Here is a 72,089-nt window from a genome sequence, read left to right on the forward strand (position 1 = left end):
AGTATTACATTTCTCCCCACTATTGATGGATGTTCCTTTCATCAGCCTCTCAACTTCAAATTCACACTATTTCACAGTACTCTCTGTGTGGATTATGAGGCCAATTACAAGAGGGTCTCAAATAGCAGTCACATTAATCAAGTGAAATGTTACATGCATTGTAGCCAAATATAATCTGTCCACTAAGAAAAAAAAAATCCTAAAAGTTTTTAAATCTGAAAATATCAGAAAATAGGAAGTTTTCTATCTGATCCTGGAAACATAAATGAGCCTGGTATTCATGTGTCATCTACTTCACAAACACCAAAAAAGCCAGGACTACATCTCACAAAATATCCCCATTTTGTAACTTGGTCCTTACAAGTAGTACCCAGCACCCGCTGCAAACAGATCCCAATTCTCTTGTCCTTGAGTTATTAAGAAAAAAAGCAAATTTTATGTTATGCTGTTGGATGAAGGAGTGCCTGAAGCTACATACCCAAATCGAGCTGCACTGCAGTTCAGCATAAAGGCTTGTTGAAATTTTTAGGAAAACCTTACTTCTCCCAGAGCTCACTTTGAACTTTTACAAAACACAAAAGAATCTATCAGATACTCTGGCTTTGTGTACTTTGAAAAAGAATAATTTGAAGTCTCACAATATATCCTTACCATTTAAAATATGTAACTGTGGTAGCTTTTGAATCTTAACTATAAAATATTGGAGCACATATCTATAAAGAAATTAAACTAAAAATGGCATGAACACTTCAAATTGTTTCTTGTAATAGAAGTTTAATTATTTAGTTTAAAATATCATGTAAAAACTCACAAAAAATAGCATATTAAAATTCTTATCCAAATGCAATTGCTATGCACAAGGCAAGACTTTTCTTTAAAAAAACCAAACCCTGACATTTGTATTTTGTGCTTCAGTGTTCCTTAAAAATAAGAACTAAGTAATCTACAATTAGCAAAATATAAGCATATTTAAGCTATGAATTATAAGTTAATGAAATAAGCTGCTTTAACAGGAAAACATTTTATTAGGAAATGGAAAATACTCATAGCTGGAGAGTCAGCAGTTGCTTTTAAAGGATGCAATTAAGCTGCCATTATTTTGGCAAAGCTCTGGTCTCAAAGAGGCAGATTTTCCTAATGCATTGTAGAAGTCCTTGGCAAATTATACAATATTCATTAAATTTAAATGGAGACCCTTGATGTCTCCTGTGAAGATGTCCCAGGGAGTCAATTTTCAAGGAATTCATAATGTGAGCAGCAAGTTACCGGAGGAGACATTCAGCACCTCGGAAGGCCCCAGATGAATGATTTAGAGGAGCTGATACGACACATTTTGGCCACTCCACAATACCCTGAGCCAGACACCCACTTCAAGGGACAGCAGAGGAAACCTGGCCAGCCACATGCTGCATACCCCAAATCTCCTCAGACACTTCCTAACTTTCCTAGGAATGTGGTTTGTTCAATCCTTGAATTTAATATCAAGTGTCAGCTGGGCTGAAAAAGCCAAAATGGCAGCGCTGCTTCTGTCCAACACCTGTCCCACTTAAAACCTTGAGAATTCATCCCTCTGTTAGACTCCCACTTTTTGGGGGGTTTTCACCCTGCTAACAATCTTGTTAGTAAGGCATGCTGTGTTACCTCTTCCTGTTACAAACAGAACCTGACACGTGCTGGGGAAATGGATCCCTCAAAATCAGACTCCTAGCCCTACTAACTTTTTCTTTTGTTGGGCTTTTTGGATCCCAGCAATGGAATCTCCCCAGTTTGAGTTGCTTCTACTCATTCCCTGCATGTCACACAGCAGACACTCTTTGGGCTGAAACAAACAAAACACATCCCCACGAAGTTTCTCCTCTTTTTAGTATTCAGCTTCATTTAAATGTTGCATGGCCCTAAAACCTTTTTAAGCTGCTTACTTTTAAAGTATAAACATGTCAGTGTTTAGCCACGGAGGGTACTTTTCTGTCCTAAATCATCATCCACTTATCAAAGACCAATCTACATTACTAAATGCTGTAAAAACACATTATAAATACATTGCAATAATCCCCATGTAATAGCCACTGGCTTCCAGAACTGAATATACTGGTGTTTATATAAACATTACGCAACCAGTGCCACACAGTTTCCAGGTTGGGCTGCACTCGGTGTGGTAGCCTTCTCTCATAATTACTCGATAAGTAGTACAGAAAAGAGAAAACAGCTTCCTTTAGTAGATAGTCTTATTTCTACCTCATATAAAATGGCACTATTACAAAACAATCCAACAAAATAATCCAAGTCTTAAAATATTTTAATCCAGAAAGAGATGCGTTTTTTATCATCATTATTTATAACCTTACAAACATGCCCAGTGTTACACAAAAGGGCAATTTATCCCAAGTGAGCTGCAGCCAGAACTTGCACAACACTCCCATAAAAACAAATTAAAATAGGGAAATGAAATCCTGATTTTTACTCTCTGTGGTTCCACAAAAAAATAACTTCAATAAGCGGAACTGGAGAGAGAATTGTCCTTAATGATACTTCTAGTTTACATCTAATTTCAATAGTTCTTTTACTGCTAAACTATGTTTAAAATATCCTTGAAAACCTTTATTAGGGGGTTGAGATGGTTAAAAATGAAAACTCCACAGACAACTTCATGCTGGGGAAACTGGAAGCTGTTCAGTCGAGTTGGGCTCTTATATTATCAATAGGAATGCAGCTGGTATCAGCTAACAAACATTATGCCTCTGAGGGAGGGAAATGGTGTGGCTCCCTTTTCAAATGGGCACAGGAGCTGAGATTAGTTACCAGATGTGAATTACAGATGGAAGCTGGTATTTAACAGGCAGTGTGGTGCTTCCTGAAACACGCCTTCCCCTCCTGTCCTCATCGCTCAGCTCTCACACACCAGGACAGTTGTAAAATCTATGAGCCATGGGGAGACACAGCTGATGGCATCTGCATAACAGCACGTGTGGAAGTCCAGGGGCAGCTCACAAACTGCCTGTGATTTCCCATAACCACATTTCATGGACACCTCTAACGGAAGAATCCTTTCGAAGCTTTTCAAGTTCATAGATGTACTGACAGAGGACCTCCTCACAGCACAAATTAACTGTGAGAGAAGGAATCACATCCCTGTGGAATTCAAAGCTCAGGGGACTGGGTGGAAGATTGACAATATTCTTCTCCCAAACCAAAACTGTTCTCCATACCTCAACACCATCCAGAAAACCTGCTGTCGTCAGCGGACAGACTTTGCTGTTTTGCTGCTTCATGGGAGAGGAGAAAAACTTGTGGGAGCATTGAAAAAAATACTTCTGGGCAATGGGGGAGGATGCTCCAGTTTTCTGTCATTCAGGCTGGGTTTTTATTCTGTCAGGTATTAGGAGAAATATGTGTCATGTTTTCTGCATCAGAATGTGCACGGTGTTTTTTCTCATGTTAAATGCTGTTCTGGCCTGCAGTGCCAAAGATCTCCTGGCAAAATTTACACAGCCATGGCATCAGAGGAATAGTGCATTTAAAGGGATTGCAGATACCATACTTAAAAAAACCCATACAGATTAGGACATTTAAGAATACACCATTTTTTTTCAATAATTCTAAGTTTTGGACACTACTGAAGAGTCTTCCCTTAATGGCTACCCTGCAAACATCTGGGATATTCATTTAGAGCTGTCCCTGAGGAAATTCTGCTCTCTGTGGTCTGAGAGCCTTAACACCATGGAGTTTAGAGTCACATGCTTTGCATAACACAGATTAATGTCACAATTCAATAAATACTGTGGTACTGCATTGTGGTGCTTTATTAGTGTTAGACATGCAATATTTATTTAATGAACAGAAATTAAAATATGAAGGTAACATTTTAATAAAAATTAAAGGATCTGGAGTTGCAATAATGGAACAAAAATAAAGGTTTTCATGCACTCTAAGTTTATACTTCTCACAGGTGCATATAATTATGATTCTGTACCATTATTAAATGTAGACAAACTAACATTGATTGCACAAGACAAAATAAAACCCTTAAGTTATAAGTAATGTTCCTATCTTTTACAAACTTCCTATATAACCTGGATCTTCAGCTTTTTATAATACATTTTAATACAAGACATCTGGAAGCTTCTAAGATGAATAGGAATGGCTCGACCACTTGTAACATACAATGGCTTCTTCAATGTAGAAATTATAAAAAAATAAAGCAAATGCCCACCATGCTTTAGGAGACTGTGACCTTTTCAACAGAAACAAATCTCAAACCCCTTCATAAACAGAATAAAGTGCTACCTATTGCATATTAAATACTTCCAGTGACTGTATTGAAATTTTTAAGTTATAAATCCCTGAAAATAGGGTTTCCTACCGAAAGTGCTGACAGACCCTTAAATCTAGCATCATGAATACAGCAGTGCTATAATCCTTCAGCAAGCACTTCAAAGAAGGGGAAGTCAGTCAACATGCTCTAAAGTCACCGTTGTAAAAGCCCAGCTAATGCCCCTATCGCATCTACAACAGCAATGGTACATCAAGAGCAGAAAAGCGTGAGCTCACTTTGCATACTTGATCTAGGACAACACTCTTTCTTTAAAGCTGGAAGTGTAAATAAACCCCCAGTGCAGCAGTAAACACATTAAGACAGCAGTCCTGTTTGTTTTAAGATGCGTCTAAGAAAGGGCATCCTGTACAGAAAGAAATGCAGGCTAGTATCCAATGAGCATGATTTTCATCAGGTCCCCAAGTCATGAAACCTTTCTAAATACAAGGCAACATTTCCACAGCTGGAAAATTACAAATAGTTCTTGACACAGAGCCAACAGCAATAAATGCAGTTATAATCTAGGGAGAATGCTACATTCATTAGGAGGTGGAAAACCAAGCTAAATGTAAAATACAGCAGCAAGAGGTAACATACATAAATATTAAACATCCTTCTTGAATGGCAGAAAGTTTACATTTCTGACTTACAACATTAAAGTGTGGCCTTCATATATGTCCTTTCAAGTAAGCAAAATACATGGCTACGAGCACAGCTGTTTCAAAGGATAATTTCAAAGTATGCATGGATGAACTCTTATGCTAACCTATGAGAGAAAATATCAAAATAATGTGGAGATGTTCAAAAATTTCATCCCTGTATTTTAAAGGGCAAGAAAGACTGACAAAAAATGGCAAGTTTTTATGGGTTTAAAATTATCTGCAAGAAGGTCTATGATTTTATCCCATGGGAAAAACAAAACTTCCTTTGTTTTCAACATTAACTACTCTGCATGAAACGTATTTATTTGAAAACTGCATGGTTCAACAAATATATGTGGGGTGAAGATGCTTTTTAAAAAGAAGCTTACAATATAGGAAAATGCTAAAATTTTCTTTCTAAGCAGAAAATAATGTGCAAGTAATCTTTCAAGAATTGCTCCAAAAAGCAGCATGTATCTTCACCTATGAACTATAAAAATATCTTCATAGTTGGTAATGTCCCATTCTGCCTCTCTCAGTAACTTTACCTTTTCCTAAATTGCATTTGTTGTTCTCCCCTCTTTCTTGACAAATTGTTAGAAACAAAAGGTGCTTTTATTCACTTAGAGATCAGATAAAGACTAGATAGCACATTCAAAGCTTCACTAAATTTCTTCACTAATGCACAAAAATTGATCTTTTCGCTACCTTTAATCTGCTTATCTTCTCGGTATGCAAATATGTCAAATGATCTGCTTTTAGTCAATTATGCAGTTTGATATTCTACATTTACATTCTAAAAGAAGTGATTTCAGAGGTGCTAAATATAGTTGAGTTTCATTTTAATAATTATAAGTTGGCTTGCATGTGAGAAGTCATCGGAGCACATTCTCTGGTTAGTGCAGTTGTTAATCCTCACTGGTGTGGATGATTTAAGCACTGTGGATACTAGAGATGGGCTCATACCACTTAGCTGAAAATGAGTGTGGAATTCAAAACAATTGCAGAACATTTCCCCATCAACGACGAGAAAACCGCTGGCTTTGGCCAAGCATTTGAAAATGTTTAAGAACTTTTATGGAAATACTGAGTAACTGAAGTACATCTTGGTGTAATTAAAAAAATGAAAATCTAATTGAGTGTAAACCCCAACTTCCAACAGCAAGCGTACCATAAACTAGTACACAACCTTTGGCACTTTGAATATATTACAACAAATTTACAGTCATCGAGATCTTAAGTGGGTCAAAAGAACATTCACGTGGTTTCTGAGGTACCAAACTTGATACATCCTTAGGCTGACAAAAGAGAGACTGCCTGGTGTGGGATGGATTTCTGCACTGCAAAATACAAATGCAGAGCTCTACAGCTGGGCAGGGCTGGGATCCCCCAGGATCCATGCAGGCACAGGAATCCACACTAAGGGATCCCAATGGTGGGTTGGGAACTCTGGCTGCACACATTTTAGAGACACTGCTAAATGGGGATGGGAGGTAGTTGCTAAATAAAAGAAGAAAACAAAGGAGAAAAAGCCACAAATAAGTAAATGAAATCTGAGAAAATTTGTACAAAGAAGTTTTTTTGTAACTAGAATAATTCTATGCTGTCCTACAGTACTAAAGATGTCAAAAGCAGCCAGACAGAACTTTCTCAACCCTTCCACATGTAAGTATTCAAGATATTACCAAATTCTGCAGTTTTAAAAATGAAAATATATTAAAATCTTTTACAACAACAACAACAACAAAAAGGAATGTAATTTCAAGCTTTTTTGGTCACCTCAGCAGCAGTCATGTCATGGTGCTGTAAAAAAACCCCAACAGCCAAGTGCAGAAAGAGAGAAAAAGAAAGATATCTTAAATCCAAATCTAAAATATTCTCTGTACATGTTTTAATTAACATTTTACTGTCTCACAGCAACAGAAAGTCCAAGTAAGACTCTTACTGAGGAAATTAAAATTAAAATCAATTCATGTTAATATTTTGAGGGTTCTCCTACAGTATGTTCCCATTATACCTTTATCACTATATTTTTCTAATTCATTGAATAACAGATACCTTTTTCATACATCCTTTTACAAACAATTATTAAACGATCAAGAAGATATTTACTACGTCCTTCTTTCATTTGCCTCAATGAAAACTGACTTTTAGGACTATTTACATGGAATATAGTTATTTTTAATGAAAAGCCTAAGTACTCTACGCGTTTAAGCAACATGGCCTATTTCTAAAGGCATATACTTTGTTGTCATAAGATTTAAAAAGTTAAGACACATATATCATGTAAAACTCAACCTTAAATTGATTTATGGTGTCTATTTAAGTCAGCCTCTCCATTTCTGGTACATTTTCGTCGCAGTAGACTTTGACTGAACAAAAGCATTCATTTCTTTATTCCATACTTGAGCTCTCCAGTTGTAACTCTGACTCTGTGAACACTGTTCAAAGTACTTTTAACACATAAAAAGGCATGCAGTAACTTATACAAAAAGATCCTCAAAACAACCTTATGTCATGAGCTCACAACCAAAGTTCACTCATTATACACAAAATTCAGCATATAAGTGTAAAATAACTGGTTCCAGCATGTGCCATGACAGAAATGGCACGATTTTTTTTTTTTTTTTTTACATTGTTATATAAAAAGCACATTGTATAGAATACAGCATTTACTCTGTAAGGATTGTGCATCACTGTTTTCCTCTAACATGTGCAGAACTACATTCCATTGCAACAAACCACACTTAGGTTTAGCAGAGTACTACACTGGATTGAAAACAGTGGTCTTGATGGCATGCTGTAAAAAAAGAATCAATATATTTGCCTAATAGCAATAATCATTCAAGAAAACATTCATAACAGCACAGGCTTCCCAGTTTAAACTGCCACATGGTGAACACTAAGCTATTATATAAACTGCATGGACATATTTATTTTGTATTATTAACTCTATTTTAAGTATTCTGTACCTAAAGGTGTTTTCAGAAAGAAAAAGAAAAAGTTACCTAGGTAATCTAACAGAAAACAACTTTTGGCAGCCCCTGCTAGTGTTTGTATTAAAAAAAAAAAAGAAAAAAAACCATGCCATTGTCTTTCCTCCCCATTTTCCTGGAACTTCTTAGGAGAAAAGGAATGAAGAGAAGTCAAAATATTAAAGTGTGATCTGCTTCCACTAATGTATTCAGCAGAAAGTACCCTGGAGTGCCGCTATCTCAGCTTTTGGAAAATTTGCCAGCTTTCCGAGAAGGTTCGTATGGCACTCTGAGAATACTGGGGGTTTCCTCCATCACTCGTACCAGAAGATTGTCAATGTAATCCTCCAGCTCACGAATGTGGCTGTCCTTCTTCTTGAGCTGCTCCTTGTGTTTCACCAGTTCCTGCAGAACCTCCTCATAAGTGAGGTTTCGGTATCCTGCAGTGGCATCGAAAGGATTTCCTTCCTGCAGGTAAGTGTAGGAAAAAACCCAGATTTTATTAAGCACTTCAGTGCTCCCAGAAAATTGATTGGTTATTGCTTTTTATGTTTCTCACGTGCATCTCTTGACATGCAAAGCAATTTCTTTCATCAACACCTCTGTTTTCTGCAGTGCTTCTCCCTCCCACACTCCCACTGGAGCAGACAACTGGAGATGAGCTGCCCGTGGATGAACATTTCCCACTCTGTCATCTCAGAAAAAAATCTCAGTGAGATGGACACACAGTCAGTGTGTCAGAGTTAGTGACCATAAGAGCAGTGACCACAACAACAGCTGGCATTTTGGGAAACCAACCACCTTAATTATAGAATAACAGAGAGGAGCCCTGAGAATTCAACTCCTACTGTAACTTCTCTGAGTCTTTGCCTCTGGAGAACATCACAGCAAAGCATTTACTCAGCTCTAAATGACATCAGCCCTCATCTGTCTTTCATATTCATATTTTTAGTCACCAGTGGTTCTCCAGGCCTTGGCTTCTGAATCACATAATAAAACTTTCAATTTTAAATTGCAGGTGAAGGTAAAAGGTTGCATCTTACTTGCACCAGAGCACGTAAAGCAGAAATAAATGTGTACTTATAAAAGACCTTGCTTTCTTTAAGGCAGAAGAGGCCCAGAATTAAGCAGTAGGGAAAACAGAATTGTTTCTGTTATGATTTCTGATGACTCAGTAAGTGCAGGTATTAGCAGAGATGGACAAATTAGTCATCTTAAAAAAGGACAACATGTGATCCAAAAGACTGTAAACTTGAATGTCTTCTTTTGTGTTGGTTTATACAAGTATCATCATTGATAGACATGTTAAGCATTATGCTTCATCTCATTCAGAAACGAAAACATTTAGAAGATAAGGAACCTAAAAAATCCTGCACTTCTACCACTGCACACAAAATAGCTTTTGTTTGCAGCCAAAGCATGTCATTAAAAATGATAGAGCTTGCACAGCTAAGCACACCACATAACAGTAATACTCATTCCTTTTCCATGCTCCATTCCTTTCTTTCCATACAGCTCCATATTTGCACACTGGCACATGCTGACCCATTAAAATATGCAGCTGGGCAAAGTTTTCAAAGGAACCTAACTAAAAGCGATGGTGCCCTGCAAATAGGCTGAAGTGTGACAGATCAGCCTCTCTGCATCAATTATATCCTAACAGTAGCTCTCAAAAATATGTGCTTTTGAGGGTTTCTCTCTGCACTTGAGACATTTAATGTCACATTTATGGATGTATATTCAGTATTTTAAACATACCAAGTTAAGGAATTGTAAGAAATCAGTAACTGCCACTATATTAAAATGGCTAACCTGATGAAATTTATAAATTGGTGAGTAATCGATTTTCAACAAGTATAGAAAAGAAAATAACTTCACTTTGTGGTCATATTTTTAGCACATTCTCTTCTACAAGAAGGAAGTAAAATTTTATTAAATTTTATTCTTTTCACTAAATTTTTGTACACACTGGAGAAAGTATCATTAACACTTACATGCCTGAAATATAGGGTTTGCCTAATTTTCTGATTTGGCAAAGGAACAGGAATTAAGGTTCAATGATGACTTTAATTATGCACTCAAGTTTACTGGAAAATTGTGTGTAATATATCTGCTTTAAAGATGTTCTATCATACACATGCTCCACACATCTTGGGGGGGGGGGGGGGGGGGGGGCGGGGATAAGCTATCACATTAATTATGCAAGAAAATTCTAGCTGAAGAATTTAGAAATTAATATTGTTAAAATTAGGAAGATTGGCTATGTTCAGCTTGAGCCAATAGGTGATGTTTAATTGTATAAGGAACACTTATTTCCTTACAAAAATAGATACCAGAGTTTAATGCATAACAATAATCTTTTAATGAATTATTAAAGGAAAAAAGAGATTCTAAACAAGCCATGCAAAGAATGATTGTGTCAGCTACAAAACCCTGTTGGGGTACACACTGCCAGGCAGAGGAAACAACATTAGATAAAATGAAGGTTTGGCAATCCCTGATCATCTCTTCATTGTTCTAATGAGGAATTCGGCTCTGGGAATATCATCTAAGCTACTTTCACATCTTTTGTCCTACTTCATCTTCCTTTCAGTTCTTAATTAGGCCTTAAAGAGCTCACACTGCCCTTTCAACTGGCTACTGCTCCCATTTAAACACTGCTTTCAGAGACAGGTGTTGGCATCAGAGGAGAAGACATACAAACATAATTACTAAATAATATGCACGAGGAACAAAATATAATAACTTGGTGAGGGCTATTATTATAGAATCTAATAATAAATTACTTCAAACACCTTAGAAAGCAATCCTGAATATTTAAAAAGAAATTCAAATGGTTTCATTCAAAACTGTGGTTGAGATAGAGTTTCTTCCCCACCTAATTTGTATTTTGCATTAAGTGAGCACCACCTCATAATCCTACAACTGACATTTAGGATGGCTGGTATTCCAAAAGAAAAACCATCAAGGATTTCTTTTATCACCTTTAAATCCTTTAAATAAAACAATTCACATCTTATTTCTTAAAAGAATTAAACCGATGCTTTTACCAGCAATAAATTACATTATTTGCAGTAGTACATTTGCAAGGACATAGAAACTGTAATTATGGTTACTTTACAGACAATGGCTGCTAAGTTAAATCATTTTTTTGATGTCTCTTTTTGTCAGAGATTAAGTAACTGCCTGGTAGAATTCAGTTTACTATCTGATCAAAGGCAGCCTTCAAATACTCTGACATCTCCCACCAGCTACTTACATTACTTGGGCATTTACAATAACATCAAATGGTATTACAAATCATTTACATAAACCAGCAGAAAACAAACAGTACAAAGTAATATTTGCTTGTGAAACTTGTTTTCTATATATTTTAGAGATTGAAAACAAACCCACTTTTAAAGATGCCATCTTTCACAAAACAAATTCTAGTAAGACCACATTTTCCTTCAAACAAAGACACTGCCCAAGCAATCTGTGGATTATTCTTTGTCTTTTCTTAATACACAATTCATTCTCAGTACTTCTAGAAACAAGAGCATTTTGAATAACACCTTCTAGTATCCCTATTTTTTTTTAGCGTTTTCATCTGTTCATTTATTATGTGTATTATTAATCCTACTATATATCAGGTGATAATTCCACTTTTTATCTGCCTTCTGAAGACTGTCCTCAATTCTCTGATTACAGTGATGGTGAACTCCTGTCTGGAGTTTACTAATACATCACTGCCTAATGCAGATTTCCTCACCTGACCACTACTTCTCTAGAGTCATCTAAACCACTGCTAAAAATTCAGGTATTGGGTTTTTTTTACTTTTTGTGCAAAGAATAAATATTTCCTCCTTCATCATATCACAGCTAAACTCCATAGGGAGTGCAAAACTCTATCTCCAAATTTACATTAAGCCTTGTGCTTTTCTATTTAGGTTTTCAGGATAAGTAAAAAAGCAAACAAACAAACCCACAAAAAACAAACAAACAAAAAAACCCAGAACAGAACAACAACAAACAAAACAAAACAAAACAACCCCACCCCAAAACCCAAAAAACTCCAACATTTCCCATTTCCATATAAGAGGTTAAAAAAGAATAGACACTTATAAGTTTATACAAGTGCCAATTAGTTGGCATTTATTGATGGCCTACCATAACATTTTATAACTCACCGTTTTTTTCCTGAGATCCTCAATGCCAGAAGGATTCACATTGAAACTGTGGGGAAAAAAACAAACAAACCAAATATTAGCAGAGAACACTTAATTGACCAAAACATCTGCTAGAATACAGTACTGAATTAGACACACAGCTACAAAGTATTTATTTTGGTTTATTTCCCTGATTTGTTAAACTTAGAAAAAGATAATGTTAGAAATGAAAGAAATTTTAATAAATTCTTTGTTTACAATTCTTGTATTTTTCATATTCTTTTTGTCATAAAATTTGAATAACTAATTAAGAAATGCAAGAAAGGCTGTTATGGATTTGGCTTCCTTATCTCTCCTCTTATCTCTAGACTTAGCTTGAGCTTCTAAGCATGGAGTGCTGCTTTAAATGAAATATCCTAGAAACAGGTCCCTGGGATGAGATTGATAAAAACCAACTACCAAACCCTACAGACTAACACACATATTCCCAGCTTTCAAGGCAGCTGCTAGAGGACAAAGTTCCTGCAGAAATTCCAGTGAGATCACCAGCTTAGGGCTAAAAGGCCATCTTCTGTCAGCTACATTTATTTTGTACTTCCAATTGAGTAAATAATCTATTATTTTATAAACCTAGTGATTATTGTGCATATCTAGAAAGCAAAGTTCTTTCATAATGTTGTTGATACTGACAAAAACAGCCACTGTCTAAATGTCAGGCTTAAGAAACTGTCCACTCAGGCTGGTGTAATTCGTAGCAGGTATCTTAAAAAATCAGTAATGCTGTGTTCTGAGGTACTTGCTACAGCAAGCTTGGAGAGAAAACATTCTCCAAAAATGTGTTCAGAATCTGGATATAGCTCACAAATATTATTTAATTGGTAGCACCACAGCAGACAATTTCTTTCAGATCACAGAATCTACTTTGTTAGACTGCATGTATTGGCTTTGAGGGTGGTGTGTGACTGAGAGCTACAAAAACATATCTTTTTTTTTTAAAGATTTTTTTGTATCAGGAAATAATGTAATTTGTGACTGCCTGTCACTCTGTTATCTGAATTTATAAGCCACATATCTCATGGTGTAAAAAGGAGAAGGGCAAAAATGTATTAACTAAAAATACGTGAAATATAAATTATTATATTTTTCTGCAAAGATTTTTTATTTTATTTTAAAATTTTGGGGTTTTTTAACTTTTTTTTTTTTCCCCCCACAGTCTGTACATGATTTTTAATTCCCAAAGCAGGCAAACTTTTGCTCACACCAAAGTCCTGTAAACCATCTGTGGGCTGAGAGTATTTGACAGAGACTGGATGGGAGGAACAGTCCCAACCAGAAACCCAGAGGTGTGTGAGGAATCAACGGGCAAATTCCCATTCTACCTGTCTGCAACAGCGATCCCCAGCAGTCTGCCCCGTTTCCCTGAGAGCACTTTTGAATGAGAGGCCTTTTTCATCGGTTATTGTCCACCCAGCCAAAGGCAGGCTCCCTCCCTCCCTGCCAGCCTCCTTTCAGCCTCACACGGATGTGTCAAACACATGATGAACTCGCTCCATTCATGGCTGCCTTCCGTGATCCCAGGACAAAAAAAATGAGTTAACTGAACTGGATCGAATTAGCTCGGTGAAAACCAAGAATGTCTCTATTTAACCAAGTGTGGCGTTAATTTGGGATATCTTTCTTTTGGGACTGTTTCCTCATGTTAGACAAGATATAGAATAATACGGCCTGACTGCTCAACTGGGCGACTTTCTGAAAGGTTTAAAAAGCAGGATCTTTCACTGCCTTGAATGACTTTAGAGTTTCTGTGAAATAAGTTCTGGGACTCTTTCTCGTAGTGGCAGCTTAAAACGAAAGTGGCAGTTCTGACTCTGAGAAGCTGCGGTTCAAAATGAGAAGTATAAATCACTGGCAATATGGACTAGTTGTTTGGAGTAAAAAAACCTGCAATCATTTCTGTAAAATTGTGGACTTCATAACTGCAATTACAAAAGAGAACATCTGTGTATTTTTGCAGGAAGAAACTTGAATACACTTGCAAAAAAAAAAAAAAAAAAAAAAGAAGACAAGCTATTAAAATATTCCCCAATAAAAATCCAAATGCCACGAAGACTCATACTTTAAGATTTGTAGAACATATACTGCTTCTCGAGGAAGAAGAGGAAGAAACAGGTGCTGAGATTGCATATAATAACATTTTTCTAAATCCAAGTGTCTGCTAAGTGAGGTGAGAGCTCGTCAGCCTTACTGAGCCCTGCAAGGTTTCCTGCCAGTGCTCCCAGCCCGAGGTGAGCGTGAGCAGACACAGACCCCCACCACTGCCCCCCAATTTCACTGTCTCAGGAGCAGGGAACACCTCAAAAGAAAATCGTGTAAAATTATGAATTCAAACAGTTGGTGGAGTTGTCTGTTTGGTGCATTGTAATTCACGAGAGCATTTATTTTTTTAGTTTAAATTTCATCACAATAATAGACCCGTAAAGTTGCCACCTCACTTGATAATTATATAAATTAATAATTATATAAAACAGGCCTCTAAGACTGCAGCCCACACTGTACAAGCAATACAGGCTTCCTCTGAGCAACCATTCTCTTGACTTCCTAAAAGCATTCTGAAATGACTGACCTAACGATTAGAAAAAATAACATTGTTTTCTCCTGTGTTACAGCAAGTCCATAGTGATAGTATTAGTTATAATCCAGTCTCTGGGGTTTTTTCCCAGGGTTTGATACTCTTGCTACAAAAGAAGTTCACATGTTCACAGCTTGGGAAAAAAGTAAATTTTTGGATTTTTGTAGGGCTCTTTTGAGTGAGGCTTACTGTGAACAGTGATAGTGAAAAACTGGCACTGTGGGATTCTATAATTATTATTTGCCCATTATACCCAAACTAAATTTGCCCAGTTTACAAGTAAAAAAATATACTTATTTTCTAACAAAATGAACTTTTGATGTGCCTTATGTGCCTCTAGATGATGTCTCATACTAATTTTTAACAGTTTGTCTCTTACAAGTAATAAACTTTCATTCTCTCAGATCACCTTCAAGACAGGAGCTGCTGAAAGGGAGGAAAATCCTAGCAGCACAGACTGAAAATCAGCTGCAGTAGATCATGGAAGTGACACTGAGCCACCCAAGTTGCACATCATCCCTACCCCTCTCTAGGTAGAAGAGACTTCTCCAATCCAGAACAATAATGAGTCCTGCCCCCCATTTCATTCATCTGGGAATTCAATTTGTGTCACTGACAGTTACTTCATAAAAAAGATGGTTTTACCAGATTAAATCATACCCATTATTTTATTGTTCCGTATTATTTTGCAGTTTCGGATATAACTTTCCTTTTACATTTTTCCTGAATAGTAAAGTTTGTTTGAATTTCTGAGGTTTTATTAGCTTAGATTTCAATTTTAGCTCATCTGAGACAAGAATCCTTTTCTATCACCCTGCTCCTGAGGGTAGAAAGTGATGAGAAATAAAAATAGTATAAACTAATAATGGAGACTTGGATTACTATTTCATAATCATAGCAAGCATAGATATTTTGTACTTTATTGTTATTTTCTCTGCTTAAAAATATTTCATTAGAACAACATGAAACTTTTTTTAATAACAGTTTTTTATGGTAATTAAATACTTCCATTGCATGTTGATAATTTACAGTTTGTACAGGAAGAATACAGTGGAGTTGAATTCAGGATGTGTTACAAGCTCAAGTTTATGGTTGCATCTTATAATTTTGTCTACCGAAGTTTAACGGTAGTTAAAAATTCAAACATCAGGTCTAGTGGCTACTTAAATATTTAGCTTCTGAATGCCTAGAGATTAAAACAATCTTTATCAAATCTTTCCTATAACTGATTTAAACATTTTAGTGCCATTTAGTCTGACAACATAATGAATGGGAATCAGACTCCTAAATTATGCTCCATAGAATGAGTATTTTCTTAAGGAGCAAAAGCTTTTTACTTATCTTTTGCTATTCATATTAGTTACATGACAGTAGTGTAAACTGTTAGAAACTAAAATTAGGATATTTACATTAATGATTACTATTCAAAGTATTAAAATCTTTGTTAACTTAACACTCTGTATAATATCCATTATAGCACAATGAGCTAAGTGTGAGCTTTCAGTTTTTTTCCTTTAATATGGAATATCTGCATATAGGTAATTAGCAAAGCTCTGCCATATTAACTTTTCATTAGATTTGAAATTTCTATTGCTATCCTACTTCTTGGTCTCTGGACCGATTCTTAGTACAGTGCTTATGCATTTTTCTTTGGACTCTCACAATATATATCAAAATCTTGAAATACTAGGATGCCATTTAGGTTATTACTATTGCGCTAGGGGAAAAAAAACCCCAACAACAAAACAAAGGAAATTAATAAAATCAGATACAGTTAATGAAATTCAGAAACTTAGCCTTCCATAGAATATTGTCAGCCTGCTGTGCCTGGCAATGCAGAGCTCACTTTATGTTCTCAGAAGGAATGAATGTCTTGTCTGGCAGCTAAAACATGCACAGATTGTGCATATTTCCATTTATTTTGCAATTAGATTCTGGGGAACATCACTTAAGACACTTCACAGTATAAATTGTTCTGATGTCAAGCCATGTTCTGTGGCCTTTTGGAGCTTGGGTAACCCCAGGAGGACACAAAAAGAGGATCAGGTTTTGCGGCTACCACTGCCTTTCCTTGGTGAGTTAGAATTTTAGTATATAAATATTTCTCCTTTTACTAGGAGTTGTGCTACAGCAAAAAAGTTGGTTTTTTTTTTTTTCTCAGAAGACCACTAAAGAACTGTTAGACTAAAAGTTGTGCCAGTATCTCCACTGGAAGATCCTATTATTAGAGATCTCTAAGTCAACAACAAACAAACAAACAACATCTCAAACAATCCTAAAATTACATTTTACATTGAAACTTACAGATCTATTTTTGAATTATTAAAAGACTAGAGCTAATCCTTAGCTCTTATAATGAAACAGAAAACAAAGTGCATTGCTTTTACATAGTTTCTGAATTTATTAATAAAGAAACAATGGAACAAATTCTTTTTTTAAAATAAAATAGAACAGGCAGTGCATTTTCCCTTGGGAAAGATAATATGCCTTATGTATCCTCTCAAAAAAGATTTCACATGCCCTAATGTGCACGAAGAGACAGTGAAAGCTTGAAAAAATCTTGTCACACAGCCAGCAGGATGAACTTTCCTAACAGTTTTCCTAAAACAGTCAACTAATTAGGAGTGACTGATTGATGGTAAGGAGTCTGCAAAAGTCAAGATTAATACCAAGTATTTCTACAATATCCCACAAAGAACTGATTGCTCCAGCCCATCTTAGTCATGTCCCAAATGATGTGACCACTGCTTTGTAGGAGCTTTGCAAAAGATTACATTATTCTCTTATCACATGCAGTGATCTTTTAAATCAGATGATAACAGTCCTGGCAGGACAGACTAAGAATCTCTGCATGACTTCTGCTTGTTTTGAAATTTCTCTTTACATCTCATGTACCAGCAATGTATTTCTCTTGTTGAAATAATGTCCCACTGACAGTTTTACCACACTAAATTAACAAACATTAACAGACTAAAGTACAATTTAAGCGCTGCCATAGTCCATCAATATTCTAACTAGACTGTAGATCACAGCTAACTGAAGTTTAGTCAAATTTCAGTAGAGAACAGAAAAAAAAAATATTCAAATCAAGAAAAGCAAGGTGGACGTACATTGTTCTTAAAATAAGACATGCTAACACTGACAGAGGAAATAAAATTCTGACAATACCATAGCCCACCTGATGTCAGTTTTTTACTAACTGAGAAATAAAAGTGCTAAAATGTCCTAACAGACCTTACTGCTTTAGCAAGCACAGCAATATCTAGAGAGCAACATTTCTGAAAAAGGCACGTGCAAAGTAGAAAGAGTGGATTGCATTGTACACTGGATTTCCTATTTGGCAGAGAAATACACAGCCACTACAATCCTTTGCTCTCATCAGGCAACTTTTGGGGTTCATTCCAATGGAGCTGTTGCCAGTAACTCTTCAAGATTGGAATCATTTAACACTGACTTTGATTATGTTGAAGTTAATGCACTAATAACTCACCCTCAGTGTGGCTTGGGAAACAGGTTTTACTTTAGAACTTCAGCTGACTCGAGGCACCTGCTCTACTGTCACAGCTCAAGAGACAAGCTGGAATCCAGTGGAACACTAGGGTGTTGCAAAAGCTTCTTTAACCACCTGACCATCACACATTCCAAACGTTAATGTTTGCTGAAAAGCAGCAGACATCAGCTGTTCTTCAGACTTAACAATTTAAAATGATCCAAACACACTGCTGCTATCAAAAGCCTCCTGTTTTCATGGCACCTCACTGGTTTTTTAACAAATCTAATAATGACCATATCAAAATGCAAAGACATTGCTTATTTCAAACACTGCCTCCATTGGGAAAAGCAAAACTGAAGTCCCTGATTTGTTTGGAATATGTGACATTGAGGCAGCTCCAACAGCCACGTGTGATGAAGGTGGGAGAGAGGCTGAAGGAAATCACCACATTCAGAAATTACAAGCAGAAAGATGCAAAAGAGTTGAAGGATTGGGTTGGTGGTTTTTTTTTTTTTTCTTTTTGAGCTGCAAATTTGAAAAACTGCTGAAACAGTAAGAGCATACAGAAAAAGAAATTAAGTAATATTTTCATAATTTATGCTCAAGTTCACCAGTGATTAATATTATAAACATGAGCATTATTTGTAATTGTTACAGTGAATCCTAGTAAGACACAAGTTTCTTTCTCCTCCACTATTCCATCTTCCATGTTGCTTAGAATGTAACATACTTAATGCCACAACTTGAGATAAAGTGTAATCCGTATGTAGACAAAAGCTTTGTCTTCTTTTCTCTTAAGTGTAACAATAGCTAGGTCAAGGAAATGATATTTTAGAAGTGTTTTTTTTAATGCCTTTCTCCATTCATGTATACATATATGCGTATATATGTGTATATACAGACACAGACATTGGTGTATGTGGATATATCATATATATATATATATATACACACACAAAATGTTTAGTAGAAAGCTCCCAAACACTTACCAATCCAGTTTCCCAGATCTGAAATTTGATCTGACTAGTAACAACCTGTCAGCTTTAAATATTGGACTATTTGTCTCCCTGCGTCCAGTGCCTAAGATCTTGTTAATTACCTAAACTCCCTTTCTGTAGGTCTTGTTAATTACCCGTCTCCTGTCTCAGAGGACCTTGTTAATAACTTGTACAATCTCTCTAAAAAGGTCCTAATAACACATTAAAATTAAAGATGCTTTTCTTTTAGCACTTGTCAAGTGGTGTAAATTGAGAAATTTTCACATCCGTTTATTAGCCTGTAGTGTAGTGTCATGTATTTTCCTAAACAAAAACAATTTCAGAAAAACGATGCACAAGCTTTGGTTATGGCACAAAACAATCTTTGTTTTCCAGGAGCACCCTCAGTTTCTTTAACTGTGTTCAACACAAAAGCCACGTGGCTTCTGATTGCACATTAACCTCCTGAGAGCCATGACAAGAGCAGTAATTGTAAGAATGAGTGCAATTTAAGGCAATACTAGGCAAAAGCTTCAAAACAATGCATTAGGAAGTACAAAACCAAATTTATTACTGGTAAATGCTGGCTAAGAGCACTAGACATTGTTTGCTTAAAAATTCTTCATTGGCTGTATGAACCTCTGGAACTAACAGATCTTGTAGTATTTGCAAAACCAGTATTTTTTGTTCCACTATGAGACTCCTGCATTTTTAAATTGCCACGGAATCAGCTCATAAATCTCTCTACTAAGCCTACAGCAGACAATGGAACCTCCAGTCTTAACACTGCAATATCATATCTATAGAAACATCTTAAAAATACTCATTTATCCACTCAGGGTTTGCAGGAGGTAAAGTATCATCCCTATTTTACAGGTTTAGCCAAAGCCAGAGAACAAGCCTTATCCAGATCAGAGATTAACAGAAGTTAGGGGTCAATATTTTGTGATTTCCTGTCAATAAGTATTATATACAAACCAAATAGGTTTTGCTTTGCTTTTCCAAAATGCCTCTAAAACCTTGAAACAATGATAATAATAGCAATAAAAGTAAGTAATAATTTTCAAATAATCCTGGCATACTTGCTTTTGGAAAAAAATTAAAAAAAGTCCTACCAGTGTTGCTGAACCACTTCTATAATTTTTGAATCAGCAGTTGAGCAACATGTGGAAGATGTACTTATCTTCATTTGTTTAATGAGTAAGTACAAGTAAATAGTGACAGAGCATGCAGACAGCCAGCTAAGCACTCAAGGATGGGCTGGTGAAGGGTTATTCAGCAGCTCACCCAGCTGGTGCTATGAGCTTCTGTTCTTCACATTGTTACTGCTCAGTCAACATCGCCAACCACAATTAATTAGGATGGACTTAAGCCTGACCTAAAGTGCACCAAAGCCACTGAAAAGCCTCCCACTAAGGTTACAGATATGGCTTCATCAGCGCTGAGAACTTGACATTCACACTACAAACATGAAGGAGCTGGGTTTGGTTGATTTTTTTTTTTTTTTTGAGGGTTGGATAAGAGGGTTGCTGTGGGTTGGGCTTTTTCCTCCCACTTTGCTCTGTGTCCAGCCTGGTCCCACAGACTGGATGTTTTATGGCTACAGTGTGCTCTTGGAATACATCCTTCAGTGGGATTTCATCAGCTCAGGATGTTCCATCACCCAAACCATGGCTTAGTGAAGTGAGGTTAAGTGGGAGATCCACCTGCAGAGCCAACACCTGATCCACAACAGAACACTAATTTGGACACATCTTAATAAAAATATACTGCCTGGTTTACTTGCAAAAATGGGATTCATCCAAAAGAGCTTAATAGCATGTTGAGTAAATAAGAAACAACTCAGACACTAAATTCCCTGTCTACGCTTTCTGCATACGGAATTTGTTACCCAGCCTCATTTATTTTGTGCCCACATATTCATACAAATTCTTTCTTCAGTATTACTAGTTCAAAAAAATTAAAAATGGATTCCATTCGAGAAATCCTCCACAGATAAAAGGTAAACTTAAACTGTAAACTTATTAAATATGCACATTTTGTATTAGTTTCTACTTCAAAAGAAAATAATTGTAGAAGATACATTTGAAAGAAAGTAAACTAAGTCTAAAAGGTTCAGGCAGAACATCATAATGGAACATACGAAAATCAAGAGCTTCTAACTTAACTTATTGCAGGCTAGATATTATGCCATAATAGCTGTCTCACAAAAAAAGGTCAGAATGTTTACTATTTGTGGCTTTTTGAAAATAAAATAGTATCTATATGTCTTATCAAAAGTTTATGTTTACATAAAAGTCAAGAACTAGTAAAAGGGATTCTCATACAAAGACAGAAACAAATGACTAGAGTCCTTCTGAATGGGCATTGTGATGAGCTTTTTAATTACAAAACAAAGACAAAAAGTCCATCATGATTACCATTAAGTTTTATATTTATCAAGATCTGCTGCATTCAAGAACTTCAAAAGATTTCACTACTTCTATCTAACATCTGCCTGAATACAGTGTTTCATTCAAAAAAAATCAAATGCTATGAAATTTTAATTGTTATTTGAATTATTCTTCTTTAAAGGAGCTTATTTAAATGGAAGTTAAACTTCTGACAAATCAAGCCACAACCTAAACTTATGCTAATCCAGAGAAATATTTCATTAAATAAAAAATATTGAAGAATGTCTATATATTTAAGACACTAGTAACTGACTGGACTCATAGAAGGCACTAAGAAGATAATTTGTTGAGGTCACATGAGCTTCTAGCAACAGATTCTTTTCTATAGCAGTTCCATTTCAATTCATTTCCCTAATTGACATGAACAGTTTTGTTAAGGAAATGACTCTTAAGTTTAAATCAGGAGTGCATGCGTTCTGACCCATGGAAAAAAATGAGTTGGGACACAATAAGATCCTTCTGTTCTAAGAGAACAAGATAACAAACCCTCTATTTTTTTTTTTAAAAAAGAAACTACTCTAGTGTCATTAATTAAGGAATTAATACATGGGAAAAGGTGAATTTTTTAGAAACATGTTTTTCATTTAAAACAGTGATTGATTTTACAGCATTTAGATTCCAATTTGAAGCTTTTTAATTTCAAATGCATTTTCTACTAAATTTAAGTCATTACATAGAAATGAATAATTACCTTGAAAAAGCAAAGACTGTTAATTTCTGGCATTTATATTAAAAACTATGCAAAGGAATGAAAGTTAATTAACTTCTTAAACATTTATCTACTGTGAACAGTATATATGGGTGGCAGTGTATATAAATATATATATATATATATATATTTTTTTTTTTTTACATGTATGAAGAGAGACAGCCTATCTTTTTCACTAGCAAACAAAACCCAGGAAGGAAACTAACTGTGGGTTACACTTTTTCTTAAGGAAAACAAGTAAAGCATTGAAAGACAAACAAAGATTAAAATGGATTATTTAAATCAAAGTTGCTTATCAGCCCTGTAACTTAATTCATTCTGCTCAAGACATAAACTGCTGCCTCGTGCAACAATTTCAATACATAGAACCCAGCAAAGCTGCAGCGAGCCAAACAAATTCAAGTGAGATAAAGAATTCATGTGAATGCTCCCATTTAGAAGCAGAATGTTCTTTAATTCTTGTATTCTAATGTATAAAACCTAAATACTCTTTTTTTTTTTTTCCCCAAATAGTGACATCCACAAGATTTCTCTTCACTACTTCCATTTGCACGGCTCTTTCAGTTGTTTAGTTTCCTCTTCTTACACTTGAAACCTTTCCCTCTCAAAACCTGACTGAGGGAGATGTAATATATTAGCAATGAATATTCACTGAAAGCAGAAGATTTCAGGGAGAGCCCATCCTGAAGCACAAACAGGGTCTTCCACAAACACAAGCACCCAAGAACCTTCACAGCACATATTAGTAATAAAAAAGTCACTTCAAAACCAAGTAGGAAACTATCAAATTACATAAAAAGTTTGTAACATACTTAGAAACAGACAAGCACTGATATAAATGTGCATAAAGCACAAAGACTGTGTTCATCAACACTTCACATTTTCATTTATATAACATGTTCAAGATATCAGATTGAAATCCAGCAAAAACCTACCTTGAAGACGGCAACATGCTCGTAGGCTTGAAGTTTGCCATAAAAGGATTAGTCGAATCGTAATCAAAACTCTCCTGATGAGCTTCCCCAAATGCACTCGGTGATTTCAAGTCAGTAGAACTCTCTGATCCCCCATTGCTAAGTTTATCTGACCTCTTGCTATCTTTTTTTCCAGTCACTCTTTCAAAAAGACTAACTTTCTCTTTTTTCTCTTTTTTAATGTCTTTTCTGATCTCAACAGGTTTGGAAAACAGACTTATGTTTTGATCCCACGTTGCTGGGCTTTCTTCAAATGGATTCTTCTGTCTTGGCAGTGTAGCAAATTTTTGGGGTAACGAAGCACTCACATTAAATGGGTCATTTTGTGCTTCAAGTGCAGTCTCATCAACTGTGCTGTCAAGTTGGCTCATTTTAGAAGTATCAACACTTAATGTCCTTCTGTGTGGAGATTTTAGACTCCCTGCAAACAATCTGTCATTAGTATATTATCAATGAGACACTATATCACAGTTTATGACATGCAGAAAACCCATTTTAGCTTAGATCAAGAAGCTTTGTGATTGAGCTTCAGTTCAGAACACTGGTGAGTAACTAAGCCATTAAAAAAAAATAAAAAAATAACAGCTGTGGCCTCGATTTCATGTTTCAGAAATGTTTATGGATAGGCACCACGGGAAATTTTTGTTTCCTGCATGAAAATGAAGCTCTACAGAGGAGACAGCTATGAGTGGTGTGCCATTTCAGAAAGAGACAGCAGTATGCTGTTGCAAAATAACTTTGAGCAATGCAAAATATTTTCAGTTCTTTGCATAAATCAGGTTTAAAAATAGGTGATAAAAAAGTTTTTTACTTTTTAATTAGACTTATTTATCACAAGAAGCTATTTTGCCTTTCTTATGCTCAGAAACAGCAATTATGAGTTACCAGCAATTAAAGAAAGCATAAAAAATAAGCCAGCAATATCTCTTAACATTTTGGCCTTGTAAGTGCTTCGTAAACTAAAGTCACAGATTCTGAACGCCCTAATAATGAGCTGTAATTGTAATTGTCGTGAGTTTTACTTACCCCCTTCATCAACCGAACCAAAAGACTCCAGCTGACGCCTGAAAAGATGGGTGTAGCCAACAGTGCTGGATTTCATTTTCTCTGAGGAGACGTGTGGTCCTGTCAGATCTGACATGGAGTGAGCTGAGGACAGCCGCTGAGGTCCCAAGAGGAAAGGTTTTTTTGGTTTTGATTTCATTTGCACTTCACCACTACACACCTCTAGATTTGTATCAGGTATGTGAGTGCTTGGGATGATTGCAGAAGATGTATCTGAAAACGTCCCATCGTTTTTCCGACCCTTCATTTTGTCTTTTAGTTTAGCAAATGGGGATTTGGTTTTGTCTTTCATTGACAAATCAAACATACTTGCTGTCATGTTATTCCTCATAAACTGAATATTGACGTTTATTTCTCCTCTGTCTTTAGTTCTTTTCCCTTGTCTGGATTCTAGGGGAAACCACCTTAAAGAAGAAAGAGAGCAAATTAAATTGTGTTTTCTAAAGGCTATCATTACACTCTAACGCATCTGGTTAGAACAATTTAAAGTATGAAAATCCAAATCCTATATCAAAGATTCAACCATTCCTGTACTGAAAAAATTCTTTGTTTATATTTGTTTTCAAAGAGAAAATGTAACACCGAAGCAAGAGGAAGCTCTTTAGTGTTCACCTGTTTCAAAATCAACTCTGGAAGCTGACCAAACACCATCAAAGTTAAGGGCTTCCATCTGCTTATGAAGGAGAATTTGTACTTAATCATAAACACAGATACATTTTATTTTCTTTTTACATAGTTTTCAAATGTCCTTTATTTAGCAGTGATGTATACTAATGCATTCTATGTGACAACTACTTGATCTAGAAACCCTTTCTCCTTGGATTTTGCTCAGGTTTACGCACTTAGCAAACATTTTCCCCTTTTTCCTTCCTTCTAAGCACGGGTTAAGATTTATGAAACTGCAGCAACACTGGCTAAGAAATATTTGAGAGTCAGCTACCATTTCAATTCTGCACCTGCCTCCCCTCTAGATGCTGACAGTAACTCCACAAGCACAACTGTGAGCTTGAAGGTGTATCGAACAGCATCCTCTCTCTTGCAGGTCACCAGCAGGATTAACTTCAGAAATATTTCCTTTGGAACCATGACATAAATCCCCACTCCTTGAAAAGAGATCAAAGTTGTGATCATCTCTTTCAAAAAGCCAAGTGTGCTTCTTTGCCAGCTCCAGCAAAAGCTTTATCATTATCCAAGTGTCTTATTCATTCCCCTTTGTGCTCCATTGTCCCACAGAAGCATCTGCAGAATTATGGCTCAATCTTCCCTCCACAGCTTCACCTAAATGAATGACCAACACACAATCCCTTCTCTACAACCATCACCAAGAGACTTTCTCTATTTCAAAAGGCCACACGGGCATATTTCAGATCCATCAGCTCCAAAGAAGTGCTCTAAACCCACTGTAAGGAGAAATCCATGTGCACAGACTGCCACAACAGTGCCTTACCACCTGTAACTTTTGAATTGGAGAGACTAAGAAATGAAATTGCCTATTAACACAGATACAAAATGGCTTATAGAGTTATACATACTTTATTCAATCCTGAAAAATATAGAAAAAAAGGTCAGGTCAGGAAAGGAGAAAAATAGCCCTCCATTTGTTTTCAGTTTTCATAAATATATTTTAAAGATGACAGCTGTAATCAAATTTTCAGGTTTACATTGTTTGTAAAATACTTCTAAAAGTGAAACACCAAAGACATAACAAAAGGGTAAAGACTACTATGCCTTTTGTTGTTGTTGTTGTTGCTTTGTGATGTTCACAAGATTTTGTATTTCATAGTAAAGCAAAATAATAAAGAAATATCAGACCTCCTCAGTTCTCGCAATGAAGAGCATAAATCCAGACCAGTAGATCCAGAAGTTCAAACCAGTAAAAGAATAATTAAATCTTTAGGAAAAAAAAACCCTTCTGTTGTGTGGTAACTTCATTTATATACTTTAAATGAAATACAAAACCTGGAATATGTGTCTGAAGAAGATGGATTGTTTTTCCTCTTAGTTAATAATGCTTCACTTCTTTGGTAACTGATTCCAGAAACACTTTAAGTCATCTAAAGAGTTGTTACAGAAAACAAAAACAGAACCAAAAGTCAATTGCCTTTGTGCTACATAATATTGCAAAAACTGGAAGACAAGATAGCCTACTTTCATTAAAACTCTTTTTTAAAAGAAAATATGTTCACATATTCCCTTAAAAAAATACAAACAGTACACAGCCCTAATGAGCAAGCCTTGCTCAAACAGCTCCCGTGCAGATAAAAAACTCTGAACAAAAAGCACCCTGGACCTGAGAAAGTTCTTCTTTGGCACCTCAGTCACACACTAAACACACACATCAGCACAAATAAGGCTCACGAATGTTATAACAAACATAAGAGGGAGAAAAGACTTCATTTTTTGACATGCAGATTTAATGGCTCACCCTACACTGTAACAAACATTCTCTTTTTCCCTCTCCTCAAAGGGTTCATTCAAACATTAATGCTGTGTCATCACCAGCACTCACCTGCTAAGGGTATATGCCATGTACTATTTTGACATTCATCCCTTCTTAAAGAGAAGCCCACAACTAATACCTTGCCTTCATAGCTTCTACATTTCTTTTCAAAGTATATCTTGAAGAATTTGACATTAAAAATAAGTTCAGCTGGGAAAACAAAGAAACTCTCCTTTCCCTAGGAAGACAACAGAATGTCCTGCTGGAACCAGGTTCAACACTGCTACTGATTCCAACAGAATTTAATCATAAACTCTTTTACTCCAGCAAAATTCCTCTGCTCTTCAGTGGAATTTCTATTTGAATAACGATTGCTGGATCAAATCTTTGTATGAAAGACAGATATTTAATTTTCATAGGCATTTCAAGGAGGTTTCTTTGTTACCTTGGAGAGTTTATCTTGTTTTACTTATAATGAAGGCTCCATATGCCTCAGCTTATAACAAGACAATATGAGCAGACTCAAATCATGATTTTCTTCAAAATTCAAAGGCAACTAATTACTTTTTTAAACAAATGAGAACAAATGCAGGCAAACGCATTTATGTGGAGCTGCACGTGAACAAGCAACTAAGTCTGTAAATGTTTCTTATTAGAATCTGTTTCGACAACACATGGGCGTGAGCAGCAAATAGAAAAAACAGCTCTATGCAGGAGAGAAAAAAGAATCGGGAAATGAAGTCCGCTGTTTTCAGATAACAACATTTGGGTCCTAAAACACTAAATTCCACTAAACTACTGCCAATTTTAAAAATTGAAATGTATAATAAAAGCCAATAAAACTTGCTATTTTGGTTTTGTTTACAGTACTTTTAGCCACAATAAATGCTCCATTTGTCAGGCTGCCATGAGTTTATTCTATAGAAAGCCTGTACAAAGTAGGAAAATAGCCATTAACGTACATGAACAAAACAGGGTGGCTGTTACGAGAGCAGATGCCCTTTTATTTAATAACCAAATATTACATCCAGTCTTACAGACAGTCTTTATTTAAACAGACCTTGTACAATGTCTGGCAAATTTTCCCAACTTCAAAGGAAGCCCTCTTGCCTTTGGAATCACATTCATTCTTCTTGCTCTCATCTTCAAATGTTCTGTAGGGAAACCTCCTCCATACACCCTCCAATTTTGACTTTTTCCCTATAGTTTCCATCAGAACAACCCTTGCTTCTTTCTCTCATCTGGTTTTCAGTGTGCTAATGGGCTCTGCCTGTCTTGCACAGGTTTCTGTTAATTTTTACTTTTAAGTATTCTATAAATTGCCGCTCTGCATGCTGAAAATTTTCTTGAATGTGCACAGAGAAGCTCAACGTGCAAGGCTACACAGGAAAAATCCTCCTAACCAGGCAGCCCTGAAAAGCTAAATCTGTACGTGAAGCAGCACGGCTGCTTTCTACCCATGACAAAATTAGTTGATTTTGGCCATACCTACAACTAGGGGTGGAAAAAGCAAACTCTGATAACTTGTGCAGTCTTACCAGTACTGAACCCTTCACCTTAGTGAAGACAGACAGGAAAGGTGAAGGAGAAAACTGAAATAAGTTACTATAAATGAGGAAGTTACAAAACCCTGTCTATTTGATTTAAATAGCTAGTGATCTACAGACTTTCAGCTGTCTTTTTCCTCCCCTTTTCTGATTCTATTTGTCCTCCAAATCTGCCACAGAACCTGACATTTCCAAATGTTATCCCTGTCTTTCTTTGAAGAAGCATCACTCAGGCTGTTCTGCTCATCATGTAACAGCGAGCAGGATGGGCTGACAGCATGGGTAAGAAAAAGCACTACCTAATTTCAATTACATTTTAATTATATACTTTGACAGCCTCTAAAACCACTGGGTAACTTATCTACCAATTTCAACAGGAATTAAGTGTTCCAGCCAGCACATTCATCTTGTGCATGACAGATGATCTCCCGACTCTGTCTTCTGGACAATGCCAAAGATGGAAAGTACTGAAGTAATTTTCCCATCTTTCTGCTTCTCAAATACGCTACTCCATCTTCACTCTACCAGTAATTATCTGATGAGCTCATCTAGTTTTGCTTTGCTGAAAAAAACCCAAAAATTTTGCAAAATCTTTATTTCAATTCACAAATTACTGAAGAAATTTTGCAAAAAGCCACATAATCATCACAGCATCCACCAAGGTTTCTGACCTTAATTTTACAGGCAAAAATGAGCATCGTGATCTGCTACACATTAATGAGAATCTTCTATACAGGCAGATAGTGTAAACTTACCCCTATAAAAGACCATCAGAATCTCAATGACAGAACATGTCCATCAGCTGTCACAAAAATGAAGTTTTGACTACTGTCAAGCTAGATTCACTGAAGAAACTTGCTTCACAAAAGCCCACTAACATAAATGTCCACAGCTAATTGATAAAAAACAACATCCAAAGCCCAGAACTGTCTGACATTTGCATTTAGCAGCGTATGCACTTTGAAAAATGCAGAAGTATGTTTTGTGATAAATCATTCCGATACCATACTGAGAGGCTGCCCCAAAAGTCAGCAAGTAGGAAAATTAAGGCAAGGGGATGAGCACAGACTACATCGTGTATGAAGGGAAATTGAGAAGAAAACAAATTATTCATTAAAATAAGTGATGACACTCACAAAGATGAATACTCTTACTTTCTGGAAGCCAACTGAAATGAGGTATTCAAAGCAGTTTAAAATAAATACTACAGAGCGACATTTTAACACCATAAAACATATGGGAACTGACAGCTATCAGAACACCCTCACTACGGGGCTTGCTAACATCAACTGGAATCAAAGTCATTAAAGCAGCCTTAGTTTACTTACTATTTTGGCTAAAGACTATGTGTGAATACTTTTATGTTAGAAACAAACTAACTGAAGGTACGAGAATTAAAGCCAGTTATCTGAGTGTGTGTGCAAGCATGTGTATGTGTGCACAGAAAATGGAGAAGCATTTCAATCCAGATGGCACTTTGACTCTGACTCAGTTATGACTTATTGAGAGGATGTGCATGGATTTGTTGTCAAAATGCAAATGCTGGGGATATTACTGAATAACTTGAAAATATGACTATAAGTCCATAAAGCTTCAGTTGGGCAAAACTTGGTTTTCTCCCATAGACATCTTTCTCTTCTGTTCTTCACTACTCACATTTCTCATTTATTTATTTATTTGTTTCACATTTAATGAGTGGTACTACAAGACAACCTGTATAGATTCTCCAGGCTGCTCTTTATTTCTGTGCCTTTAACAAATTTCTCAGTTATTACTCTTCCCACTTTTGACTTGAGTGGAACAAGGCTTTTCTCCTGCTTTAACCACAATAAAGACATTTTCTGTTACACCCTGCCATTTCCACTATCATTGAAGTTTATCCCTTAAAATGCATTTTTCTTGTTTAAACTACATTTAAGACTAAAAATTAGTAAATAATAGTGTGTTATGTTTTGAAGAAATATTATTAAAATGATTCCCACTCATTAACAAGCACTGAGCCCATATATTATCTATTTACTAATTGTTTGCTTGTTATAATTCCAGATGTATTTGAAGCCTCCCTCTTGCTACAGATGAGAGGACAGAGCAGAGGCAGTTGAAGAGTGAGTTTATATCCAAGACAGAGGCTGCCAAGAAAGAATTCACATTAATTTGGAAAAAGTCACACCATTTGCATATCTTCCAGGAAGCTCAGCAGCACTAAAGTCAGTGCCTACAACACAGGGGTACTGATCATGGTCAACCATGAGCTCTTTTTGTCTGCTTGCTGAGAAGCTGGTTTTGACTCTTTTTTAATGATCAACATAAGTCAAGAAGTATCCTTAGAAAAGGCCAAGATTCCTTCACTGTATTATGCTCAAGCAAGCACTTTTTTAACAAGTGCTGCAATTTGTGTGTGTGTGGAGGGGAGTGTTGTGGAGGTATTATAGACTCCGGGGAGAAGAGGAACTAAATCACGAATAAAAGATGTCTCCTCCAACATTTCCATAAGAAATAATAACTCTATGTCACCTGCCTCCTCAAATTTATAGCATTCCAAACAAGTGTTACACCTTAAATCAGATGAACATACAATAAAATGAGGAAAGCTCATACAGGAACAGACAATAAACAGAGTGGAATTAGAGAGTAACAAGGATGAAGCAAAGGCTGAGGACATAAGTAACACTGGGAAAGTTAACAGCAATTTGTTCTTCTAGTATTGTGTTCATTTAGCCCACAGGAGGAAAAAATCTAAGCTCAGTCATTGTAAAAAACAATTGAAAAATGCTTCAGTAAATTAAGACATGCCAGCAAATGAGGGGTTTTTTTTATGCCATAGTAACCCAAAAATTTGTTTTGATGCTATGCAATAAGATTATCAACAGCATTAAGGCAACTGTGCGTCATAAATGAACTGAAATTATTAGAAAAAAGCATATATGCTTTAAAACAATAGATTCATTGATCATAATTTACATTTCAATTGGAAGAGTAGAAGAGGTATATTTATTTTGCAAGAGCAGACGGAAAAAATTGCCATGTATTTCTTAGGATGAATTAAAAAACCCACACGATGCTATTGCAAAAAATAAAAGCCATGTCAGAAACGTAACATTTGAAAACTTATGCTAAATACACTTCCATTAAGGCAGTTTTTCCAAAGCTTTTTGAACTGTTAAAAAACCTCAGTAGGATCTTTCAGCATTGGAGCCTAGTTTTCAGCTCTGGAAAAAAAGAGCAGAAGTAAAAAGTCTCTGTCCATTTCCAACTACAGCAGAGATGTCAGAGACACAAATTTACGAACTTTCACAGTACAATGTGCATTTCTGCACTAAGACAGAAAGAAAATGAACTGGGATCCTGCAGATGCTTTGGATGAAATCTCTGGAAGAGATCTACTGAGGGACCATCTGAGCCGCATCTGGATCTAACTGTTCCAGGAGTTTTTATTTTTAAGAATTTGAAAAATCATCAGTTTCAGAAAGGAAAAGAACACTGTATGGTGCTGTGTACCAATTTTTCCCTATCAAGTTGTAGTAAATACATTGTTTCATTAAGTCTTGAGCCAGAGCAAGTTTCTTATAACACAAGACAAATCCTATCATGAGGCCTCTGCCTGAAAACTTTACTGCAGGGAGTATTTGTCTTAAGATGTGACAAGTAACAAAAAAAAGTTCCTCAGGAAAAAAAAAAGATTATTTTTCCCTAACATAATGTTCCTGAGTCTGCAATGATTTTTGAAATTTATTTCTTCCAAATTATAAAATATTAAATTAAAAAAATATGTAAAAAGCCAAATGTCACACACCCCACGGCCTTCCTAGGAATCCAGAATCAGCTGGTAGCCTTCACTTCTCATACCTCCTTACTAAAAAAGCACTAGGGAATTGCTGACAGGGTTCAGCATTGTGCAGAATATTAAATATCTTTTTTGCAATACCCTGGTGACTCTTGAGTCTGTCTCTTACAGCACCATATGTAGAGCTGTGTTGGAAAGAGGAAGCTATTAAATATATTAAAAAGTAGAAATATTACCAATAGACACTTCATCAAATAACTGGATCTCATTCATCCCCAAACAAAGCAAGAAATGTTAAGGTTACATCAACATAAGAAAATAACTCTGGATTTAATAAGAGCACAAGCCTGTTGAACATATTTGAAAGTAAAAACATTGCTTAATAAAACGGATTAGTGTTTCTGAAACAATGAATATAGCTTTCAACCATCAGAATGCTTAGGTAACAAAGACATTGGACTTGGTTTTGAAAGGTGCTGGGTGTCTCAGTTCCCACACCACAGTCACAGTTAGAAGGTCTTTAGGTCCAAATATATTACCCTTAGTTTACTGCCAACACAGGACTAAGAATATTTTCTATTAAAAAGGATTTAATAAAGAGGAGGGGGAAAAAAGAGCATTTTGCTTGAGATTGCATTCGTAAATCTATTCTTGAAAGTTCGCCCTTGTCCCACACACACACACACGTACAAACTTTGCATCCACATCTCCAGCGAATGCTTGAAGGAGCCAGCCACGACACACCCGTGTGGCATAGGGGCACACAACCACGAAAATGCAAAACCATCTAAACTAACAAACTCAGCGGGACTTTTTTTCGAAAGCCAGTTTTTGACAAGATATTTCTGAGGTTTCTAAACACCCAAAGACATCAAGAGGAAAACTGGACTTTCAGTGGCTCCTTCCTCGTAAGAATTTAAATCGGCATTAAGCGAGAACGCGCTGCCAAAAATCCCACTTGCCGCCCAGCCGCGCTTTTACACTTACATAAGACTTTTACAAGTACGGCTGTTCGGCCCTAGAAGCCTAACACCCATCAACCTTTAATAAGATTTGCAATCTTAAATGCTCAAGTAACTTCTGAAGAAAGGACTTAGGCTGTTTGTAAAACTTTCCCCATAGGCCCCCATCTCGTGCAGCAGAGCTCGCAGGCAGCGCGTGGCATTCCCGGGGAGCCGTGGTGATTGCAGCGGTGCTCTGGGGGAAACCGCTTCATGGCTACATAGCAGGAGTTCCTCTCTCACACTTCAGAGAAAGAAATGAGAAAATAAAGAACACCTATGGAGCCCTGCTAAGCATAACTTCCTATAAAAATACTGCACATCTGAATGTTTGTTTAACTATCACAAGGACTGCGTTACTTACCCCACTTAAAAATTTCTGGAATAATTTTGCAAGACTCCAGTGCTACTTTTGCTAAACCTGGTGCAGAAGCCTATGTTTCTTCTTCTAGGGAAAAGAAGTTTGGTTACTCAGAGTAATGATGGAATAATTTACATATTTTCCTCCAGTTTCTGAACACATATTTCTACCTAGATTTACACTCTTTACTTTTAGTAGCATTCCTCCCTCATTCATTCACCCTGTTTTTCACCTTGTTGCTAGGTGTTGCAACTAAGGCAATTGACTACTGACTTGCAAGATAATTACAACTAATGATTCAAGAATTTTTTTAAGATAGGTGTTTAAAGAGCAGTGAAACTTCTTGAATCAAGTGTTAACAGAAATTAAGACCCTAAGGCTACAGGCATTACCATGTATGGCATCAAGATAACTGGTTGTCCCTAAAAAGGAAAGCAATTAAAAAGCGTAATACTACAGGCAGTGAACCCACAAGAGATTCTGCACAGACTACTTCTTTCCTATTATATGGTTTGTGAACATACTGTTTTGCAAAAAAATCAGTTTACAAAAACAAACAAACACCAGAGCAAAGAGAGTTTTGACTTGTCTTCAGCACTCTTCAACCTCAGCCATGCATTTAAGTAGGACCAGGTTTTGAGGTGGTTTCAGCTGGAACAGCTGAAAGAAGCCAAGAAGCCCTTCCTGGTGTTAACCACACGGATTTCCACCTCCAACTGCCAACGCTGCTGGAGGTTCATCCCCAGCACTGTCAGAAGACAGACAAGCAATGCCAGTCTTTTAGTGTCTTGGACGCATAGTCCAGCACCTCACCACAAACCCACCATCACCATGGATACCAGACTTTATTCCAACAGCTGAGATTTGGGCACAGCAGCCTTTGTACCCTACTGAGGAGACACTAGAGAAGGAAAGGCACCTGGAGAAGGAACTTTTTAACTGTGGCAGAAAGATCTGTCAGCATTCATATGTCACTGCCAACACAGAGCTCACTTGGAGGTCTCCATGCTGTTCTGATTCAGCTTCTGTGGGACAAGCATATCTAAACCAAACCCAAAGCATGGAGCCTGCAGTACTCTCATACCTCCAGTCTGAGTTACATGTACACATAGAGGATAAATTACGTCAGTACCAAACACCTTTGTGCAACCATGTCTTGTCTTGGAATTATAATAACCTTATTCATTTAGCTGAAAAACTCAGAGAATTAGATAAGTACAGTTCAACTTAATAAAATGCTATGATGCCTTTTTTTAAAAAAAAATTTTTTTTTTGCATTCCAGTGCCTGAACTTCCTGGCAAACACAATTTTATTTGACAAAGGCTTATGTAGGTAGTGATGGAAGCTACCACAAGACCTGAAATCTCTCTTCAGTCTTCTCAGCTGAGGCCTGCTGTACAGTGCAGCCTGCGGGATCACGGCCTAAGATTAATCAGGACCAGCAAAGCACTGTGCTGTCGTGGTAAGCCTTCATTAAGTCACAGTTCATTGACCACTAAAACATAAATATAAAATATTTAAAGACATGTAGTTGAAGCAAGTGAAGGAAAACAGTTTTAAAGAGAACCACCCCAGGTTTCAGGGCATCTGAGTCTCACATGCATCAAACTGAGGTAGGAGATGAATGGGGGTATGGCCCTGTGCAGAACAAAGAAAAATGCTTAGAAAAACAGACTGTAAAGAGTTCATGTTACACACAAGAGTTTGTCAGAAAAGTTAATGTTATGGACAGTCCCTGTGCCCAGTAAGCACTTTGATTACAGTAAACTTCTCTGGAAGAGGTCAGGCCACAATGACATACATAACTGTATAGGTTAAGAGAATTCAGCACAGAACCAACGACAGAAATGTACTAATTTCATTTCAAAGTATGTACATTCATAGTAAGGCTACTATTTCTCACCTTCCCCAAGTGCAACCATCCAAGGAATACAAATTATAATGAAAAAAACCAACCATCACTTACTCTGTTTTCCGTCTTTGCTTGTCTTCAAATATATCATTCAGACTTATGGCCACCTGTCCCAAAAACCTGTCCAGCCCCACGAGCGACCTGTGCATGACAATCAGGTACAGGATGTATTTTTCTGGATTCTCCTGCATGAGCAGTCCAGGGAGCTCGAAGGAGGCCTCTTCTTTCCAGATGGGATCCAGCGTCTTCTCAGCCACCGAGGTGGAGTACTTCTCCTTGCCAAGCTGTATGATGGTGTAGGCATCGTTGCTGCCATTTTTACCTTTCGGCTTCAGACCTTTGGCTTGAAGGACCGTGACTTGCACGTGAGTTGGGAACCACTTCTGGGCTTGCTCTGCCAACATCATCTTCGAAGATCGCAGCAGCAGCAGCAACAACAACAAACGCAAAGTCCGTCAGTCCTCGACCGACTGCCTAAGGGCACTTACGGCGGAGACACCTGTCAGGGGCTCGGCCGGTCCTTCCTCTAGCGCTGCTGGCCGCGGGTGGCCCTCACCGGCCCGCGGGTCCCCCCCTTGCCCGGCAGCCCCACCTGCGGCTCCATGGCCGGGGGCTGCAGGTCCCGCCGCGGCCCCGGCCCCGCCGCCCTCCCGCGCCCGGCCTGGCCCTGCCCGCCGCTGCCGCCGGCCCGGCCCCGCGCCGCCCCCAGGGCATCCCCCGGGCCGGGCCGCTCCGCCGCGGGGCCCCGCCGGCCGCCGGCGGCCTCTCCCCCGCTCGTCCCGGCTCGCTGCCGGCGCGGGGCTCGGCGCCGGGCCGCCCTGCCTGCCTCCGTCAGTCCGCCCGTCCCCGCCGCGGCCGCCTCAGCCTCTCGCCGCGCTGCCCCCCCGCCGCCGCCCGGCCTGACGGGCCGGCTCCGCCGCTTCCGCCTTCCCCATGCTGCGGGCGGCGGCGGCGGGCAGAGGGCAGAGGGCAGGGTTCGCCGCCTCCGTCTCTTCCCTTCGCCGCCGTTCCGCGGCCGCCCGGGCAGGCGCTGCCCGGCGCACCGAGCACCGCCGCTGCCCGCGGGCAGGGCCGGAGAGGCCGCGGCTCCCCCGGGCGTGTCGGAGCGCCGGCTCCCGGGGCCCCCTCCCGGCTGAGATCCCCGTCCCGTTAATTAATTCGTCGCTATTTTTGTTTCTAGAGCGGGCAGGGAGATCCGCGGGAGCCGTGGAGAGGAGGGAACTTGGCTAAAGGCGTCAGTTGTTGTTATTATTATTCAATATTAGGGGCCCGGGGGCGGCCATGGAGCCAGCCGGGAGTGGTGCTGCTCTTGAACCCATCCTGCTGCCAACCGCTTCGGGAATTTCTTTATTTTTCAGCCTCGAACAACCGCCCTGGCAAAACTGTTGGATTTAAACGAGAGAGTGAAAATTACAAAATATAAAAACATTAATATAAACAATACCATACAAGGTGTTTTGAGGACATAATTTTGCTGGTGGTACGCCTAGAGACTGCACGTATTTACACACATACCTGTAAGTGGAGTCACAGGTACTAACGTCATTTCTACAAATCAAAAACAAAAACAAAACAAAAACACGCACAAAAAAACCAAAACACGCCAAAAAAAAAAAAAAAAAAAAAAAAAAAAAAAACCAAGAACAAAAACAAAAATTAGGATTTCAAGACTGTGTAGCCCATCCTTGCAAACCATAAAAAGCAGGGAAACCAGCAGCCAAGTTAGATAATACTTCACCCACCACCTCTCACTCATGAGTCCCCAGTCGATGGCTCAGAAGTTAGTGAGCAAAGGAACCTTGGGAAACCTTCTCATAGAGCTGAGACCTATAGGAAATTAAAAACTTAAAGCTGAGGGCCATTAGGCAAAGTATGATGCTTCCCACAATACCTAATGCCAAGCAAGTTATCATCCAGGGTCCGAAAAGGGAGGTTCACCAGTCTACACACAGCCATTAGCCTGAGTCCCAGCTCATGTCATCTCTGTACACAATTTTAATAAATACTTCATTGACGCTCAATTTTTGGCTGGCAATGATAGCTGTCTGCATGCTGCGATAGTTAACACAGAGCTGGCACTTCTTTCCTCTTCCACAATGTATCTGATTTTTCTCGATAGGAAACTAGATGGTCCAGTTGGAAATGTTAACTTTGATATGTGTCTTGGGATCATATTTAGGCGAAAATGTAAGTGTGATTAACTAGGATAGTAGTTTCTGAAAGCATTACAACTGCTATGATTGCATCCTTGGTTTGTGATGCTGAGATATTAGCGGTCAATTAAGGCTGCAGGTCAACTCTTTGGGATAAATCACCATCCCTCTTGCCTGAAAACCCCTTCCCCTTCTCTGCAGCTGTCATTCTTCCACATCCTCAGGTACCTTTCCCAAATGTTTCACAATGAAGCTCCCAGGAGGAGCTGCTATGCTTGGGGAGAGTCGCAGTGTTTCGGGCTGGAAGAGCCAGAAGGGATTAAGGTGCCAGTGTTTTGAAGGAGGCTTAGGCCATAGGGTAAAGCCACGGGGTTCTTCTTGGAAACCAGAGAGACTTATGTACATCAGAATATTTCTGAAGTTAATTTGACCACATACAAATTCTGTTCTAGTAGAATAATCTTCATTGCACTAAATAGAAGCCAAGCATGATGAACTCATCAAACCAAAACAAGAAATTAATTTTAGGTGGGCAGAATGTATTTATTTAATGGAAATTAAAGTCAAACATTGTGTCTTTCATGATGCATCTTAGGAAAATTCTTACGAGTTTTTACAACAGGCAGGTTTTGTGCTTTTTCCTTGCCTTTTATTGGTATGCTCTAATTTTTTATTATTGTCTCTTTCTAAACAGGAGCTGACTGGAATACATGTGCACACAGCTGAAGAGGGGAAGGTGGAAGAACTTTTGTACTGCTGCAGACTATGTATCAATGCAAGACCAAATCTGCCTTTCCTGCTTTCAAAAATAAACAGATTATTAATCCTCTGCTCCTTATGTGCAATCTGGCATGTGAAAAGAGTGTGTACTTTCCCCTTTCTCATGTTTCTCCTCTCTGCTCAGCTGGTGGAGCAGGCACTGGGGAGATGCCTCCTCAGCTCCTCCACCCCTGTGAAGAGAATTCTGCTCAAAGTTGCACCAGATACATTTTATTCCCCCTTATACCCCTCAAGGGTCAAGCTGAAACCTGGCCTTTTGATTCTGTCCTCATTGGAATAGGGTACTTGTCATCTTCTGGAATGTAACGTGGGATATAAATGACGAAATATCTCTGAGAAATAATGATATCTCCAGCAACACAGTGTCCCCTGGCACTATGTTAGAGCATTAATCCAGAAATGACTCAGATTTTCATTCACTAAGCCACCATGACTGCTCAGTGCCTGTATGCACTGTAGGTTTTGCTCGTTGCTGTCAATGATTTAGTGAATATTATATTAGAAAATCCATTTTATTTGCTATGCACCATTTTGGTTACAGGACTGTACCATTCCTTCAATGTGCCATAGATATCCACTGATGTTCTGTAATAATAATCTTAAAAACTCACTGTTACCACTGTATCATGTTTTCTGTCCAAGTCCACTCACTCTGAGGATATCTCATCATGAATTTTCTAGTCCTTAGTTTCTTTCAGAGGATTTTGAGCTCAAAGCATTATATTTGAAGCTTGCAGTCAAATGTAGCTCCTTTGTATGCTGCACTGTGGTTAAAAGGATTTCTCCCTGTGGATGGTATGTAGCTCCTGTAGTGTTCTGTGCCATGCCCCTTCTCCCTGTTCTGCCACTCCCTGTCTAGCATTGGAGAAAGCTGAGAAAAGCAAGCCCAGAATTCTTGGTGATGAAGAAGAAGTCATCAAAGCTGGAATATGTGGCCTCAGAAAATTGTTTCTGCATTTCTAATTTGCAATAGCTGTCCCGTTTTCCTGGTGGCTACTCCAACACTTCATCTCCTTGTAGAGAGCATTGAGAGTGAGTTTAAAAAACAATTGTTAATCACAGAACAGCAGAGGATATCTATAGCATATTTAATACAGAACCCTAAAGCTCTTGTGTGCCATCTATCTCTATTACACGTTCTTCCAGTCATTTCTGACCCAGGAGATCAACCTTGTTTGTTTTGTTTTGTTTTTAAAGAGGGAATTTCAAGAACTATGGTGGATTTTTTCAATTTCAGTAATTTGTAATACTCTCTCATTTCTCCCTCCAGAGCCTACAGTACATCTGATTAAACATGAGCCTTGATATTCTGGCTGCCCTTTCAAAAGAAATTGCAGGAAAATCTTTTTGCCTGTGCCACTGAGACAGTTCCACACTCTGCTTCTCATTTCCAGTTGTGTACTTGCTATAGAGGATCAGAGCAGTTGTGTTTACACTGGTAAACTGTAGCAGGTAATTTGGTGATTTAATTTCTCCCTGATTTCTGTTTATGAAGTAGGAAATATTTTGTTATTTTTTAATGAAAATGCTATCTCCTCTTTGAAATTTTTTGCTGAATAATTCGCAGTTGGCAGATTGCAGGCGATGTGTTTGCTTTGAAAGTTACATTGCTGTGAGGAACAGGCTGGTTTTGTCTCGACTTGTGACAAGCTTCTGCTTTCTGCCTTGCTGAATAGCTTTTAGTAGCTGCTGCAACTGTCCAGACTGTTTTCTGGAAAGACTGTGCAGTTTTCGAGACTGAACATTGTTGCCTTTCAGCTTTATCTTAGCTGTCGTTATTTTTTCAATTAGTGACTTCTTCAGGAATTCACTAGAATTAATTGACTGCAGAAATCAAATAGCTGGGCTCAAACTACTGTGAATGGGAAGGTTTTTCTCAAGCTACTGGTTTTGCTCTTTTGCTCTCTTGCTTTGAGAAGAATTCATTACACCGGAAGTATTTTGATGTAATTATTAAAAGCTAGAAGAATATTAATGAAATTTCTGTTCTACCCCAAACTTTGCAACCCAGAAGGTTCAAGGTTTGCTGAGGCTGGGTCAGTTAGCCCACTGTCCTTCTCTGGTGCTTTCTTTTACCTTTCACTCTTGTGGAACATCTGCTTAGAAGGAGGAGACCTTTGGCCTCAACACTGGGCTGAATTTTCCCTGGTGGGTTTTGAAAGCCCTACAGGCACCTCGGTGGTCCTGAGCTCTCAGGTACTGCCACTCTCATTTCTTCTGTGCTGTTCTCTCAAGCCAGCTGTGGGTTCATCTGCTTGGGATGCAGTTTGTGTCTGCCCTGCCTCACTCTTCACCTGTCTTTCTGGCATTACTGCAAGGAACAGGATCATACAAGAAACAGCAAAGGAAATGTGTCTCTGAAAAGGGGAGTGGGGGCTTGAAATCAGGGAAATGCCATAGAATTGTCCATTGTTCTGACAGAAATCCAGTACCTTCAACCGGAAACCTGGAGTCAGGGTTGTGGAAGTCCTGTGTGCAATATCAGACTTCAAATAAATGCCAGGTACCACTAAGAGTGTTGGAAGCATCATCTTTTTTGTTCGTTTTTAGCTGAACATGTTTCACAGCCTTTCAACACTCTCATCCATTGTGAAGTTCAAAGAGGCTTAAATGCTGTAAAACAGTCATCAAATACTATAATTAAACTTGCCAGTCACCCAGATTTGACCCAAACTGCCTGTGTCTCAAGATGTTAGTCAGCTGTCTGGGTTAGATTCCAGTTCAGCCTTTTAAAAACATGAAAACACCTCATTCTCAGCAGCTTCTGCACAAACCATTGTGCTCTTCTGTCAAAGCCTCCCCGTCATGCAGACTCCTTCAGCACTTCCAACCTGATGTAGCCATGGGGTGCACCCTGCCCCACACCTGGTAGAATTCACATTTTCATCAGCAATACCTCCATAGGGGACAGCACCAGTGGCACAAAATGCTTCTAAAACTAACCTCTAAAGGCTAAATTCAGATTTGCCCTTGGCTCACCTAGAACTTCATGGAAACCTCCAAAGTTTGGAGCATTGGACCATTGGAGAGGTATCTGTTTAAAAGTCACAGAAATACAAACTAAGGCTCAAATGGAAGAGCTAAGCTAGAAATGGAAATTGGCTATATGGCATCTATTTTTAGACTTAAATGTAAACATTTTTTCTTGTTTTCAGCACATGCCAAATGATTGAACATCTTTTATGCATTGGAAATGGAAATAAGTAATATAGGGAAAACCAGGGATAATTTTGTCATCTTTGCAGAGAATAATATTTTTTTTGAGCTTGATAGAACCTAAGAAATATTAACAGTAGAGAAAAACAACTTCAAAATGATGACCTTTCTGGTTTCTTAATGAACCAGGAGAAGAAAAGAAAAGAAAGATTTTTATCAGTTTGAGTTTGAGGCTTCTTCATAGGTATTTTTCCCATGTTTAAATAACTCCTGCATTTATTCTCTAGGTCATTTATTCTTTATGGGTCTCCAAGGATCTCAGAGACCATTACCTCACAAATTCTCCCATGTTATCAACTCCCTTAAGGAGAATCTTGGCAAATACCAGAAAATCATGTTCTAAAGAGAGTTCTTTGTGAGGTAAGTTCTGAACTTCTCTAATTGTTTTCCCTCTCTGGGACCTCAAAGGGCTTTACAGGACCCACACATTCAACATCATTAGGCTCCTATATGAGGACAGACTAAATGGAATTATTTGTACTAAGATTAAATTGTTATATTTACATCATTTGTTTGTGCACCAAGTTAGCAGTCACATCAGCTGCATAAAACACCTACCCACCTTCAAGCATGGTGCACTCCTTTAAATGAGTCCTCATTGAGGTCTGACCTTAACTAAAACAGCACACTTAAACTTCCTGCTCATTCCCAAAACTATTTCCCAGGCTTAACTGCCCCCAAAATCTCTTCCCAGGGATTTTGTTCTACCAGAGGACTATCCTGTGTCTCTTCTGTTGTAACGGAATCCACCTGCAGCACTCAGGCAGACGTGATTAATCTGCATTTAACCACAGGCTCTCAACACTTCCTGCATGTTCATAACGGGAGAATTCTTCTTCCCTGATGATTCAAAAACACCCACACCCCAACCAACCAACCAACCAACCAACCAACCAACCAAGTAACTTAACATAAAATAGGAAAGAAGGAAGGTTGGTTGATGTGTTTGTTACACTTAGACTTATCTCCTCTGAAGTCCAAGGTACAGCAGGACATGGGTTTTCTAACTCTTCACACACCACATTGCAGTGCTCATACAAAGCCCAGAACAATACTTGGTATTTTGGCAGAATTTTTTTCTCTTGCCCAGCTGGTGAATAATTCAAAATTTTATGCCATCTTTCCTTCTAACAATATCAATTTCAATTTGGCTTCAGTAAGGTCTTAAGATAAACATGTGATTAGAGAAGGAATCTAACTTAAATTGCTGAAGTTTTATATGTGCTAAATGTATGTACTCCAAGCACTCTTCTCCAATATTACTTAAAACCCTCATATCTTTCAAGTGTGGTTTATTCTTAGAAAACTCAAGCTGCTCCTAGAATTCTGCTCCCAGTAAGAGACAAATTAGATTAAAACAACTTCTTGAGAGGAGAGAGCTTGCAGAGCTCTTGCAAGTAGACACGGAGCACTGCTTAACAGCCTTCTATGCCCTTTCGGTAAGAATTATCCAATAACTAGTATATAGCAGATACAATTTCACTTTTCAAAAATGTGTGTAGTGCATCTTCTTCCCAACCCCAGAAGTTGGAAGGATTGTGAGGGCTCTGGGAATACTGCAGATTTATTTTGGCACTGCCTAGTGCTTTAAGCGTCCTGGAAATCAGCACTGGATATGTTCTCATAGTCTGGATGTAAATTAGCCATATGCGCATTAGAGGCATTATTTACAGATTGAATTGTGCAACTAACTATACTTAGGGCCTTAGATAAATTATTTCTATATTGGGTCCAATTTTTGCTGTCATTTACAGTAATATAAATCTAGGATCACTATACTGAAGTCAGTGGGGTAATTACTTTGAATTTTCTCCAGTGTGATGGAGAGCAGAATTTAGTCTCTGGTTATTATTTTCAGCTCTGAAGGCCTTTCCCCTATACTAGGAATCTACTCCTGTCACTTTGTCCACTCTCACTTCAGAATTATGCTCAGAAAGTGTACCTGCATGTGAAAACAAAGTGACACAGGCAGAGTTAGCTGGTTTTGGAGTCTGAGTAAACAAAAATGAGAACAGTTGCCTGGTGTTAAAATCTCTTCTTGCTTTGCTCTTCATATTCCTTTGTCTTTGCTTCTGAAAGTTTTCAACCAGAATTCTTTCTGGTTAAACCTCAATAAAAAAGTCACCACTAACTATGTTAGGATATAGACATCACCCTCTGAGCCTCTTCACCACCACTTTAAAAGGTGCTTTAACAAAAGTGATTTGTCATTACTTCAGAGTTTTTACTGTATCTTCACAGTTTATACCGATCATGCATCTTTGTTTTCTCTTGATGTTTGACGGCATTGCCTATCTAAATGTGAAAAAGCAGTGAGTAAGCAGTAAAAGCTCTCTACAGCAGCTCTTTTGAAATTCCCATCAGCTAGAAAATTATGAAGTCAAAGATGAAGTGTACTATTCTCAATAGAAAGATAGAAACCATGCTAACACATCAGCAATTGTTCTCTAGAAACACTCTCGCTAGTGCTGGGGTAATGTGATTGTCCATATAAGAACACAGATGTCTCATCATCCAGCAACATCTGATATTAAGGCATACCAATGTTGGATGCAACTTCGTAGCTGTGGTTCAAAAGCTCATGTTAGGGGAACACACTGGGATACTGGTTATATCTTTTTCAACTCAGTGTTTCTAATGAGAAGAAGATGTCTGAATGTATTTTCTGTAAGTCATAATAATCATTTGAAAAAATGCATTAGCAGGCACAGGTCTCATAAGTGTTTTTAAATCATCTCCATATTTTGTTTTCCTTCAGCTTCTCCTTTGTTTCTTTGCTGCTGCTGCTCAATCTCATTTCTTCTCTCCCCATATTACTGTAACAGCATGTCTGCCTTCATTTCCAGTGGTAGAAAAGCCTATGTGATTAAATGTGTCACTTTGACAATCAGATATTCTTGCTGTTTATTTATTGAAGGGTCTTTTGTGCAGCATCCTGCCACTGCCTGGGTCCTTCCATTGCTAGTGACAGTATCAAGAGGTCACAGAAGGTGATAATTGCACCACTGCTGAGTTTGAGCAGCACGGTAATGGCTGGACAGTGCTGAGTAAAGAGGCACAAGACTAATATTGCTGTACAAATAACCTTTACTCAGCAAAACTCACAGGCAGTTGTAAATACTAACTTAAATATCAACCCAGCCAAGATACGACTTCTCGGGGTCATCCCTGGCATTACTTAAATTGCAGAAACAGGGATTCGCTTCAGCATTTAAGTATCCAGCATATGTTCCCAAAGAAGACTTTTTCATCCAGTGGCAAGCCTGAAATTTTAAGTGCGAGAAAAAAAGAGGCAAAGAGGTAAAAGAAAGATCTGAGCTGTTGTTTTGTGCAGGGCACCAGGGAGATTGCGCAAAGCAGATTACCTGGATCCATTGTTGTGTTTTCTACAGGAGGGCACAGACAGGGGTGGAATCTACGGGATGGAAAGAGGGGGCAGTTCACCAAGCCAAGCACAGGTGGCATGGCTTCCCAGAGCATCAGCCTTGCTGTGAAGAGGGAACTCTTCAGATAGGATTTACCTTTGTTCGTATATTGATGTTGGCTTTGCCAGTTAGTTCAGCTGAAGGAGACTGACCTGCCCCAGTACATCCATGGTCACAGACACCATCGTGGTTAACACATTAGACACCATCATGGTTAACACATTTGCCCTGGCCAAAATGCCTCACCTGGCAAACCTGCACCCAGCCCACTTCCCAGCTCTCCTTCGTCCAAGAGCCACCCAGTCTTGACTGAAAAGTTTCTGGGGTGAAGAACCCACAACCCCTTTGTAAAATTTACCTGATAACTAACTAACCTCACTGTTAATGATCCTATATGTTTTATCTATAATCAGAATTTGACCATTTCCAGCTTCTAGGTCTTGATTCATTTTTGTATTTTAAATTATGGAGCCATTACAAATTTTCTCCACGTGTAGGTAATAATATATCAATCAAGTCTTTTAACCTTTCCTCTGATAAAGTAAACAGATTAGGCTGCAAACATCTATCCCTACAAGGCAGATATTCCAGATCTTGAAATCATTCTTTTCTGATCTATTTTCAATTTTCCGTGGCTTCTTTGAAGTGTGAACACCAAGACTAGTCATGATATTCCAACAGTTTTCCCACCAGCTCACACACAGCTGTACTTCTTGTGCCAGAATCCCTGGCCCAGTAATTCTGCTGCTAGCTTAGGTCTAGGAAATTCAATCTAGGGTATTAAAACACTTGCTATATATTTTCCCTGCATAATTGGAAAGCAATGAGAGATCAAGCAATGGATCAAATCTGTGGGGGGAGTGAAAAAAAAAAAAATCTAATTCTCAAGTTAATTGTCCTGAAAAGTTTGGAGAACTTTACTGCAGAGATACTCTCCCATAGAGCAATCAAGTGCTGACTGTAAGTCTGTTTATGCTTTGGACACATCTGTATGGCAGCAGCATAAAGAGTGTGGCATGCTGTTTAATATCTGTCAGGCTTCTTTTTTAAACCACTTAATAAGCATGTATGTAAATTCTACGCAATAAAAAAGTTCTAACAACTAGAACAAGAATAACCTTTTATGTGGTGGCTCCCACCCTTAATCCCAGCTTCTACATGCCAGTTCCTCCCCCCACTTTCACATCCCCATTTCTTGACAGGTGCCAGAATGTTTCAGAATTTTCCTGCGGCTTCACCATGGGAACTGCCATTTCACCAGGAATGAATTTGACCCGCTGAGCAATAAAGCTGAGGCAGAACACTTACACTCCAGCCAGGATGGGGGGAATTGCTTGTTTTTCTGTTGGCATGTTCTCCTCTGGCAATTTTTTTTTTTTTCACCGAGGAGCGTTCCATGTTCATTCAACCTTCCTCTAACTTCACCTTGAGAAAGAAACAGGGCTTTGAAAGTGTCGTTTTCCCAGCAACAGCTGCTGCTTTTAGCATCCAACAGTCTTTAAATCCATAGAAAGCTAGTTTATATGGACAGGGAAGCATTAAATGCTAGGAAATGAGGGTCTTTAGGTAACTATTCCAGATCTGCTATATCTGCAGTTACAGCAATTGGTGGTGTAGGTGGTGTTCTTTTACTGGCTTTTAATGAGACACATTTATTACTGCCTTGCGATAAACCAAAGTACAGCCATAAAAGTGACTTTCATTGAACATTTGTTTGAGTTCTGCCTGGGTCTTATAAAGCTTCATTTGTTCAAGACTTCAGTTTTTCTTTTACATGCTCGCCACCTTTTTGGTTACAGCTGTTATCTCCTTCCCTAGCTGAATACAATAGGCTTCCCTTCCACCACACAACAGGAACTTGTTTCATGACCTGTGTGAGACAGAGCTGGGATTTGATCCTTCACAATCTGCTAAATCAGCAGAGTATCCCAACCCCTCCATACAACCAGGCAGAATGCGGGTTTGAAACTGCTCATGTTTATTTGTTAAAATTCCACAACAGTTTAAAACAGTCACTCTGCAGGTTGGTAACAGAACTGAAATTTTAGAGCAGCATCTAATCCAGGTGTCTTTGTTCAGAAGACTGAAGACCCATTGACTTGAGAGATCCTTGATAGACCCAAACCTTCAGCCACAGCATGGCGATAAAAATAAATGTGCTTTTTTTAGGTCCAGCAGTGAATTTAAAGCTTATGCATTTTCTTCATCTCCTGGCCTAGTTCACATTTCGCTAAATATAAGTTCCAATGTTGCAGCTAAACTCTCTGGAAATACTATGCAAGAAATGTTCTTAACAATTCACCTCCGTAAGTTAATACCTATTAAAACCTAAAAATGAATTAGATTTGGAATTTCCTGGATTCTTGTGTTTGTCATGCAAATTTTCAGTGCTGTTCTTTTTATGATAATATGAAATAAAGTAGTTTCTTATAGTAACATTGTAAATCATTTGCTTTCTATTACATGCAGCTGGTTTTGTTACAGTAATGATTTTGTATGGGTGCACACTGCAGTGCCGTATTAAAGGCAATGAAACATTTTTTTTCCAGGGCTCACATGCAATTGATGTTTGTGCAAAAAACACCAGATAATGACAAAAGAGTAATTTATTATAATATATTAGCGAGGTTGGTTTTTCTCTCTTCTCCCAAAACGCACCTTCTTCTAAGCTGCCCTTCCCCCCATAGCAAATCTGTTTTTTTTTTTCCTTGTTTACAGAAATGACTCCCCGCCCTTGCAGATGCAGATTAGAGTTTTTCAGCTCAGTAGAGATCCAGAATCAAAATCTAAACCAGCTGGTGCTTTTACGCGGGTGTCTTACTTTAGCTTACTCAAAAGAACACAAGATGAACGGTAAGAATTAAATAAACCACAAATTATTTTGGGGACTGTCTGGTTTATATTAGAAGTAAACTTTTCACTGCTGGCTGTTGTTTCAAAACTATTGCCTCTATTTTTGATATTCATCCTTGGGATCTAACACAAACTATGTCTTACTAGTTTAATCCATTGTTAGGCCATGTTTAAATATCTTTTATTATAGTCATGTGCTATAAAATAGTTCTCACTGGAGTTTGCTGGCTTGAAGCCAAAGGGTAATACAGCTTCAAGTGGCACAGCGCAGTATTAAAGGAATTTTTTTCCTTTGGTGTTGGTACTTACCAATTTCACACCTTGAAAAGAGCCTAACTACATCAAAATGTGATGTATCTACTTTGAGTGGAGGGACTAGAAAAATATTATAGCACGAAAAGAGAGCAAAGAAAACGTTTCAACTGTATCAACAGTACGTTCATTTTGGTGCCTGATTAGCAATTTGTGTAATTCCTTGCTGCAGAGCCTAGAAATTATATACATAGGTTTTTCAAGCTTCTGCTTTTAGAAGTAAGTTTGTTTTTAACTTCCTGCAGCAGGACCACTTACAGGATTACAATGGCCATTATTTAGCTCATAGTTAACATTAAATTAAGTCATTTGTATTTAGAAAGGTTTTTTCCCCCCCTCTGAAATGATAATTGAACGAAGGGTGTAACATCTCCAGTTCAGCCTCTGACTATTTTTTTTCCTCATGGAGAGCCATAATATTGCAAACACTACCAATAAAGTGAATAAAGAATGATAATAATGCTTAAAACCATGCTTCAATGCTTCAATTCTGCAAGCATTTTGGCAAGAGCAGATTGCTTCCCTGATAGATTTCAAAATATTTCCAGGTATGGACCAGCTTCCACTGGTGAGACAAAGGATTAGGAAAAAAAAAAAAAAAAAAAAAAAAAAAAAATTGCCACCATTATTTAATCACTGTGGTCTGTACCAGCACCTTCATTCTAGGGTATTATGACATTTAATTCTGTTGTTTCAAATATTCATGGGGAAAACATTCCCAGAAAGGAAGGAAAGAGACTGTTAGGAGCAGTTAACCTCTGCAGCTTCCAGGGAGAGCGCTAACATTCAATATATGCCAAACCCAGCCCATTAGGTTGAATAATGAGTGAGTATATCTGAAACTTTGTACCAGACAAGATGAAAACAGATTGGGCAGGCTATTGTACCACACTTTATTACCTAGTGAAATGTAATTTGATCCATTTGCAGGAGGAAGAACCAGAGATGCTTGTTTCAGAATTCAATTGTTCCAGAAAGATGTAAGTACCCCGGTGTTGTTATTTTTATATCGATTTTTATGAAACACGTGTAGTTACATTTTTACAAGGCAGGAGGTTCTCTTAATGATGGCAGCAAGACAAGCAGTGCAAATGTTAGGGGGCTGAGTACATTCCTCTGTCAGATGACAGAGGGCAAGAATATATGGTTTAACTTCAGTCTTACAGGAGTAAAACCAGAACCAGACACTCAACACCAGACAAGTTGCACTCAGGTTGGTTCCTGGAGAGGTGACTTTCTGCTCTAGCTTCAATCTCCCACTCCCCAGGTGGGGATGATTGGTAAAATGAATTTACAGACAAAAGCTTGGGCTAGACTCACCACATAGTGATGGAATTTCAGCTTTATATATGAATTAGACTGTTGATTTCAAGGTGTGGTACTCTCTGCTGTGATCTAGAGATTTTTACATATTGATTTTATTTTTGAATTTTGATCCTGTGTGCCTGTATTTGCAATAAGCATGTTAGTTAAAGATTATGCTTGTATCTTTAAAAGGGAAATGGAATTTTATCAGCATAATATTCTTTCCTTTTTTTTTTTTTTTTTTCCCCAGAGACCCTCTTGAGTTCAAATTAAGGAAAAAAAAAGATACCGTCAGAGAAAAAAAAAAGTTCCTGAACTTGGCTATAACGTAAATCACAATGGAAATGTTGTTGAGCCACTCATTGTTGTGTTTGGGAAAGCAGCCATTAAGCCAATATCAAATGAGACATATATATTTGGATATAAAACTCAGCCTGCTGCGTACCTTTGGGAAGAAAAAACCCCCAGATGTCACACTCCATTATTATTATGGAAATATTTAATGTGAAGAAATAGGCTATAAATAAATTAACTCAGGAATTCACACAGGTACCCAGGTGTCTTAAGACGATCACTTTATATTGAAGGTGTATATGCAAATGGACTTTTACATTTTTTGGATATCCAGTCATAGCGACTGGTGCTTTTCTTTTGTATTTCTCTTTCAACATCAGAAGTTATTTTGCTTTTTTAGGAAACCCCTTCTGAGTGGGTGGGTAGAAAGGATCAGCGACTTCACAGATTGAAGTTGATTAATTTACTTTTCTGTCCTGGTTTCTTTTTCTTTTGTTTAAAAGCTGTGGCTTTTTTTTTTTTTTTTTTTTTTTTCTCTCTCCATACAGACTCTACAGTGACTCCTGAAGTGTCTAAACTCATAGTAACTGACACATCTTTTTTATTTTATTTCTTTTTCAACAACATGGTATCTGTGCCATCTTTTGAAGTGACTCTTTCAAACACTGATCTCATATTGTCAACGGCAACCCTGTCCCTCCAGTAGTCTTAACCTCTTCTGACTATTTCTGAGTTTGTTTAGCCCTGTCTTGTCCCTAGAAGAAAAATCTCCATCTGAATTTCTTCAGCTCTACTTGGACATTGTTCTGTCTGGTGCTCCTTCCATCACTTTCTCCATTTCTTCCGACAGAAAGCCTCCTGCTTTCATCCAGCTGATTTTACCTTTGTGTTTACAACAGACGGTGCTACCCTTTCCCTCTGGTCCCTGTTGCTGGGTGTGAAAGCCACACACCTACTGCATTTTTACTCATGCCTTTTTTTGCTGAGTTTTGGCTCAGCACAGACTTCTCAAGCCAATGGCAATCACATTTTGTGGTACATGACAAGCAATGCTGCAGTTTCCACTGAGAGATGTTGGAAACATCATCTGCCCCTGCAGCCCAGTCTCCAAGAACCAGCCTGAAAGCTGCAGCTGAAGGTTGGCATCCCTTCTTCCCCTGCTGCAGCTCTCAGAGGTCACTGATATAATTTTATTACTCGAAATGGTGCCTTACAAGGGTTACAAGAATTCAGTCCTGGACATAACAGGAAGTGACCACAGCAGAGCCACAGACTGGCAGATGAATACCCAGAGCAGGGCTTTGGTTCACACCATTCCCAGGGCACAATGTTCCCGTGAAGGAAGAACCTTCCAAGCTCTTTGAAATGTGTCTGAATGCATGAAGAGATTCCAACGATTTAAACATGTTTGAAAATCCCAGATGCAAAGCAATTGCAGTGCATTACACCTATCACTTCCCCACTTCCTTGTTTTTTTCAGTCTGCTTTAAATGAAGAAGCATCTGAAATCCATAAATTTTATTTCTTTATCCTCATTTGGACACTATCGTAGATGCCATTAAAATGCCTTTACATTGGAAACCTCAAGAAATATATCTGTATAATATGCTTAAAGATTTGTCACTTTGGTAGTGGATAGAGGCAGAAAAACCTGAAAATCCTTATTTAGAGGCATGTAGTTATAATGAAGAACCTTATCTGTGATGAAGTAATAGTGCAGGGTTTTTTTCTCATTTGCACAAAAATGCCAGCTAAATATGTAAATTAAATAAATCTTGTTTTGAATCAGAAATATGTCGTGTTTTTTTTTTGTTACCTTCTTATTTAGAAGATATCAACTGTCTTTGAACAATAGTTGTTTCACTTGTCCTGTCTCCAGATGCTGAGTGTTCTTATGAACTGACCTCTCCAGAATATTTCTGTATGTGGGCTCATCACAACTGCTGAAATCAGGCATAAAAGACACTGTTAACCTAAAAGGAATAGAAAGATATAAGTCTGCTGACTTCTGCTGTCCAAGGAGAAAAAAACAATGTATCAGAGGATGTCCTTCTCCCATATTTCCTGAGCGGAAATGAATACAGAGACAATAGAGAGGAGATATTGCACCCCAGAGCCAGATCTAGGGACACTTATCAAGCTAAATTTATCCTTTGCTCATAAAATCATCTCAATTTGTTCTGTCCTGAGGGAGACAGCATCAAAAAATAATAATCACGAGATCTTTATTTGATAATCTGCCTTTTACAGTGATACAGAACGTTTAGGGCAAGAGATGAATGGCCAAAAAAAAAAAAAAAAAAAAAAAAAAAAAATCACAGGGAAACAGCAACAATTGAGAGTTTTCATAATATTAGACTGTGCAGAAGCTTCATCCTGGGGGTGAAGGAGCCTCTCCTGGGCAGCAGTAGCTGTCGGCCCTCTGGACAGAGCACAGCAGAAGGATCCTGGAAACAGAGGCCATACCTGTAGACAGTATCTGAGTTTTATCTGAACAGCAGCTAGCTTTACGATTCACCTGCAGCAGTCATTGTTAAGGGTCAGATAAGCTCGTAGTTCATGGTGGAGAAAAACCCAGCCACCCTGCCCAGCCCAGCACAAGATGAACACATCTGATAGACATATGGATGGGAGGGTGATCTGGAAGTTAGCTCTTCGCAGCATGGGGATAAGAACAACTTCCAGATGAAATCACATGTGTTCGTCAAATCCTTTCTTAAAACACCCCCAAATCTAAAAACAGCCCCAAACCGAGGTTCTTAGCCCTGTCAAAATAAGGGAAGACAACTCATGGTGTCACGAGAGTAGAGCACGGAAGGGAAGGGAGCTGTGAAGTGAGCAAGACTAATGGGTTAATTAACAATTATCCCTATCTGCAGTGGAAAGCTTCTCTCTTTACTGAGCCAGGCTGGAGATTATTTGAATGACAACGGGGATTAATCTGGCACATCCTCCCGGGAAGGTGTCAGAGGCTGGTTAAAACACTGCCCTCCAGCCTCTGCTCGTGGTGCCCGCTCTGGCTATGGCTAGATTTCCCTCTGACCACAAACTCTGCCTGGTTATACTGGCAGTGGCCTCTCTGGGGTTTTAGTTTTACTGGTAGAGGACATCAAGGTGTTTTAGAGCAGAAGATTCCCCGCTGGAGCAAATGGGACTGCTGAAAACTTTTGTGGCAGAGCAGCGTTAATGCTGAGAGGATAGAGTGCAGCTTTGAGTTTGCTGCTTTAACCTTGATGGCACAGTCAGTGCGGTACAACATGAATCTTAGACACCTCATTTTGCAGTCGATTTGGCCCTGCCATCTCTGAGGAGCAGATGAAGGCATCCTCAGAGCAACGAGCCCTCTTCCTGCTTTCCATTCAATTTAAATAATTTCCTTGTGCAATCACCTCACCTGAATTTTATTTCCGAGGAGCCGCTGGTAGTTTTCAAGGTGACTTACCAAAGGCCCAGCGATATGAGAGCGGATGGGGATGTGACCAGGCCATGGTCACCCTACGGTCCCTTTGTGAAGTGGTTAGGTGATAGCCAGGTGTAATGGCTCTATCTGCTCCGCAGTTCACTGTCCCATCAGGGAGCTCGTCCCCCTACAAACGGCAGAGCTCCCGCTCGCTGACCTTTGCTGCAGATCTTTGCAGTACATCAAAAAGATTAATGGCGCCAGTTGGTAGTTTCAAGACCCAGCTCTCCAAATAAAAGATATTTTTTAATTACTGTCCAACCCTGTTAGGTGGAGGATTGTATAACATGTGTTTCCTTTTAGGGATGAACTGCCCCAATGGCAGTCGCAGAGCACTTTTGCATAACTCTTTCCCCCTCCCCCTGGCCCAGTCTTTGTGCTGATGTGTTAACGTGCAGACATCCTGCTAATGGCTTGGATATGCTTAATCTTAAAAAGCAATTTTGAGGACGGGGTTTAGTCTCTGCTACATCCCTGGAGGGGCTGTTTCCCGAGAGCAGGGCAGCACTGCCAAGACGTTTTGGGATCTTAACTCCTTACTGCCAGGTCTGATTTCCCTTCAAAGATAAATCTCTCTCCCTTTACCTCGCCAAGTACCGTCCCTGTTTTGACTCAAAGGTTTGCTTTATTTTCTGATTGGGTTCTCATCAGTTTTATCCATATTTTTATCCCTTGATGGGGGTCTAATCACTTAAGAGAGGTTCACAGGCATCTGCAGCAACAAATTGGTGTTTGTCTTTTAGGGCACTTTCCAGTATTGTCTGAGGTCGCAGTGTTAGGACAGTGAAATCCATTTCTTTTCCACAGCGTGTTATTTCTTGAATCCAAGCAGTTGTTTTCTTGTGGACAGAAATGTTTGAAAAGGACTCTGCCAAGCAAAGCTTCACTCACTGGCTTTTAGGCTTCCATTAAACTTGCATGAATCCTTCAGCCTTTACCTGTATGAGTGATTTGGAGCCCTTCAAGCAGACTTAGATCACCTGGATAATTAGAGGTTTTTCAAACGTGAGATGTTTTAGGATCGGACCCGTCGTTTCCAGTGAATAGGGTTTGCAGGGTGAAATCTTCAGCCATGCTTCAGAAATTATCTGGTCTCCTGCTTTCTTTGCTCTCCACCCCTGCTGCTGGTCAAGCAGGAACATTCCACTGTTCAAATACCTGGCAACAACAATTTAATTTGACAATTTGTAGATGGTATTCCTGTATTACCCTTTAGGACCTTAATAATAGGTTTTTCTTTAGTGAAGCATTAAAACATTAAAGGCCATAAATTCCACAGTCACCTGTATCCATTTATTGCTAATTTATTATGGAACATATCATAAAACTTTGCTTGACATATAGGCCTCTTCATAACTATAAATCTTTTTTCAACTGTTTAGATAACTTACGCTTAAGTTCAAGGAAAGACCTCTATGAAAAAATATTTTAACCATCTATTTATTATGCAACACTAATATGTACAAACTCTGTGGCAAATACTGAGAAGTATTACTCTATAGTCAGATTTATTACTTCAAGCTTTTGGGGGATATATCTGTTATAAAAATAAAATAAAATCTTTGTGTCAAATATCTGCTTTATTAAAAGGTTTAAGGTTTATTCTAACTGAATAGAGGTGCTATTGCAGTTAACATCTAATATATAAATGTTTCTCTTCAGATTGCGTTTGCCATTTGTAACCTGAAGCTGCAGACAGGATTTTAAGTGTGTTTTGTAGAGGAGAGCAAAACCGAAAATTTTCTGACTTGTTAATTCTGTATCTAAACAATGTCTGTAACACCACTTGCTGCAGAGCTTGACCTTGCTCTCATTAAGCCATTTTTAAAATCCCAGTGATGCTGGATCATATATATGTATATAGAAATAATTTGGGCATTTAATTTATTCTTATCTCAAATAATTGCTTGGGATTGGCACTGCTTATATATGTTGATTTTAAATTACCTGCTGTTGTTTCATATGCAAAAAAGAAGATATTTTCTTCCTTGTGGTGTATAAATTCAAGTTGCTTGGATAAACCAAACAGCATTCCATGAAATGCTACTCTTCTGGGTTTTTTTGTTTTTTTTTTCTTTAATATTTTTACCCTGGCTGAATTATTAGCATATGTATTTGCTAATCATACATATGTATTATTAGCATATGTAGTAAAGTAATTGGTTTTAGCAGCAATGCACATGCATATACACAGACAGCTTCTTTAGCAAGAAGTTGGTTGGTAAAAATATTGTTTGGGTGCCTCATTAAAAGGCTCAGTTTTAATAGTCCTTTTCCTGCAAATGAGTTTGTTTGCACATGGAAGATCATTTTTATTTTTGAAACAAATTCCCCTCTTAGTGCTCTCCCCATCAGTTCATCTTGGTGTGTGTTTGCAAATGCTCTGTGGCCTCAGGATATTCTTATAAACTGCTAAACTATGTGACCAAAATTACAGTGTGAGGCCAAAACAGTGCAGCAAGCACAACTTTTAATTGGTATATTAAAGTCAGAGAAAAGGGATGGAAATCTACTACAATCTACTAAATGCTACTCTTTAAAGTGAGCTTGTTCATAGCAAACTAATTAAAACTGTGCAGATTTTTTGTGTACTTGAGAAAACCCAAACCCAGCTTACTCTAATGCAATCACAACATCATTAACATCCAAATGAAAGCAAAGCAACTGATTCATCCAAAATATACACTAATTGTTCACCAGTTTTCTGCTGGCTTCATCACTGGATCTTTTAGGGATTGTTTCTTGGGACAGGGCAGGGAGGATTAATGCTACATGACCATTATATCCAGTCACCAGTCAAGTAGGGTAGAGGATCAATTAATTGTCTGTTGCTCCTGTTTTTGATAGACTTTTTGTGCCCCAGATTCTTTTTCTGGGGTTTACGTGTTCATAAAAACATTCATTTTTTGGGACTTGCTGAGAAAAATAAATTAATGTAAAAATAGTGAATCAATATAAGAACCTGGTCAGGAGAAGAATGATAGCCATTTTGTAGGCTTAAGCAAATCAATTAGCTTTTGATTATATAGCAGACATCATTTTAATATTACTTATGGACTCTGTGTGTCTTTGCAACAGGCTCCCAGCACATCTCTAAATTCCGCAATTCTATGGTAAACAACTTTTTATATTACTTCCTGAAAGCTGACCCTGATGGATTGTAATTAATTATATTGCTGATATCTGACAAAATAAGCAACTTTCCCAGTTATTTATGGTCTTAGATTTCACTCCACTACATAATACAATGTCTCTTTAAACGTTGTCAGGTGCTGTGAAAATTATCAGCCTCAAGCAGCGAAGCCTGGGGAGCAAGACAAGGTTTAAAACTAATACCACGAGCTTCGGTTACTGATACAATCTTACCACAATAAAAGAATTACCTTTAATAAATATATTCCAGGACAGCCTGTGATGGGACTCAAGGAGCCAATTAAGTGTTGTATTCAAATGTTTTGTTTTTCTCTGCAGAGAAACTCCCGGGCCAGGCTCCCTTCTGGCACAAGTCTGCTTAAGTCAACAAATGGAGTTACACCCGAGATGAATTTGCCATGCTATGTTTTTCTAAATAGATTAGGGGTCATTTGAAAAGCTGTAAATAAACCTTTCAAATTCTTTAAGGGAAAAAGAAACAAATCTCCAAGAGGAAGAGAAAGGAGAAAAAAAAGAGAAAAAAGGGGGGAAAGAAAAAAGATTTATTCTGCTTTCCCAGAACTGCAAGTTTCCAGGTGTTCACCTTTTGATCTGGCTACAGGCAATGATTTTCTGAAGTGGTTTCTGATGGTGCCTGACATCATTTATGGCACTCCTGAACAATCTTGTAATGTGCTAAACTACACAAAATTAAGTGAGTTAGTGGCTAGCTAAGAGCAGCAAAAGGGCCATGGATATCACATGCTCTTTGCTACTTGCAACATGTGTAGCTTTGAAGCAGCGTTATTTTTTTGATTTGATAATGAGAATAAAATAATTAATGCTATTAATTATTAATAGTGGAGTGACAGGCCCTTGGATTCTCTTGCAATGCTGCACAAACACAGAGGAAAAAAACAAACATGTTTTTCCTAGTAATTTACAGCCCACTTACAGCCCACCTTAAGGCAAAATACAGCATCAGAGGCAGCAAAACTGTAGGGAGGAAAAAGATGGGTGGTGTGAACCTACATTGAACCAGCACAGTGTTGAGTATGGTTGGACAGCCCACACTGCTCATCTTTGATTTAGTTTTATATGTATCTTATTCACAGTCTGTAATTAAAAGACAGAAGAATCCTTGCCATGAGCAGAACTGGACTCAGCTGGCAGATGCTGCACCACTGCTTTTTATTTTCATGGGCCAATGATGCTGTTGAGTTTCAGGCAAGCAGGACAGCAGTTACCTCTGCAGGACTTAGGTAGGAAATCAAACCCAAAAATGGATCAAGAGTCAAGACCGGCACACCTGGTCACCTCTGGCAAGTCAAAGCATTCACTCAGCTTCACTTTTTTCCACACGAGCCGCAGTTTATTCCTTTTTCTCCAACAAAATGCTGTCAGAGGAGAAATTTTCTGTTGTGCCCAAGGAGAGAAACTGTTGGCAGTGGATTTAACCTCTGCATCTCTAGGTTTTGTTGGTTGTTTTAGCTCTGACGGGTTTAACTTTTTGCTCTCTGTAGAGAAGGGAACTGAACACCTGAGTGGTGGGAGCAGAGGGCAGATCAGATCTAGAAAACCTGAGGAGGTGATCTATAACTTCTTTTAGCTGGAATTTGCTCAGAGCTAAAGGCCTCTTGTGCAGATCTGTTGTTGTCCAGGCAAAGGGTGATAAAGAAATGTGATTATCTTGTCTCCCAGTGTGGTTGTCAACACGTGGGATGTGTTTCTTTCTGTGAGACACAGAAATCTGTGCAGTGCTTTGGTACCCAGCGCAGAAATGAGAGTCTAATGCTGCAGTTTTGCCTTTCAGAAGTATTTAATCTGTAAATAACTAATTAGCAGTCTTGCAGAATTTGTCATTTCCAATGTTGATTCTAAGGGTTGAATTTGTTAATGACATTTTAAATTCTTATTTTATGCCAACAAAGACTGTGAACGCTTAACCAAATTAATAGAATTTGCATTGATAATGAAATCTCTTCTCCCACTGAAGAAAATCAGAGAAGAGAAATGTATCTTTGAGATTCTACCGTGATTTTGGTAAGTCTTTTCCAAGTGCTTATTCTGCAAATCACTAGATTAATACCATTTAGAAAGATCAGGCAAATGAAGCTGCAATTAACAGAATTAGTTAAATCCATTATAGGCTGCTGGCCTTGCTCTCCAACTCAGGAAGGATTAAGCACCACACCCAAAGTCTGTTTGATCCTATCTTCAGGGCACTATTTATTAATTACACTTAATTATTCATGGCAAACCCCAAAATGAAGCAGTTGAACATTAATCCAGCTGTTACCTTTCCCTCAATTCATGGGTTTCTTTGGGATGCTTTTCTCATCTTCTTGACTTTTCCACCCTTAGCTTTACAGAGTGTTTCTCCAAGAGCCCCTTGCTGCAGGAGCATTTCTGTAGGATGTCACGTCAGTCCCGGTCACTTATCAGTGCTAAATGCAAAAGCACATGGTCAGGAATTATGGAAACAGAATATTTGTGCTGAATCTTAATGGTGTGCTCTATGAGCAGGTATTTGTGGAGAGGTAGCACCCTAGTGAGAGGAGCCACAGAAGCCAAGCTCGCTAAAGCAGCTCTTCAGAAACACAACTCAAAGGAACATCAGCTCTCTAGGATTCATTTCCCACCAAAGTTTCTATTTCAGGCAGCAACTCTTCCCCCAGGCCCCCTCTCCTGTAGTCCAGTGAGTGGCACATGTAACCAGCCCACGACTGAAATCCTATCTTCTATTTGGAGCAGGGCTGTGAAATCACTGACACTTTGAAGAAGTAAAGCTGGAGTGCCCCAAAGGTACATTCTCCTCTCCTTTTTCTCCACAAGGTTTGTGTTACTCAGGGGCAAAGCAAAGCACAGGCAGCCTGGCCCTTCAGGAGACAGAACACCCCAGTGCAACCCTTCATTAATTACCATTAAATATTCTATTTACTGGGGTTACAGGGTGACTAGAGGGAGACTCTATAACTGGAGGTGTGTTATATAGATCATATGTTATTACTGAGTTATGGCTTAGGTGCTATTCAGTGCTTTAGGGATAGGGAGGTCATTTGATAATTTTAATCACACAGGTATTTTAGCTTGTCAGAAACAAGGGCAGCTTTGTAGCTGCTATTTTGCAGTGAGAGTCCTTCTGTATGACAAAGTGAACTGAGCTGTTCAAAACATTGTACACGGAAAGTGTAAACAAACAAAAACAAAATCGGCAAACAATGACTTTAAATTTCAAATGTCGTGGTCTAAGGGCAAAACAATGAAGGAAAACACAACGCGCTTATCTGCTTCCTATTTCCACTCCATGATCAAAGCTTTTAACTTCAGTTTGTTTAATTCTTAATGATTTTCAGGCACTTTTTCTACCCAAGAGTACCAACAAACAAGGAGTAGAAGCAAAATACAGGCCCTTCCCATGTTCTTGCACACCAAAGCTCTTTTTTGAAATCCAGCTCTTCTGCAATCAGATTTAAAGCTGATTTAAAAGCAAGAATTATAATGTACCCTCACCTAAAACTATAATAATCTCTATTCCTGCCTCTGGATTTGCTGATGTACCAGGGCTTTTAAGTATTTACCTTCTAGATATGAAGCTCCTTAGGGCTGTGTAATGCCTTGTTATTATTACCAGTCCCTCAAGTCATAATGAACTCAGGATTACTGCATATTCTATATTTAAGTTTCCAGGACCGATAATTATTATATGTTCTTTGTTCTGAAATTTAGGAAAAAAAAAAAAAAAGTCATATAATTAGTTCTTTTCTGCACACTACACAACAAGAATTGATTGGCGAGATCATCACTGCAAATGCTTGGGAAAACCCTAAAACTATTTTTTTTTTTTTTTTTTTCTTGATGGCAGGAAGATATTTCACAATTTCATTACTTAGATTTACTAATCCAGAGAGCTGGCACAAGCTGCAACCATTAAATGAAGCGACTGTGAATTTCAGAATGAGGGTGTGTTATTAGTTTTTGTTAAAAAAACCAAGCACAAAAAGGACTAATTCCCACCTAGATTTCCTACAACTTTTTTTTTTTTTTTTCCTTTTTTCTACTTGGAAATGTTGTCTAAGTGGAAAGACTCTGGCCTTATATCTTATATAGGTATATATTCCTATCTTATATACCTAAATTGGCATTACTTTGCTAGGCCAGAGATGCTGAAATTACCTTTTACACAGAGTTCTGATTCATTCTTGATAGGAATTTGCTCACAGACATTTTCTTTATGGTCTCACAGAGCCCGTGTGCTAAGCCTGGTCAGCTCCCAAATCTTTAACGATGTGAATGGCTTATGCTGGTTTTGCCATTATGGGCACCTAGAAAAATATGCCTGATAATGGCTAAACCAGGGTATTTTCTACTTATGAGCTGTTTTATAAGAAACAAGTTCAAATTATGCCTTTGTAGGCACCTGTGCAGTCTCAGTGATATGAAAAAGGTCTGAGCTGTTGAAATGGGTTTTGGAATCAGCTAATGGGATATTTGGCAACAATTTTTAGTTAGATTTCCAGTTAGGTTTCCTTTAGACAAATATAAGGGATATATTGCTATTGACCTGTGCCTCATTGCTTTTTCTAATCTCCCTTTGGCTACCTCTCCATTTCTTAAGCTGCATCCTGCAAGGGACTGCATCTTTCTTTCTACATATTTTCTTAATGATAAAGTAGATATTTGAAAGAATATGAGGCTTTTGGCCAATTTATTCAGTTAGTATTTGGGTAGGTGGAAATAGTTTTGTTGTTTTTTCTTCAAACATTCAACACACAACCTGGTAAGTTTCTGTAGCACAATTTATTTTATTAGCAGGCAGTAGCACTTGTTCACCAGTCCTCTGTTTTTCAGAGATTCTGCATTTGGCACATATTGTGAAGGCTGAGAAATATAAAATGAGTATAGGAGGTGATTTGATTGCAAAGTTGCAGCACTGGTAGAAATAATATATATTCCAGCAGGGTTTCAATACCCCCAGCATGAGCTGAACTAAATGAAGACCTTGTATGTCAAATGCAGTGGAATATTTGGGGAACACGCAGTTGCAATCTTTATCCCCACCCTCTTCTTTTGCTCATCTTCAAAAGCGCTGTCAGCTCATGGGTTTGTGCAATATGAAGCACATCACATCACATTTTCCACTCTCACCTGCAGGGCTGGGATCCTGCTGCTCTGCTGACGTCAGGAACCGGTGAGGATCCTTTTTCTTGAATTCTGAAGCAGATTCAGAACAGGGAGTGAAGCTCAGACTCTGGTCTGGCCTGCAGAAAGCAGGCACTGGAGTGTGGTAAAGGAGTTTTGACTCCTGGCACTGGAGTGTGGTAAAGCAGAGAGCACAGAGGGGGTGAGAGGGTGGGTGGGGAGTAAGGATGGTCGAGCTCGACTGCTGTGCTGGAGGAAGAGCTGCAGCAACAGCTCGGTCTGCTTGTGCTGTGTGGGTGTTCACACAATGGGGTTCAGTCATCAGATCCCATCTACACACCTACACCACGGGCTGTGTGATAGAACAGATTATGTGAGGGTGGATTAGAGGATTGAGTATATAAAGAATCCAGAGCCACTCTTTTTTTTTTTTATTTTTTTTTTTTTTTTTTTTTTTTTAAGGTTTGCTTTATGCTACAGCTAATCTTTGTCCAAAAAGGGGGAAAAAAAAAATAAAAAAATCCATACTGGTACCACAAAGAAACTCAGCCTGAAATCACCTCATCTAAGTTTGCTGGCTTTTAGATGTTGAAAGGCAGGATCTGGGATGTAATTGTGCAGCATTACATGACACGTCAAGTGTCCTAAATCCCCTTGAATTATAGGCATGTAATTCAGGAGGTGCCTCAGGTGCCCTGTGAGAAAAGAAAGGTACACCTAGAGAGCAGCTCAGATCTCATGGATGAGGCTGTGGGAAAAGGCACCACAGCCAAGTGACTGGAAATGGGAGGAAACTGGCCCTGAGGTGTTTCAAAGCAAGAGCAGGAGTAAACCAAATAATTCATCTGCACCAGAAACTAAAAACTTTGACAGGGCTTGCACTTAAAAATTGTGTCCATGACAGCTTGTCCATTTTTTCCAGTGATACCAGTTTTCCTCATAAAATACATTACCTCTCCCTACAAACCTTGCCTCCCTTGCTCCTTTGAGCTCTCAAATAGGTCAGTAATCCCACTGACTTCCAAACTCTTTACTTGCAAGCAGTCAAGGGCTTTGTCTGGTCAGGGTCCAAAAGTCCTTCTAACCTGCAAGCATTTATGGAAAAAGTGCTGATTGAATAGGAAAAAAATGTACAAAAATATATTTAAAACCTCCCCTCTCCAAACCTCAGCTGGCAAGTGCAATGGGGCAAATGGTCCATTCTGGCTCCCAGCTGTTTAGTCTCCCCAGTTTACAGTCCCCACTGTGTGCCAGTTATGCAGAAGGTGAGGCCATCATTGTTTGCCATTGAGCAGAGCTGTTCTCCAGTGCTAACAATGCTCTGAAAACCAGGCAGATAAAATGGTACATTCTTACATGTAGTTGTGGTTTTGTTGGTTTATGGCAGGTCATACTTGTCATATCTGCCTGATAGTCTCTTGTTCTAATAAGCCTTATCTACAAAGTCATGAATTCTGTGACCCTTATTCAGGTAGTAACTTTTTAATTTTAGTTTTTAAGGATTTTTTTTTTTCTGACTTTTTGGGCGGATGCAGGGTCTGACTTCCCTGTCCCTTGGAGGACACGTGCTTTGTCCCAGGCTGGTATATTCAGGGCAACTAATTTTTCCTTTGGGACTCTCTCATGGAAGGTTTCATTTCACTGTGGCAGGTTAAATCACTTTAGATTTAGATGCTCATAGACAAGGATGTTCACAATCTGTTTCTTAGACAGCAAAACACCTTTGTTGGCAAAGGAATAGCCTTTGGGAATCCAGAGACCTTGACCTGTCATAGTACAAGCTCATTTCTTTTTCTTTTCCTGCTTTCATTGTGTATTCTGGACCCTGCTAAGTAACCTTCCCTATCTAAAAGTTGCTCTTCACAAAGGCGAGAGAGATGTTGCTTTAGTTTTCAGTTACAGACTTTACAACTCCATCAGAAGAAAGATTCTTGTTTTCACATAGTCCCCAAGAGTTACCACTTAGTGTTATTATGGTCTTTGCTCAGGGTAACACCAGTTTGACAGCTTCCCATTTATTAATGCAGTTAAATATGTTAATAAACGTGACATTTATTATTATCATAACATTCTTCAATTACATTGGTGCAGTCTTATCCAGCAAAAGCAAACCTGAGCCAAATATATCTTTAAAACGTCTGCACACAAGCCAATGCCAGCCAAGGCTGTGACATTTTTTGTTTTTTATTTTTACAGTTTTTAAGAACACTTCACACTGGCAAAAGCTTTCAGGGAAACCCAGCTTATACTGGCATCAAGTGATTTTTGCTCATACAGCTTGCCTTGTTTGCAGAACTGTTTCAGGCTAGACCAGAAAAGCACTCTCTGGCCAGCACAAGCTGAATGAGTGCCAGGGCACAGCTGCAGCGGTGTCATATCAACCCACAAACAAGGACTTTGTCAGGCAGCACTGGTGGGGAGCTACAGCCTTTTTAGCTGACTCTCCTCTGCCCCCAGTAAACCCTTTCTTGGTTCTCATTAGGAAGGTTCACCATCCTAGCTGGTTATTGGCACACCTCGCCAGCGTTCTGCTGGTAGCACTTTTCTCGAAGTTCAGTTTCCCAGAATATTGGACCAGTATATGGGAATGCCACATGAAACTCAACAATTGCTAAAGTGCCCATTGGGCCTGCATGATCTGATTCTGAGTTCATAAAAAAGTTCCTTGCTGGTTTTTGTTGGTATCCTCTTGGTGCCATCTGAGCTGCACAAAGGAAATAGAGGGGACCGAAATCTTTAGCTCAAGAAAAAATGTCAGGTCTGGGAGGACAGCAGAAATTCATAAAGGAGGGGTTTCCATTTCATATGAGAAATGGCATAAATCCCTTGTTGTGGAGATTTAGGAACACGTGGTGTAAAAACTCTGTCTGTTGTCATACAGAAGGATGACTCTTCTCTGTCTTGACAAATGTACCATTTTTCTTTTGTGCAGCTGCAATTATTGTTTGCCACTTCCTGCACTGTTTGGGGGTGAGAGTGGTCTATCCCTCCTCTGAGGTCAGATGGCAGAAGAACCATCCCTTTCCCTGAAATCCTTTTGAAATATGTTAGCACTCTATGTGCAAAAAGATCTTGCACTGAAGTGTGCCCGTTTTATCTCTGAGATGTTGGTTTAGGTCTCTAAGCAGCTACTGGGCTATGAGGCTCTGAGGTCAGTGCCAACAATGAGATCTGCATGTCCCAAAAATCACATAAATCTCTGACTCCTGTGGCAGTGTAGCCTTCTACCACGCTCACCACACATTCCTACGGAAATGTGCAAAGCCCACGGAACAGACCCTGCAGATATTTCGACTTTGAGAACAGCAAGAAGTTGCATAAACTTTCCTGCATTCTACATCCCCGTCTTTCATTGTGAGATATTGAATTGTGACATCAAAGAGTTAATGTGGACAGAAATGTTTGATCTCATTCTACTTGAACTTATTATATTTTGAATTCTGATACTGCTACAGCGAAGCTGTAAATTTATCTTGAGGTAAGACAGCAGAAAGGCACTATTTTCTAGTTAGTAGCAGCCATTCTTTTCCTTAAAAGAAATTTGGGACAGATGTGTCTGTCTTATTATTTCAGTGAATGCAGGGAGAAAATGTATTTTATTTCTTATTAAATAAATTTGCCTGTTCATCTCAGTATGTGGGACTGTCAAAGTTTATAAATTGGGCAGTATTTTAACATGATCATTCTGTTTTTCTTTAAACCAAGTTATTAAATCGATATCTTTTTATAAAAAACAGAGGGTGATGGAAATTTTTTTTTTCATCTTTTGACATTTGGTTGACTCTTAAAGAGTCAACACTCTTTTTAAGTAACACTGTATCTTAAGTCAGAAAGATAAAAACTCTTCCAGAGACTGCTGAAAACCAACCAAATTGTATTCACTGGGTTGCAGCGCTGGTAAAGCAGTGTGTGTTTGGATTTTGATATTGGGATTTTTTTTTTTTTTTGTGGTAACGCATTGCCAGAGTTTAAGTGTCTCATGCTTTTCCCTGAGCATCTCTCATACCTGGCTGCAGGGGAACCAGAGACAAGCTGTTCTGTTGATATATTTACAAATCTCACTCTCACTTCTGCCGAGGCGGCTTTGGGTTTTACAATCACCGTAAAAACCCTTTACACCGCTTTCAGCAGTGCTTAATCTGGTGTAAATGCAAATAGGGTGCAGTCTTGACTGGGAAAAGTTCCCTTTCCTGTCAAAAAAGGCCCTAGCTCCTATGGAAATTGTGGGGTCAGATCCGTGCTGGAGTGGCTGTGCTTGGCCACAAAGTCACACAACTTCCAGCTGAAGCTCCCTCTTGAAGAAAACAGTTGGATTTGAGTCGTGTTGTGACAAGCTGCTGGGACTGGGTGGGTAGGTGTTAAAGCAAACCTTCAGACCAAGAGTTTAGAGAGGGACACACTTTTTTATCCCAGTCTTTGTAACTGTGATGAGAACTGGTTAAGTTTCTAGCAAATGAAACCAGGCATTTCTGTGGGGAAAGGTGAGAAAAACTGAGGGTAAAAAAGTTAATTTATGGAAAGGGAGATGCAGACATGGAAAGGATGAAATCCTTTTGCAGTGAGCAGCAGGTCAGCCCTTCTGCAAGGAAAAGCAGGAGCTCCTTACATATGCTTCCTACAGAAGAAAGATCGAGTCAAAATTTAAAAATTAAACAAGTGCATAGAGATTTTCATTTGTTCCATTGATTCTGGTTGACAAATCTGTCTAGTTATATTGTTAGCTGCTTTGTGTCCTTGATTCTCCACTAGCCTGTACTGGTTCCACGCAAAGGAAAGACCACTAATATGAGGAGAATTACTGTGGGAAAGGAATTGGACCCACAATCTGAACATCTTTTAAATCAGATGTTGCTAAGAGTTTGCCCAAAAGAGGTCTCTCTTCCCACTTCTCAGGGCTGAACAAATTTGAGCTTCAATAAAATTTTTAAGTAATTTCAAGCTGGTGGGCAAGGTCAATATTCCCTCATTTGCTGTAATCCTAAAACAGGATAGTGTTTGCAAATGTTGAAATTTTCCATGAGTAAAACCATTTAAAAATTATTGATTCAGGGTTCTGGCAATGTTTCTCTGGGCATTTCTAATCAAAAGGTGGTGTTTCACATGGTGAGTGAAAAAGGTCCTCGCTGCGTCATAAGAGATGTGGTCTGGGCAAAGAGCAGGTCCCCGAGTTACAGCTGGGTGAGCAGGGAAATCGACTTCTGTTCCTTGAGCCAGGCAAATTATATTAATTTTGGTCCAAAGCAAATCTTCTTAGCTAGACTCCAGAAGACTGAAAGCATTGCTTCCCGCTCAGAATCCACCCCTGGCTTGTTGTGTGGCTGGATGAGGCTTTGGATCAAGTGCAAATTCTAGCAGTGGGAAGAACAGCAGGATAAAAGTAGAGACAAGTGCTGGGACTGTGGTAAATCACTGTTACCTGTAAAAGGCAACATTTGTTTAGGAGCAAACCTCTGGTTATGATTTAGCCTGAACTGGTGATATGTACATTACCATTAAATGCTCTTCTGCTATCCTGTGATAAAGCAGCATTTTCCAGGGGCCAGTGGACAAAGCAGCAAAGCACCGCTTCATTAGTTTTTAGTATTTATCTCATATCTATCTTCTGTAAACTGGGAATAATACTATTTGCCCAGTTTTGTGATATCCACTGACATCCTATTGCAAAAGATAGTCTGGAAAGTGTGCCAACTTTTTTATTGCCACTAATAAATGATAAATCTCTTTCTCATTCTGGGACCTGCTGTTAAGGGCCGGTTAAGGTGAAAGCAGAGTATCAGGTCTATAAAACGTGGTTCTATGAAGAGAACAGCTACACACTGTGATGCCATGAACAGTGATGAATCCTAACTGCTCTTCTGAGTAGGAAAAGGGTGAAGAGCAGAGTCTGTCCAAGATTGCCTGGAAAAGAGAACTCACACGGGGAGGTGGGACAGTGTTTCCAGGGCATCCTGACCGTGGTCACCTGGTGCCACACAGATCCACAACCAGCATTTGTTCAGTCACAAAAGCAAGTAGCATTTCTGGGAAGAGGGGGCCCAGCTACTATCAGTGCACTTCACTTTTAAGTAGCTGGCCATGCCACGCTGGTAATTTAAATGGAGAAATGGTGATAATAGTTTAGCAGTGAGAACAACAGTTTTTCCACCTCTTATCTGGAGATAATGGTGGAACATTGCAGGGTTTTTTTCACCCTCTTCCAAGCACCTGTCCTTATTTGTTGAACAATTTATAGCTCCATCTGAAGTATTATCCTGCTAACAGTAGGAGGTATTTGCAGTGCAGCACAACATAATCCTCCCCTCAGAGATTAAGACTATTACCTCATTGATGCTCCTAGTCTCTGCCAGCCTTGGCATACCAATGTACAGCGTGAATGCAGGTTTGCTGCATAATAGCTCACTATGCTACCAGCTAAGCCACTGAATGCTTCTACAGTCGTTCCTTTTATTAGGAGAATGACATGACAGTAATAATGGATAATGAATTCTGTTAATGAGATGATTTATTTCAAAAGTAAATAAAGCTCAGGTGTCACGTGAATGAAACATTTGAAATATCTGCAAATGTGATTTAGTCAAACGTTCCAGGGAAGGAAAAAAAGAACCTACACAAACCCTCCTTTGAGGCAGCTGCGATTGAGTGGGTAAGAGACTCCACGAGCAAGGAAGGAGAAAAGGGAAGTTGTACTCGCAGCTTAACTTCATCCCTGGTACAGGTGATTGATGGCACAGTCTCTCCTGCTCCAGTGTCGATGAATTTGGCCATGCTGAGGGTGTATAACCTCTGTCAGGTCAAGGTTCCACCCCTGCTCCTGTGTGTGATGGGGTGGGAGCAGCTCCCAGCAGGAGCTGCCTTGGGACTGCAGCTACTGGCACAGAGTCCCTGCAGCTTGGTCTCTCTTCACTGAAATTACCACAAAAAGCTCTTGACTTGGTTGAACTAAAGCCAAGGGAAATGCAAATATCCACCGCTGTTTCTGCTGAATTGCATTTACTCATTTACTAAGTTATTATTCTTCCTGTGAAAAAAACAACTTAGACATCTTTTCATGTAATGCAGAAATATTAATGTAATCTTCCTCTCCTTGCATTTTCAAATGATTGAACTGTGTTTTGCATCATTTTTGCAAACCAATTCACTGTCAGGCACAAGCCAGGTTTGTAGTTTGGTTTATCGTACATGAAAATGTTACCAACAACATCAGCATCACACAGAGATACAAGCAGGCATCGTCAAGGATGTGGTGAGGATGCTAATATTAGAACTGTCAGACAGCCTTTGTGAAACTCAAGGTTTCTTTATTGACCATAAAAGCATTAAAGCATCAAAGAAAGAGACTACTTGGTGTCTACAGGCGTATTTATCTTCCTTAAGATTTTTTGCCCTGATGTGGGCTCTGACTTCTGCACATCTTTAATACATTTATCCTCACAGTATGCCTGTGAGACACAGAGGAGCTACTATTTGCATTCTGCAGAAATTCTGCAGTTCTGCAAAACAGAGAGCTGAAACACCGAAGGAGAGAGCAGGCAGGCTGACCTCCTGCAGACAAGACAGCAGGAAGTTCCTCCAGGAGCTCAGCTGCCCAGGGAGCCGTGACCTGCTCCTGCCTTGGCTTCCTCTGGCCATTTGCTCTTTCCCCATGGCACAAAGCTCGGGGCCCTGCCACGTGCAGTGTCACATGTCACTGGTTAGCAATGCCGGGGGTTGTTTGCCCGTCCAGCATGGTTTATTGATGGAGGGAATATTTTGAAGAGAAGGGAAAGAATGAAGAGTCCAGTGGTAGGTTCCATGGCTTTGGCCCTCTCCTTCAGCGGTCCTCGGGGGGTGACGTGGATGTTCCCACCCGACAGCCCGTTGATTCTCTGTGCCTGCTAGTTGGAGCAAAACCATTTTTGAGGGGTCTTGGGAGAAACCAGACTGACACTCCCTGTGAACAGTGGAAAACTGCATCATCCTAGAGGATTTTGTCCCAAACTCCAAGTAAGTGTCCCTGAAGCATCTGGCCCACTCCATCCTCCCAGCCAGCACAGCTGCACCACCATTGGTACCCAAGGCAGCTGCTTTGGTGAGGTTTGGGGATGGCTCCATGGGCTCCTTTCCCTGGGGACTCAGGACACTGTGGGCTCACACCCCAAAAGAGAGAGCAGCAGATTAAAATCAGATGCTTATTTGGGATAGGGGAAGGGTGAGAGGGAAGGTGCAGAGAGATATGAAAGCGGAAAAAGATTTGTGTGCATAACCTGATACATTTTTTAGCTAAGTCTTACAGAGCTGTTAAAGTAGAGTAAGTATTTCACCCAGAATAATCACAAAACCCAGGCTGTCCTTCAGCTTTCAGCACCCCTCCTGTTTTGAACCGAGGCAGGAAAGGTCTCAAAAGTTTAGCAAAGAGAAATCAGCCTCCTTAGGAGGCTCTGTGGGCACCCCAACCAGGAGGGCATCCAGAAGTTTGTGAGAGAACTCTATCAGGGCAAGGCTGGCATGAGCTGCAGCCTGTGGGCTGAGCAGAGCTGCCAGCCCCACACCAGCCTTCCCAGAGCACTCGGGGTGGATCCAGGCTGCTGAGAAGCTGCCCTGCTGTTTGGTTGTTTAAGCTGTGGCTGCAGAAGAAAAGCAAAGCAAAACCATGGGTTGATTTATATCTCTTGGTTATTGTAAGGCATTCCCAAAAGAAACCAACAAACAAGCAACCCCAGGCATTTTGAAACTTAACCGTAAAAAAAAAAAAAAAAAAAAAAAAGGCAAAGTGCTTCTATCATTTTCAGTAATTAAGGCTTGAACAAAAATTAAAAACTCCCCTGGCTCTTTCATTTGACGATTTTCAAGCCTGTTTTTTTTTCCCCCCTGCATACTCCTTGCATATTTCATTCCTCACAATCCTGTCCCCATTAGTGGTGATGACAAAGCTCCCATTGCTCCCCATGTGTGGGAGAATCACACTGTAAGTATGGATTTAATCACCAACCTTCAAAGTGACTAAAAAGGCAGATAGATGGGATTCCTGGGGAGATTTTCAAAAGTGAATTTTGACATCTTGGCTCTTTTGAGAGCGTCGCTGCTCTCTTCTAAAACATTTCTCGGGGCCTGCCCTTATGGGCCTAATTTCAGGTACCCCGAGGTACAGCTGCTTAACTGGTTCCAGCTCCGTGCTGGATCCCGGGGCTCTGGGCGCCCCTGGGGCTCTGGGCACCACGGCTTGGCTGCTGCCAAGCTCCAGCCTTGGATCCCAGCCCGCCGAATTCCCGGGCACCGCTCCCGGGCAGGGGAACCTCACCCTTCTGCGGGTTCCCACACGGGCGGAGAGAGGCGTGAGGAGCCCTCTGGAAACGCTGACTCCGCGTTTCCACGGGGGAAATGACTCCGGCTCCTTCGCGGGATGCCGCTGCGGCCGCGTTAGAAAGAGCGGATCAGAACGCGGCGATTATTCTCCTAAGCGTCTCTAATTAAAACCAATAATGGGGTTAATTAAAGCGCATGAGAAGCGGGATGTGCAGCGCCAAGCCGGCGTTTCTTTCTCAGCCCGTGCTTGGTTTGTGCAGTCGAGTCCATTCATTAGCCCCTGGCCAAGGCCTTCCAGACCGCATGCACTTTGCCAGGTGTATTGGTCTGTGCTCATAGCAACAAAATTAGCATCAGAGCTATTCATTTTCATTGGGCAGCCTTTTTTTTAAGCCGATGGCAGGTATTTTCAATCTTCTTTTATTTTTATGCGTAGAAAAGGGAAAGTTGTGAATAATATCTGCACAAAAGAACAGAAAACAACTCCCCCTGTACTCATCAAAATTTTATTTCTATTTTAATTTACACATTTAGGGAGCTTATCTCTGAATACCAAATGAACCCACCTACTTTAGTTTGCTCATTAAGCATAATTTTATATGCATGAAGTGGTATTTTTGAGGCAATATTAGTATTGGCAGTTGGGTTCTGGATCCATATCTTTGCCTGTGGAAGTCAATGGGAAAATGTTCATTTATTTCAGCGACAGTGAGGTTGGACTTAGTGAATAGTTATCTATGTGTGCATGAAAACACAGCAATGCCCGTAAGGAGATGCACAGATACTGGTCTGCTCACACTTTTAGGCAATCTGAAGAAGCAGCTTTATTCCAACTAAATTATAGGAGCACCTTACACTATACCAAATAACTTTCCAGAACAACTGCAATAAAAATACTAAGGCATCACTGTATCTACTTATTAAAAAGAATAGTGCTGCATGAAAACAATAATTGCATTTTGGGAGATAAATTTTGTTGCACAGACCATTTTTAGACTCGGGGTTTAAAAATTAGGATCTTGTGCTGGTTTTTGTGCCATCAGGGCTGGAGTAGGGAGGAATCTTCGTTTCAGCTTGGCTGTGCTGACAGAACTGATGCAAGTTTAGTGGTCAGGCTGTGTTTTTATCAGCATACCTTTTATTCCACTTGGTGGTGGTTTTACTCTGTTGGTCAAAAGTACACTGCTGCCTTTGTGTATATTAGCAGGCCTAATTATCAGTGCTTGGCTGAAGGAAGTACCAGAAAGTTAATATGAAAATACAGAAGGGATTATTTAATTCTTGTACAGATTCCAAGGCACCAGTTCAGCCTG

The 72,089-nt window shown here is 39.0% G+C and overlaps 1 protein-coding gene across 1 annotated transcript; it reads right to left on the reverse strand.

Annotated features, from left to right (window-relative positions):
- Nucleotides 1–2,390: 2,390 nt before the first annotated feature.
- On the reverse strand, nt 2,391–35,991 carry RAB11FIP2 (RAB11 family interacting protein 2). Its single transcript, XM_040071660.2, has 5 exons — nt 35,477–35,991; nt 24,338–24,780; nt 23,273–23,732; nt 12,098–12,143; nt 2,391–8,396 (listed from the first exon to the last, which is right to left on the reverse strand). Exons 1-5 carry the CDS (start codon nt 35,827–35,829, stop codon nt 8,169–8,171), a joined length of 1,530 nt encoding a protein of 509 aa, XP_039927594.1. The 5' UTR covers nt 35,830–35,991; the 3' UTR covers nt 2,391–8,168.
- Between the last annotated feature and the right edge of the window lie 36,098 nt (nt 35,992–72,089).

The sequence above is a fragment of the Hirundo rustica genome, chromosome 8 (genome assembly GCF_015227805.2).
Source record: "Hirundo rustica isolate bHirRus1 chromosome 8, bHirRus1.pri.v3, whole genome shotgun sequence".
Classification (NCBI taxonomy): Eukaryota; Metazoa; Chordata; class Aves; order Passeriformes; family Hirundinidae; genus Hirundo; species Hirundo rustica.

Excerpts from the sequence above, each read along its gene's own strand:
- RAB11FIP2 (XM_040071660.2), bottom strand. The coding sequence starts at position 35,829 with ATGATGTTGGCAGAGCAAGCCCAGAAGTGGTTCCCAACTCACGTGCAA. Across the intron at positions 24,781-35,476 it reads AAGCAAAGACGGAAAACAGA|GTGGTTTCCCCTAGAATCCA; the intron begins GTAAGTGATGGT and ends TTCTTCTTTAAG. Across the intron at positions 8,397-12,097 it reads AGGATCTCAGGAAAAAAACG|GAAGGAAATCCTTTCGATGC; the intron begins GTGAGTTATAAA and ends ACTTACCTGCAG.